General features: G+C 36.5%; 1 non-coding gene across 1 annotated transcript; it reads left to right on the top strand.

Moving 5' to 3' along the window:
* The first annotated feature begins 27,792 nt into the window (after window positions 1–27,792).
* LOC116574657 lies at window positions 27,793–27,927 on the top strand. Its single transcript, XR_004279427.1, has one exon. It is a non-coding gene; the product is annotated as a small nucleolar RNA SNORA52 (small nucleolar RNA).
* The last annotated feature ends 44,162 nt before the right edge of the window (window positions 27,928–72,089 follow it).

Below are 72,089 nucleotides of genomic sequence, written 5' to 3'. Positions count from 1 at the left end.
ACAGAAAAGATAGAATATATAGGAAAAATTATACAGAAATTAGGAAAACCTATGGGAAGAAAATTGTGAGATATGGAAGAGGGAAAAATGAGAAGCCATGCAAGTATTTTGTGGTATAACACATCTCTGAAAGCTGTCCAAGAACACTCGAGAACATATAACTTGGTTGTTATATGTGTATGAATTGGGGGTAGTGTGGGAACTGAACTCACCAGGTTAAGAATGGAAGGCAGACTCATTATTTTCTCTTTAAACACTTTTTGGTCTTTAAATCCATGAACAGATCACCCATTCTAAACTTAAGAAATAAGTTTATCCAAATCTTAAGCATCTATTTTATCTTAATAGAACAGAATTCTTATACATATATCATCTAAAAAGTCCCCCAAATATTCCACCAACCTCACACTTTTAAATGCGTAATGTAATGAATGAATATTGTAGGTGAATATGTAATGAATATTGTAGGTGAAATGTAATGAATATTGTAGGTGAATTATTGTAGGTCATAAGCTTCTAAAATGAGTAGACAATAGATAAATCACTCAGCAAATTTTGCAGGCATGTGGGGTTGTCTATCAGTTTTAGGGCAGTAAATCAAATTCAAATTCACCCTCATCATAATATGAACAAAATAAGAAATTTAACAGAGCAATGAAATCATCTGAAGATCAGCTTTGAAGGTCTTGTTTTAGAAAAAATGATTTTTAAAAAAAAGCTTTCAGGGGATTTCAGCAGTAACCTGTGACTACATCTCCATAACTTTTCTGTCATCAGTTGGAAGATATTGAGTATACTAACTCCTTTAGTTATGGCAACTTCATGATCAGACAGCACACAAATGCACTGAATGCTGAGCACCAGGTTTTTGACTAGAGTTTGCACAGAAATAATGAAAGGACTCAAGTAGGAAACAATCCACCAGAATCTAGCTGAGGCTTACAATGCAATTCTTCTGGCACCCCAGGGAAGGAAGTGGGGGTTAGGGGATCTTCAGGGCACTTGCCACATGACTTACAATCTGGCAGTAGACTTGAGTGAGTTGCTGCAGGTTTTTTAAAGCCTAGAGAGTGATCTTTCCTCAACCAGTTTTAAAAAGGCAGATCATTTTGTTTGCATGTGAATGCATGTTTTATTAAATTAGGTGACTTATTAGATGAGGCTTAATAATGAACTATAATGAATAATGAATTATTAAGCCTAGGAAACACAATTATTCCTTTAAAAATTCACCTTGTTAGAAAAACTATAAGAGACTCTTAATCACAGGAAACAAACTGAGGGTTGCTGGAGGGGAGATGGGTGGGGGTAACTGGGTGATGGGCACTAAGGAGGGCATGTGATGTGATGAGCGCTGGGTGTTCTATGCAACTGAAGAATTATTGAACTCTACATCTGAAACCAGTGATGTACTATATGTTGGCTAATTGAATTTAAATTAAAAAAAAAAAAGAAAATCAATCAATCAATAAAAAAATTTGCTTTCTAGATGAAATCAGCATCAAATGTAAAAACTAATGTTAGGACAGAATTAAGGTAGCGATGGAACTGTTATGTATTTTTTCTCCAATTAACTAAAGGCCTTCATCAATGTTGTACAAACTGAAATGAAATCTATGGAATGTGGATATATTCTGATTGTCAAAGTGGAAAAATAAAATGTTCTAGGCGCTACATAGTGTATAATTTTTTTTAATTTTTTATTTTTTATAAACATATGGGTAGGAGAAGAATCATAGTGTATAATTTTGAAAGCTCAGAAATTTGGACATTTTTTGAAATTACTATACTTAAATTATTCCTTTTATTTATCTGTTAGAAAATTGTGTAGTATCTAATCAGCTGCAGAACAACTTATACTTCAGCAATAAGTAAGTTTAATGTAGCAGCTGGGAGCATGGACCCTGGAGTCCAGTGGCTAGGATTTTAATCCCTGCTCTGTCCCCTACCAGGGTGTGACCGGGAACCAGCTGTTGAATTTCTCTGTGCTTCTCTTTCCTCATCTACAGAATGGAGATTATAATTGTGTCTTTCCCATAGGGTTTTTGTGAGTATTAAATGAGTCTTTTTCTTATTAAGAAATTATTTTTACTCATGTAATCATATTGGTACCTGGAAAATCTGAGCTACAATCCCATAGCAGAGATCTTAGAGAGATGTAATGTACCATAGAAAATTCCAGACACAGTTTAAGCACAAGGGTTCTGGATGTGCTTGCATTTGAGTCTGAGCTGCTTTGCTCACTAGATGAGTGCTCTTTGGAAATTTCCTTAATCTTTGTGTGACTGGGTTTCCTCATTCACAAAACACATCTTCAGTGGTGACTTCTTCATGTTCTTGAGAAAATAAGATGTATTAATGAATGAATGAATGCTTAAATTGTCTTATTTAGAGTCTCAAACAGTCTCTGGTACATGGAATAGTTTAAATAATCTTTTTTTATTTTATTTTATTTTATTTTATTTTATTTCTTTTCATTGTTCCAGCATTCATTGTTTATGCACCACACCCAGTGCTCCATGCAGTAGGTGCCCTCCTTAATACCCACCACCAGGCCACCCAACCCCTCCCCCCTCCCCTCCAAAACCTAATAATTATTCTTATTGATGTGGAAATACTGATGTACAAAGCTGATGCTCAAGAAAAAAATTCTTGAGACATCTTTGGTGCTGAAAGGTAGTTTTATTAAAACACAGGGACAAGCCCCATGGTGGGAAGAGCTGCCCTGGGGTTGTGATGGGTAACTGATTTTGTAGTTTTAAGTTGGAGGGGATTAGGGACAGCACAAACCTCCAAGGCATTTTGGAAACAAATGATCTTTTCCAGAAAAGATCATTTATTACTGATTAGAAAAACTCAGTCATGAGACCCTTCAGATGGATTTGAATGGGCCATACACTTGGAGGATGAAAGCTAACACATGTTTGGAGCAGATTCACAGGTTACTGGGGGTTGGGCTAAGACTGACTTTTTTTTTTTTTTTAAATTTTTTATTTGTTATAAACATATATTTTTATCCCCAGGGGTACAGGTCTGTGAATCACCAGGTTTAAACACTTCACAGCACTCACCAAAGCACGTACCCTCGCCAATGTCCATAATCCCACCCCCTTCTCCCAAACCCCCTCCCCGCAGCAACCCTCAGTTTGTTTTGTGAGATTAAGAGTCACTTATGGTTTGTCTCCCTCCCAATCCCATCTTGTTTCATTGATTCTTCTCCTACCCACTTAAGCCCCCATGTTGCATCACCACTTCCTCATATCAGGGAGAAGCCCTTTCTGGAGAAATAAAAGAACTAAAATCTAACCAAGTTGAAATCTAAGATTGCCTTTTGCCCTTAGCAAAATGTCAACATCAAAACAGCTGAGCTCCCAGAGGAAGGTCACTCTGCCTGTTTCAAGGAGTTACCAATGAGCTGTAAGTAGTAAGGAAATTTAATTTTTTACTTTTGCCTTTATTTCCCACATTGCTTACTATATTTCATCTCTTAAATTGATAAAATTGATCATCCAGTTAATCATTTTTCCTATCTTAAAACTCAGTGTACATTACTGCTTGGTAGTGACCAAGATGAATGAAAGAAGAATGTATACTATAATACGGAGCTCTTTTCCCAAATGTGATGCATGTGGCAGGGAGGTATGTGAGGTGGTCCCTTGGAGCTCAGAAAGACACCATTCAAATTGGAATTCTAGGTGGCCCAGTCCGTTCCATGTCTGCCTTTGGCTCAGGTCATGATCTCAGGGTCCTGGATGGAGCCCCACATCGGGCTCTCCACTCAGCGGAGAGTCTGCTTCTCCCTTTCATGCTCCTTTTGTGCTATCTCTCTTTCAAGTAAGTAAATAAAAATCTTAAAAAAAAAAAAGCAAACAAATAGGAATTCTATTGAACAAATAAAACTTTAATAATAAGAAAATAATATTTCAATAATATTTAATGCATACCTTGAATATAGTAGATACAAATGAGGCTGGGACCTCAAGGAGGTTTTACAGATTGGTGTGAACTTTCTGGAAGTTTAGAAATAACTGACATAAAAGATAAAAGCTAAAAAAGAATAAGCAATTCCTTAGACGGGACTAAAGAGCCAGCACCCTGGGCCTCCAATGTACTTCTGTCACATCTTGTTCTGCAATTCTAGGCCAATAGTACTAAAAAGTTGTTCTGGATTAAAAACATTAACATCACCAGGATGATTCTTAGAAACACAGATTCTGGAGCCCACCCCAGATGTATGGAATCAAAAATTCTGTTGAAGTGAAGTTTAACATTCTATTTAACACCTTCCAGGTGGTCCTGATGCGGGTTAAAGCTAGAAGAATTGTCACTGGGTTCATTTCCTTAACTATTATTTATAATAGTTAATTTTATATTATTAATTTTATATTATATTAATAATATAATAAATTATTGTTCATTAATAAAATAAAACACATTGTTCATTAATAAAATAAAGAGGTTGAACTATGTCCCTCCTTTCCTTTATTCCTTCAGTCCTCACTTTGCAGGGTAGTGTGGGACCCTAAAATGACTTTGGATGCTGACACCCTGCAGAGCAGTTTTACTAATCAATGGAAAATTTTACAAATGTCCCATGAACTTTAAAATTTTTTGTTAACACATTAAAAACTGTCTTACAATCAGTCATAATTGTATCAGGAAAAGAACAAATGCTAATATTTTTAGTACATTCTAATTCAATGCTTTAATAATATTAAGAATTAGTGTTTTCTTTATTCCTAAGAACTTTTTAGAAAGACATGCTTCTGGGATATGGAGAAGACATACTTCTCTCTACTTCTCCCATTAAGAACAACTAAACAAACATGGATATTATATTTAAACAAACATAAGACTGAAAATTGGAAAGAAGAAGTTCAACTGCCCAGGGGCCCCAGGGCCTAAGGAACAACATGGTGGTAGGTTACATTTTCTCTTCACCTCAAATATCCCAGACTTAGAGACAAAGAAGCCACCAAATAAGCATGGCCAATGGATACAGACCCAGAAAGCCTCAACACAAGCCTGTTGTCTCTAAATAATGGAGCAGGAAAGGGCAGCCTAGCAACACAAAAAAGGTTTCAACAATAATCCTACTACCTCGAATATGTATTATAGGAGAGACTATAGACCCTCTCCACAGCATCAGTAGAGGCTGAGTGGGGACCTAGACTTCCACTCAGTGGAGGCTATAAGGAAGCACCCCAATCATCCTCTCCTCATCCGGGGTAGTATCAAGAAATCTGAGTGTGGGGCCAGGACTTTCATCCCTGCCAGGTGGTAATGAATGCTGCCACCAACCTCTATGATGTCAGTAGACACACCATGTGAGGATCCTGGACTTCTACTCTGTTCTGTCAGTAATGAGGTACCACTGGGATGGTGTTAGAAGTGGCCTCATGTCAGGTTAAGACTTTCACCAACACCCTGTAATAATGAGGCCTGTCCAACTCCCCATCATCAGTGGAGCCCACATCGAGCGCAATAATGAGACACTTCCATATCCCTCACCCAGAAAAGTATCAGAGGGGGCCTACTGGGGAACCAGAACTACCCTTTTTGCTCAATGGCACCGAGGAGTCAAGGGTGTTAGAATGGAGACTCCCACCGTCCCTTGCCAGAGCAGTGGCAAAAAATACAACAAAATTAGAAGGTTTAAATAAAATTCTGAGTCTTGTAATGTAATATTCAAAATGTTTGGGTTTGAACTGAAAATCATTTCTTATACTTAGAACCAGGAAAATCTCAACTTGAATGAGAAAAAGACAATCAACAGACATCAACACTGAAATGACAAAGATGTTGGAATTATTTAAAAAGATTATAAACAAGCCTTCATATAAATGTTTCAGAGAGTAATTATGAGTGTGCTTGAAATAAATGGGAAAACAGAAAGATTCTTTAAAGAAATAGAAGATATAAAGAAGAACCAAATGGAAGTTTTAGAACTGAAAAAATATAATAGCTGAAATTTAAAAGGTGAGTGATGATCTCAACAGCAGAATGGAAGGGCAGAAGAAAGAATCAGTAAACTTGCTGGTAGAAAAACAGGGAGAAGAGAGTGAAAATGAACAGAGCCTCAGGGACTGGTAAGACTATACCTGAAGGCCTAACATTTCTACCAACAGAGTCCAGAATACAAAAAATGAAGAAGGTACTGTTTCAAGTTCACTGGAAGAAATAATATCTAGAAACTCTCCAAATTCGGCAATACCCTCCCTAAACAACACAACACAAAACAAAATAAAAACTACAAATTCAAGAATCTGAGCAAATCCCAAATGGGATAAACCCCCCAAATTCTGTAAATATCTATAGAGTATATATGCCAAACTGTCTAAGGTGTTAGGATGGATAAAGTAAGGCCACTGCCCTTGCAATGGTAATTTCTAGTGTTAGATATATAGACATGGAAACATAGTTTTAATCAGTGTGATAGTGTTGCAGCGTTCTTATCTCATCAAGTCGAAGAATGAATCTCAGTGACACAAATAGTGAAATGAAGTGAAAGTTTATTAAGTGACCGTGAGGGGAAAAAAAGGACAGAAAAAAAAAACTCTCTAGAGTGAGGAGGTTCCAAATGTGTTGCTTTGGCGGGCTTTTAATGGTCAGTCTTTCACAGGGAACTTGGTAAATATCTTGTCAATAACATATAAGACAAAAGGGTGGATTTGTAACTTTCCAGAGAACATCCCATCTATATTTAGAACAAACAAAGCGGATTTATAGTCCCTTCTCTCTGGTTAATATCTCGTCTATAGCATTTCTTCATGTCTGAGATTTCTGTGAGCCTGGCCATGTAGCCCTCTACCTATCCCTACCTAACCTCACCCGTCCCTTACTCAGCACTTGTAATGGTGAATGTTGGTGCACTTTGCCCAGGAGAAAAACCTAGAGGGAGAAACCTAGCATGCAATCATTCAAGCTGAGCCTCCAAGTACAAATGCATCCAAGAAAGGATCTTGGGTAAGGGGCATAAGAGGAACACACTGGCCCAAGGAAAAGCATGACCAAGGACAAAAAGACTTGGTACGATACAGTGTGACTATATTTTGATAATACTACACTGCAACTTGTGAGGTAGATGGGGGGAGATAAGACTTAAGAGTGATAGTGTGTGAGACACCGTTAGCATTTGGAAGATTCGAAATTAAGTACTGAAAGTTCGCTGTTCCCTTGGGGGAATTTGGTAAGGTGCTAGTAACCTGCTATTGTGTTATTTGAAGAGCAGAAAAGGACTAATGTTCTACAAAGCATTTTTCTGACTAATTTGATATGGTCATGGTAATCAAAGCTTTTGACTAAGGCATTAAATGCCCTTGCCAGTCTCCTTAAGTTTTTTATGCAAACGGTAAAATAAGAATTCACCATCTGTCGTTAATATTAGGGTGCTATTTTTATCTTCTTTCTTATCATCTGTAATGTGTAAACATCCTATGATAGCATCACAAAAACAAGCTCTGTTGTACAAAAATCAGGGTATTGGGGTAATGTAGGGGCATCTATGTAGAAATTGATGTTGATGAGGAAGTTCTTGGAGAAAAAGACACATAAGTCAAAATATATAGGTTTATTTTTTTTATTTATTTATTTTTTAAAGATTTTATTTATTTGTCAGAGAGAGAGAGAGAGAGCGCAAGCACAGGCAGAGAGAGTGGCAGGCAGAGTCAGAGGGAGAAGCAGGCTCCCTGCTGAGCAAGGAGCCCGATGTGGGACTCGATCCCAGGACGCTGGGATCATGACCCGAGCCGAAGGCAGCTGCTTAACCAACTGAGCCACCCAGGCGTCCCAAAATATATAGGTTTATATGGATTTGCTTAAATGTGGGTTAAATAGATCAGTGCAAGTAAATAAATTAGCACTGAGTTTAATTTATGAAGCCTGAAAAATAAACTCTTTGAAGAGATGCAGAAATGAATAGTCTGTTCCTTTTCTTTCAACAGTTCCATCTTATTCCAAACCACCAGATCTGGTCTCTGCTGATGAGCCTAGCAAATCTTCATGTGTCTGCACTTTGCTCTTTTCCAGACTCCTAAGGAACAAATTAATAATGTAGCTAAAACCAAATCATCAAGTAGCATTCATTGCTGGACATCTATTTTACATGACCTTGGATGGAACCCGACCTCTTAGTGCAGGAGACACTAATAGTTAAATCTGCAGACATAAGCCTCCAAGCACACAAGCTGAAATTCAATTAAATCAGCATTTTGAGCTCCAGTTGTAACATTTAAGTTACTGCTGTACATCTGGTGTCTGCCCAGCAAGCTCAAACAAAAAGAAATCACAGCTGATGTTACTGGTATTGGATCAAGCAAATACGCTATTGGTTTAGGGAAAAAAATAAATTAAACAGCGAGGCCTTGAAATATTGGACTCAAGTTAAACATGGACAGTGGGGTAGAAAGAAATTTTCTCATTTCTGGAAAGAAAAATTAACAAAAAGAAAGTAAATGAAAATGGAAGAAATACACAGGCAACATATATGAATATCTAGTACTTCATTGAGGGAGAAATTATGAAGAATATTTGTCTGATTTATACTTCAACAAGAAAGAAAACTGATGACATTTTAAAAAGTTCAATGGAAGATCCCCACGTCTATTCATGGTCCTGTGTATGAAAATGGCTATAAATTTCTTCCACAAATTTTTATTGAGAACTCAATTTTATACCAGACACTATTCTAGCACTAGAGTCACATACCCATAAGGTCCTGGTTTTCACTGAACTTACTTTCTTATGGAGATGGTTTTAAATATGTAAGTAAACACAGACTTAAAATTCTTTTAAAAATTGAAAGTGTTATGAAGAAAATGGGAGGTTTCTGAGGTGGGCAGAAGACTACTTCATTTATATGTTTTTGTAAAAAATGTTCTTATTTATTTGAGAGAGAGAAAGAGAGAGAGAGAGAGAGAGAGTGCTCACAGTGTGCAAGCGAGGGAAGGGTGTGAGGGAGAGGGGAGAATCTCAAACAGATCATCCCATCCCATGACCCTGAGATCATGACCCTGAGATCATGATCTGAGCTGAAACCAAGAGACTCTTAACCAGTTGAGTCACCCAGGCACCTCAGAAGACTACTTTAGATAACATACTGCAGAAGGCCTTTCTAAGGAGCTGAATTTGAACTTTTATAATGAGTAGGGAATAAGCATTTCACTCCAGGAAGAAGAATGGAAATAAATGTCCTGAACCAGGAAAAATCTTGGAATACTTGAAAAATGAAAAGAAGGGCAGTGCACCTGGAACACAAACATGAGAACGAGAAAAGTAGGAGATAAAGTGGAAAGCATATGCAGGGAGAATCCCATTCTGGGTTGTCATTTTTTATTACCTGTAATTCAACATGGAAATGTAAGATAATAGTTTATGCCACAGTTAATTAAAAAAGAGGAAGATGACTAGGTCAGCTCTTGGCTGGACTTCAGATTAAAGAAAATTTTTGGAATTAACGGTGATTTTCTGAGGCAGTGATTAGCATCAAAGCAGCTGTCAGAATAACAACAGGACGTTTTTGATGGAATAATCTACTTTTCTTTATTTTTTCCTGAGATGTCTCTAAAATGTGTTTGGAATGAGGAGCAAGGACATTTCTCTGCTTATGAAGCATTTAGCATCTCAGAATCTATACTAACATTTTGTGGGTAACAAGAATGTTTATTTGTAAACAATGTTTCTTTGTAAACATTGTAAAAATAATTCTCATAGGCTACTGCAGTTGCTTCATGTGATTCCTGGTTCCTATTAACTGTCATATTCTATAATCCTTTGAAACCTGAATCTGGCGGTAGCAGGATTTAGGCAAGAAACAATTACAACCTGGGATATACCTAGAATCAAATAAGACTCCAGATTTTGCAAATAAGAAAATTTCTTAACAACTTGGTAGAACAGAACAACAAGATAATGCATGACGAGCAGAAGGAAGGTCTTGAGAGGTATTGAACTTCCAGAGACATTGTGTTTAAGGAGAACATACCTATTAATGGACTCTCAAATTTCAGGTCAGAATTCCAACATCTAGAAGAACTCAAAAGAGGCAGGACTAGTGGGGAAGGGATTGGAGGGCAATGCTGCAACAGAAGTATGCATGACTGTTGATCCAAATGGGAACTTTTATTATAGTATAAACTATAATAGACTTAAAAGGGCTTTCAAAAATTTTCATATCATTTAGAAAGGTCATTCTTCTAAAAAGACAATATTTGACTAATTGTGAACCTGTCTCGATCATTTTTCTCATACAAGTGAGGAGAAATAAATACAGGGAATTTTATTTAGGTTGGTGATTGGCAAGTGATGTGACTGTGTTCTCTTGTTTTTGGAGATAGAAAAGGAGGAAAATGTTATATAGATGGGCTAAACCTCATAAAAAATATAGCTTTAAAAAATTGGTACTATAAAATATGAACTAATGGCCAGGCTTTAGATAATATCACCTAACAAGAAGGAAAACAGACATGAAAATTCCGAACCATAGAGCTCAAGAGAAGCGTTTTGTGTTAGATGAATAGATAGATCTAAATATTGATAAATGACAGATAGATAGATAGATAGAGAGAGAGAAGTAGATAAGTAAATCCAATATGGCCACACAAGGAAAGGTTTGATGAGCACAATTTTTTTAAAAAAATTGTATGAAATATAAAGGGAAAATTTTATTAACTCCACAAAACCTACAGTGCTGAAAGGCACTTACTTAGTGGTCAATTTTAATTACACTGAAAGGGAGAAAAATTAAAATATATCACAAAAGACTATAAAGAAGGCTAAAGCCAAGAACCCATTTTGGTGAGTTGCTCAGACAGCAGAACAGATCAGAGAACACATATCAGATTGTGTTCTATATTTTAGGCACAGTACTCGGCAGTTAGGCTTGGCAGGATTTGTAAAACCATAAAAATTGTTTTCATTGGTATTTAAAGAAAAACAAAATAAGCATACAAACCAAGTTGTGATAATTTATTGCTCATACTAACTAGTATAAACTTATAAGAACAAAGAAGATGGAAGTACATAGTTACCGTTTTTTTCAGCATTGTTCTTAAAGAAAATGATTTACACACTGTAAATATCAGAACAATTCCATTATTTGGGAATTTGAGAGATTTTTGGATAAATGATCATTTGGCAAATGATCCCTGATGCAAACATTTCCTCTTTATCTCTAAAGTACTCATGAAGATAGAAAGGTGTACTTACCCTAGCATCAAAAACTGTGAAATCATTAAAAGAATCTTGAAAAAGTTTTCACAAGAAAGAAAGAAAGAGAAGAAAGAAAGAACAAAAGAAAGAAAGAAAGAAAGAACAAAAGAAAGAAAGAAAGAAAGAAAGAAAAAGAAAAAAGGAAAGAGGGAGGAAGAGAAAAAAGAAAAGAAAGAGGAGGGAAGAAATGGTATATAAGACTGAAAATTGACAGAAATGAAGCAAACTTCCCAGACCAAAATAATCTTTACAAAACAACTTTAGCTGTTATCCATTATCTATTCCAAAATGCTCACATATTCTAAAAATGTCAGATCTGTATTAACCATATAGGCATGTCTTCTCTTCTGGACATTAAAAATTCTTAGTTTTTTTTTTTTTTAAGATTTTATTTATTTATTTGACAGCGAGAGAGAGACAGCAAGAGCAGTGGGATTGGGAGAGGGAGAAGCAAGCTTCCGCAGTGCTTGATCCCAGGACCCTGGGATCATGACCTGAGCTGAAGGCAGAGCCCTAACAACTGAGCTACCCAGGCACCCCAATTCTTAGCATTATTCTGTTGATTTAGAGAATGCTCTCTGGAATTCATCATTCCTGACATCTCATCACAGGGGAAATATTAGAGAATATTATGATTGCTGTGGTGGGCTGAATAACAGCCTCCATATAAGACCTTGTCCTAATCCCTGGAACCTGTGAATATTACCTTATATGGCAAAAGAGACGTTATAGTTGGGATTAAACGAAGAGTTTTGAGATAGGGAGATTATCCTGGTTTATCCGGGGAAGTCCAGTATAATCACAAGGATCTTTGTAAGAGGGATGCATGGAGTCAGAGTAAGTAAGAGAAGACGGTGATGTGAGGGAAGGATCAGATTGGAATGATACACTTTGAAGATAGAAGAGGCCACAATCAAGGAATACAGGCATCCCCTAGAAGCTGAAAGAGCCAGGAAATGGATTCTCTCCTGGGAGCCTTCAGAAGGGTCCAGCCCTGCTGACACTCTGGCCCAGTGAGACTGATTTCAGACTTCTGACTACCAGTGCTATAGAATAGATGGTGTTTTTTGTTGTTTTTTGTTTGTTTTGTTTTGTTTTGTTTTAAAAGATTTTATTCACAAGTAGAGATCACAAGTAGGCAGAGAGGCAGGCGGGGGGTCAGGAGCGGGGGAAGCAGGCTCCCCACCGAGCAAAAGGCCCAATGGAGGCTCCTTCCCAGGACCCTGAGATCATGACCTGAGCAGAAAGTGGAGGCTTAACCCACTGAGCCACCCAGGTGCCCCTACAGAAGAGGTTTTTATGAATTTGTGTTGTCACTAAGTTAGTGGCAATAGTTACAGTAGCAGTAGAAAATTAATATAGTATAGTCCAGTGTTGTGAATGGATACATAGCATGGTGAAAACCTGAACCGTGGTTTTTTTCTGGGCTATGTAAAAATTCTTCAGGCCTTTTTGTATTTTTTCAAAAGTTCTTCAATGGACTTGTATTGCCTCAGGAATTAGAATAAATACAATAAAGCTAAACAAATAGTAGGCATATATAGGTTGAATTCGTGTTTTTTAATTTACATGTAAAGTTTAGAATCGAAGGTAGTTGCAAGGGCAATCTTTCCTTCTAGGTTTCCACTGGTAAAAATGTTATTACTTCCATTTATTGGTTTGCTTATTATTTTTAAAATTTTCTCTGTATTAATAATTTTAGCAGCTATTTGTATGTTTAAATGTACTGCTACTGTTAATTCATGCAAGTTTTTTTTTAACTTTTTGCTTTTTGTTTTTGTTTGCAATTATCAATCCCTCCCCTTCGTAAGAACATGCTTTTTTTTTTAATGTTATGATAGTCAACATACAGTACATCATTCATTTTTGATATAGTGTTCAGTGATTCATTATTTGCATGTAACACCCAATACTCATTACAGCATGTGCCCTCCTTAATACCCATCACCTGACTAACACATCCCCTGATCCACCTCCCCTCTGATTGTTTCCAGGAGTCCATAGTCTCTCATGACTTGTCTCCCCCACTGATTTCTCCCCCTTCAGTTTTCCTTTCCTTCCTCTAATGTCCTCCATGCTATTCCTTACGTTCCACATACGAGTGAAACCATATGGTAATTGCCCGTCTCTGCCTGACTTACTTCACTTAACATAATTCTCTTCAGTTCCAACCATGTCAGTGAAAATCATGAATATTCATCCTTTCTGAAGGCTGAGTAATATTCTATTGTGTATATGGATCACATCTTCTTTATCCACTCACCAGTTGAAGGGCATCTCAGCTCTTTCCATAGTTTGGCTCTTGTGGACATTGCTGCTATGAACACTGGGGTGCATCTGCCCCTTCTTTTCACTACATCTGTATCTCTGTGGTAAATTCCCAGTAGAGCAAACTAAGTGACAATTTTTTGTGTGTGTTTTTATTTTTCATTCTTGTACTTAGAAAAAAAAAAAATGAAATCGGGTTTCTTGAGTAATTATTCCTGATCCATGTTTTCAGATTCTCTCACTCAGATGAAAATTGAATAAAAAACCCCAAACTTCAAAAATTAATCTAATAGGGCATAATAAATTCCAATTAAATGTCTTAGAAAATAATTCTTCTATGAGTTGCTCTTCTCTGGATATTACGACTATTCCTGAAATCCAGGATTAGTGTCTTGGTGTTTTATATAGAAAGTTACATCAGATAAATTTGTTTTGGATTGAGATATGAAATTGTTTGTAACTGGAAAAGAAAGTTAAAAAAAATCATAAGAGCATTTGTTTTAAAAGCTTGAGAAATAAATATGTATCCAAATAAAAATAAAAATGCTTTATATCATTCATTAGTCTACATTTCTTCAACTCTGGATGGTTAAATTATTACTATTTTTTTGGGAATAGAATAGTTTAAGTACAAAAGTAAATGAAAATACTTCATTGAAAATTTCTCTTCATATTTCCTATTGCGACATGTTACTTAGTCTCATACTCCTGATTCCTTTATCTGCTCTATTTTTTAAATAGACTTATCATCTTCTAATAATACACAATATAATGCTTATTTACCATGATAAAACATAAGAATATTATGAATATATTGTCAAACATTATGCTAGACTTAAACTCTATATTTATGTATTTTTGTTGACTGATACATCCCAAGTGTCTAGTATACAACAGAACCTCAATTAATATGATGGGGATAAATGAATGAGTATGTAATATCGAGAGCCAAATATTGCTATAGGCACTGGGAATAAAGCAATGAACAAAAGAGACAAAATCTTTCCTAGTGCAATTGAGATTCTAGGAACAGAGGTAAGCAGGGCCCCAAATAGTCCTCAACAACAAATGAAGTTTCTGATTTTTTTTTAATGGAAGTGGGAAAAAAATGGGATGATGAATTAATAACTGGCCCTTTGGGGGGCTGTGTTAGTTTTAAAATGCAGAGAAGAACTCACTGAGGTATTGATCTTTAAGCTGAGCTTTGAATGAAGAAAAAAACAGAAGGTCTTAGAAGAGCATTTTGAACAGAAAGCACAGCAAGTGCAAAGGCCTTTGAGAAAGGCAAGGATAGCATGCATGAAATCATACTAGAAGAGTTGGGATAAGGTATCAAGAATGATGTGTGATTAAGCAGACACCAGAAGGATGAGATCAGGAGTGGGTGAGAGAAGCATTTTAGATTAAGAAATCAGCCTAAAAGAAAAAGAAACAGGGTGTGTCTGGAACACAGAATTTTAAAGGCTATGGTCAAGAAATGAGACTGGGTCGTTAAGGAACGGCCAGATCCTGGAAACATTCTACTTCATGCTAAGGTCTGGACTTTATTCTGAGAACAGTCTGAAGATATTGAGGGATTTTAAGCAAGGTTAAAAAAAAAAGTCATAAAATAGACTTTTGTTTCCGCTCAGCACAACTAAAAAAGCTAGGTATTATAGAAAACAAACTTAAGATTGTGAAAGAAGCCTGCAGACCAGTTAGGAACTTCAGGGCCCAAAGAACAAATTGTAAATTCCCTGAGTTTACTTCTGCCTTATGTAATCTGGAAGTGGAGCTGAAGAAGCTAACACTCTGAGAAGGCCAACAAGCAAAGACAAAATTAGCCCAAACAAAAAGCCTGCTTCCTCTAACAGAAGGGCCAAGAAAGAGCTAGCCCAGCAAGACAGAAAACCTTTAGAAAACAATTCGTCTACTCAAGTCAAATACCACAGAAGAAAACTGGCTTCACCACCAACCCTGCCAGCAATGGCTAAGTGAGGAGCTGAGATTTCTACCCTAGCCACAAGGTAAAAAGCACTGCCATCCCCAGCTGTGGCAGAGCCAAAAGCATCAAGGCTTTCACCATGCAGAAGAGGTAGTGAGGGGAAAACTCCCAAACCCCATAAGGAGCCTCAGTTCTCAAATTTCCTGGTTCTTTCCTAGGTTGGGAAGGGAAAATTTTCCCTCTGCTATTGTAGATTCTTCTACCTGGTCTAAGAATTAAATTGGCATGAGATAAATTAACAGGAGAAAATCAAGTTCAATTGCATACATACAGGAAATCCACACAGCTATGAGATACAAAGATAGTCAGGCAAAGAGGTACAAATGTCATCCTGAACTAAGAAGGGGGTAGGGGTCAGGGACTTCCAAGGCATGGGAAACAATGTACAGGAAGATGAAAAGGAGTAAATATTTGGTAAACCAATGTTGGTAGTGCCACACAGAAAAAATGTGATCTATGGAGGACTTTCAGCAGACTCTGCCAAGTTCCTCCCTATCCACTGTACCTAGTTCATATAGCCATTTAATTACCTATGGTGATGGCTCTTTTCCTGCAGTAGGTCCTCAATCTAAATCCTTTTGGGAAGTTAGGGGGTATATCAAAGTTTATTCCTGAAACTTTTAAGCCTTGATTGTTTTTAGCTTAAAATAATCTGCAGGTCAAAGTGGCACATCTGGGGACCTGCCTTTGGCTCCTAAACTGCAAACTAACTGGTGCACAGTCCAAGCTGTATCTACTTTAACTCCACTGATTTCCTCCTCCTATCTTCCACAATAATCTGCACAGCTTTTGAGAGTATTCTTAGGTTTAAACTTTTCCATGTGCTGTTGCAAATGCAGTTATTTCCTTTGATAGCAGATTAGGAGCTACCTGGTTTATGGTCTGCTTCTCCTCCTCGGCAAAATCCAAGTGGGTCTCTGAAGCTGAGGGTTGGGACAACAGCAAGCTTCTTTTTGAATGACACCTCTACCCTAGGAGAGTGGGGATGGGCAGTAGGCAGAGGTCCTGTGGGTTGACTCTGCTAGTGTCAAACCACCACAAGCTGAGGTAATGGTAACTGGGGCCCAGGGTTCTCAGTATGCTGTACCCAAGGCAGAACCTCCCTTTCATGAATGTGGGTTGTGTGCAAGAAGGGACCCTCCAACTGGGGCTGCACAATGGATAGCAAGGGGCAGGATGAGGGTTCACTGAATTCCTTCTGCCCAAAAGATGGCCCTCAGAATGGGTCATCAGTGATGATAATCAGTGATATGATAGCTTATTGTTGAGAAGTTAAAGGACAAGGTTAAAATATACAGTTGACCCTTGAACAACACAAGGGTTAGGGACAAAAGCCTAGCTACTAATAGCCTGCTATTGACTGGCTATTCTTTCCTTTCCTTTCCTTTTCTTTCTCCCTCCCTCCCTTTCTTTCTCCCTCCCTTCCTTCCTTCCTTCCTTCCTTCCTTCCTTCCTTTCTTTCTTTCTTTCTTTCTTTCTTTCTCTTTCTCTTGACTTTGGTCACAGAGTTGAAGGGCTAAGAAGGTGAAGAAAAGTGCAAAGTGGCAGATCAGACCCTGTGAGTGCAGACCGACAAGCCCCTGGAGCAAGGAGGAAGAGCCCAGCCTTGGTCCTAACAGATGAGTCTGGGACTCACTAACTGTTCCCTAATCGGAATGTAAAAATAAGAAAAAATAAAAAATAAAATTATAAAATTTTTAAACCTCTTGTCTTCCACTGTCTTTTTTTTTTTTTTTTTTTTCCTTTTGGCCAGACCAAATTACCTTTTAAAATAAAATATCAGTAGGCTCAGAACATTACCCCACAGGCCACATGTGGACGGCATGGGGAGAAAGCACACTGTATCAAAAAGGACTAAGTCATTTCTAACTCAAAAGAGAGTTAAAGAGAAAGAGAAAGCTGGTTTGGAAATGCAGACCACCAACACTGAATAATTTCATCTGACTATAAATAGCACATTAACTGAGTAGGCAAATCTGCCAGGCAATGACTGAAAAATCTCTTCAGAGTGCTTGCTTTATCTCTTTTTTGGAAATATATTCTTTGCAGTGAATTAAATGAATTACTGGTAGCAAGGACATCACGCACAAATTAAAGAGATTTCTTGCTTATTATATTTGTTTAGTAAAGAAAATCAAGTGGGAAAATGCAGATAACACATTTTTCTGTCCCATTGCACATCTACATCAAAAAAGTAGATAAGCCTCACATCTGATGTTACTCTCCATAGACAAAGCCTAAATAAATAGAAAGGGTTTCAACGAAAACAGTAACGCTCCTCTTATCTGAAAGAGTTGTACTGAGAATAGTGCCTACTCTAAAATTGGCCAAATAGCAGAAAGTAAGAAAAAAAAAATGAATATTTTAATTTGCATATGGGGAAACCCTCAGGTTTTCATTCAGTCTTCTGAACTATAGATTTAACATAAAAACTTGAAAACAACATTCCCTCTCATGGCTGCTTAGGAGTCAATGGAAATTAGAATACGACTGGAACAAATATAATGAGAGGAGCGTGATAGTCAACAGGCTAGGCTCTCATCTTCTATAATATTTGATTCCTGATGGTAACTATTTATTAAATATATGTCCTCCCGGACAGGTTCCAAGATCGTAAGACAGGGATTTAGTCTTATTCACTGATGAATCCTCAGTTTTAAAAACACTGCTCCGGGCGCCTGGGTGGCTCAGTTGGTTGGGCCACTATCTTCAGCTTAGGTCATGATCCTGGAGTCCCAGGACTGAGTCCCACATCGGGCTCCCAGCTCTATGGGGAGTCCGCTTCTCTCTCTGACCTTTTCCCCTCTCATGCTCGCTCTCTCTCTCAAATAAACAAATAAAAAAAAATATAAAAACACTGCCCCAAAAATGTTAGCTATATAAATAAATGAATACTATTCTAAGATTTTTCTAACGAAGAAGACAATGTTTGGAGGATAAAGCCACAGAGTGTCATCTTTCCCTTTCCAGAGGGAAGCAATATCATGGAAAGGCATGTGGGAGTCCAGATGGGACAGAATGCCAGTTTTGCAGCTTGGGGGCCAGTTATAAACCGAATGCTGTAGTCATTAGAGCTACTCACAAATATTCTGCTTCTTGCGGGGGCGGGGGGTGGGGTGGCACAGAATATAGGAATCTTGCACTTTCTCACTTCCTTTAAGGATGGGATTTTTTTCACTGATGAAATGTGAACAGAAGTGTCATGCTACACTCCTGAGTGCCTATGCACGATGCTTCGCATCACCCGCCATGAGTGTCCTGGTAGCATGGTTCCGGTTGGAGCTTCCGTCAACCAACCTCCTGCTTCCCTGATTGACCAGGAAGAGAAGAGCTTCCCAACCCCTTACATATTTTTAAAAGTAATTGCCTCTGTTCAACTCTACAATCAAAACCACAATCATTTTCTCTTTTTTTTTTAATTAAAAATTAATGGGAAATCAGTTAAAACAGTACAGAAAAGACAGTACATGGCATGCTGAATGTATAAGACAAAGTCCACCTACAGAATTTCTCTGGATAACAGCCAGAGTGCTTAGTTGGCAATGGGGCTAGACTGTCAAAGAGAAACATTGACTGTCTGCAAATAGATTCATTTTATGTCCAGTTTCACAGCCTGTTTTGCATTTCCTTCCAAGCACTGTCACAAACCTTAAACTGCAGTGTATTAGTGAAGTTTCTAGAGAATATTTTATAGATCATAAACATAAAATGTATTTTTTAGATGAAAGATGAGAATAAAAATGCCTGTAACACAACAAGATAAGATGTCCTTGTAAAATAAGGTAAACCAAAACATTTAATATTCATATTTTATCCCTAGGAAATTCTTCAAAGCTGAAAGACATAGAGATAAATGTAATATCCAATGAAAAACCTATTCAAACCTATTTAAAAGCCTATTTAAAAATACCTAAACTAGTAAATAATTTAAAGACTTGTTCTTCAACATGGCTAACCCAATTATTAACACCTGATTTATTTTTATGTTTCAATAGCATTGAGGACAATTATTAGATTTATTATTATTATTAGATTTAGGTTCTTTAGGTTCTTTAGGTTCTTTCCTTCATGTGCAGATGATCTGGAAACAATGTGTCTAGTCACTTCCTTTCTACTTTTTCTCTTTTCCCTAAACTAAATTCTAAAGAACTGTAATATCCATATACTCAGTAACAATAATTACAATAACAATGCACACATACCTCCTAATACATGAAATTGGCAACAGTAATATCTCAAATTTATTTTGAACTCAAGTTCTATCAATTCGTTATGTTCCATAGCAACCTGAGGAGGCAAGACCTATTGGTATTTTTGTTTTTTATAAGCAACTGGGTCACAAAGAGTGTCCTGAATGATGATGCTCTCGGAGCACCATACACTTGCCCTGTCCCTTCGATTTTCCTTTCCTTTCCTGCTATGCCAGCTTCTCCTCACCTGCGCCACACACAAAAAAACAATGAAATTAAGAGCCCAGAGTTTGAACTTAGCACACCTACATTCACACTCTCCCAGGCATCCTGATTCCTAAAATCCTAGAAGTAACAAAACGATCACTGGAAATGGAAGAAAAGTTAATGTTCTGTGGTTTGAATAATTTAGACCCTAGGAAATGACTGATGATTTTGTCACTTCAATGATCTGATATTCTATTCCACAGAAGGATAGAAGGTGAAGAAATGATGGGAGGTGTTCTTGGGTACTAGTACTCCGTCCACAGCTCCATGATTACTGAATATCTACCAGCAGAGAAAGAGAGAAGAAAGAAAAAAATCTGAAAGACTAATAAGAACACTGTTGCTTTTTTAAGGAGCTTTGCATATGTTAAGACTCTTAACAAGGCTGTATTGTAAGATAATTTAATAGTTTCTTGATGATTCAAAATTATCATGATTATGAACTATTTTACTTATAAGACACTAAAACCCTCAAAATCTGGCTGAAAGTGTTTGATTTTACACCAAGTAAGTACATTCTAAAGTCTCTGTATTGTGAGAGAGTATAATAATAAGTAAAAGTCATAGAAAAATGGAATTTATTTTAGAAAAATTTTAATAAAAATAACTATTATTTCAAAACAGACAAATATCAGGGCTTTAAAAATTATTCATTGGTTGTCTGGAAAATTTTCTTGGGATTAAGACTTCATTTGCCATTCAGGGAGCTGACTCCCTGCTCTGACTGAACATTTGAATGTTTAATGCAAGAAAAAAAAATCAAGAATATTGAATCAGGTTTTCAGCATGTATTGTGATCCATCTTGGTCAAGAGCCAATAGGGCTGTTATCATCTTCCAGTACTTTGAGCATCATTATAGAGTTCCTACAAATAGATAGCTATTATTTTAATGCAATTCTAATTGTAGCATTTGCCATAATAAACTATGCAGGCTAAGAATACTGTCAACAAAACTGCTAATCAGATGATTAGTGTAACCACTGTAGTTTAAGATTTTAAAAAGCTGTTCAGCTTAACAAACATGTGGCTGCCATGATCTTTCTTTGCCAGTGGCAAGTTGTATTCACTGAAGTCAGTAAATAGTATGAAAGGAAGAGCTACACACATCTTTGCGCTTTAACTTTCACTACAGCTTTGCTTTGTCTAAAGCTTATACAGTTAATGCAGCTGTTTCATGTGTCCTTCTCCTCAGTACCTGATGAATGTATTGGTACTTTGAACTAAATAAGATGACCTACTTTCCTTTTTCACATTTCATAAGCATGCTCTGAGAGCAACTGCCTGTTTTCTCTTTGTTCATGTTATTTCCTGACTTCTTGTTACACAAATTTGGCAAACACCATATTGAATTCATACTTTTCTGCATTAACCTTTCCATCTTGGCTATAAAACACATTTTGACTATGTATTATTTTGACTCATCCTACTTGTGATTCATCAAACAGTCATTATCTGTAGTTACAGGACACTTCATTTTTAGTTATCTGACATGGTGGAGTATTCTCAAGAGCTGGCCAGATCTGCTTTATTAATATACCTTCAGAGACACAAATCTGGACAAAATAGCACTGATTCAAAATTTTAAACATCCTTGTGTGTCGTAGGCACAATAGGAATAAAAATGAACTGTAATCCAACCTTTAGAAGTAAATTAGGCATTTTAAGAGAAACATTAATGAAATGAAAGAAATAATTTAATCTTTTGTTATATATTAAAACAGTGCTTTATTTAAGAAATTCTGGGATGGGAAAAATACATATCTGTGAAAATGTGAGTTTATATGCATTTACAAAATGGGCTATTTTAAAATCAGCTTTTTAAAAATATTTCTGAGCAAAACTAAAAATCATTCTCGGGTGCTGGATGACTCAGTTGGTTAAGCCACTGCCTTCAGCTCAGGTCATGATCCCAGAGTCCTGAGATCGAGTCCTGCATCAGGGTCCTGGCTCCACGAGCAGTCTGCTTCTCCCAATCACCTTCTCTCCTCTCATGCTCTCTCTCTCTCTCTGTGTCCCTCTCACTCTCTCAAATAAGTAAATAAAATCTTTAAAAAAAAAAAAAAAGAATCATTCTCTGTACAATCAATTGAATAGCTCTGTAGTGTGCCCAACTCAGCATTTATTAATCAAAGTAAATGCCCTTCTTCAGGTGTAGTTGTTAGATGAAGAATGTCATGCCTTAAGTAAAATTTTACTGGGAAACCTATCCAGAGCTAGAATTTATCTAAACAGTCAAGTGTAGGTCACAAATATTAAATAGGTCTTCTTTGAATGCACATAAGCTATAGATTAAGAAAGTTCTCTATACAGTCAAAAAGTAAAGCCTGGGAAACATTCCAAAACCTAGAGGACCTCAAGGGGTAAAAATGAAAATCCAAGAGTAGACCTAAAAGGATGTTGTATACAGTGTCTCTCCTTGTTTTCTCTTCATAGAAATTCATGTTGGCCTCAACTGGGAGACACAGCACAGGCCCAATACCTTGTGCTTGACATTTGGCTTCAGAGCCAGTAAATACAACTGTCTTCCAACTTCCCTCGGTTCGCCTGACCTTAAATATCTCAACCATCCCACTATAAAAAGTTACAAAAACAATCGTAAGGACAAAGAACACATCATAAAAAGGCATCTTGGATTTTTCCACTACTCTCCATCGCCACCGCTCTCCTAACATCAGCCAAAAAGTCTTCCTGTAACAGCACATCTAAACAGTTATCTGTGGTGCAGATTAATGCCCACAGAGTTGACTCTGAGGTAGTGTAAGATCTGAAGGGGTTTGGGATTTATCAAATGTAGTACTACATTGTAACATATGCTGCACACCCTTCTCTTTTTAAATGCAGTTTCACATAGAACACCATTCTATTAAACAGATCAAAGAAGACAGTCCATGGGAGAATCACAGAAGTCACCTGTGAACACCTCAGAGGAACTCTCGGGCTCCCTACAGCAATAGGAAAGCCGTTGGCCAGTGCCAAGGAGGTGATGGGGTGTAGCAATTGGGAGAACGGCCTCTGGGGCTCTCGATGGCCTGGATTTGAGGCTGAGTGCTGCCATTTTCTATCTGTGTGAGGCCGAGTAAGTTCACTTGACTTCTCTAAATCTTGGCTTTCTCCTGTGTAATACAGAGTTAGAAGAATTAAATGAGTTTATGCAAGTGTTTAAAAAAAGCCTTCCTTCATTCATTTTAATGTCCTCTGAAATGAGCAGTATGAACAATAAAGTATCCTAGGACTAGATTTTATTGAGTAGGATTGTGTACTTTCTAACCAGATTTTATTGCTCTTAAGTCTATTATACGTTGGTTGACCTTATCCTAGAGAGATCAGTCACCACGGTGATTCCAGAATTTGCATGTTTTATATGTATTCTTGCGTGATGTTTTCCCAAGTGGGACATGCCATGCTATATTTGTTTTTAAAGATCAACCATCATTTTATTTTTATTTTTTAAAGATTTTATTTATTTATTTGACAGACAAAGATCACAAGTAGGCAGAGAGGCAGACAGAGAGAGAGGAGGAAGCAGGCTCCCCGCCAAACAGAGAGCCCAATGCAGGGCTCAATCCCAGCACCCTGGGACCATGACCTGAGTCGAAGGCAGAGGCTTTAACCCACTGAGCCACCCAAGCATCCCGTCAACAACCATTTAAAAATGACTATTAAAAATAACTACTTCTGGGGTGCCTGGGTGGCTCAGTGGGTTAAGCCGCTGCCTTCGGCTCAGGTCATGATCTCAGGGTCCTGGGATCGAGGCCCGCATCAGGCTCTCTGCTCAGCAGGGAGCCTGCTTCCTCCTCTCTCTCTGCCTGCCTCTCTGCCTACTTGTGATCTCTCTCTGTCAAATAAATAAATAAAACCTTTAAAAAAAAATAACTACTTCTAATTTAAGATTGGTTTCTCAATTAGCTCTTCCTTGACTTTCTTTACATATTAATTCAATTAACACCTAGGTTAATAGAGAGTCTTACTATCTTAAAAAAAAAAAGAAAGAGAGAGAGAGAGAGAGAAAAGAAAATCCCAAGGCATTTTGACTGGCCTCCAGCGATCATGCCATTTTTACACAGTCTGAAATAGAGATCAGCCAAGCAACAGGCCTTTTCAATGAAGCCTCTTTTCTGCTTCAGTAAATAGAGTCTGAATTAAACCATCATAGATCAAACAGGATTAAAATTTAGGAAGTGATCATGCTACTGGTTTTAATTAGGTTTTTGTTTTGTCTTCATGTGCGGTGTGTGTGATCGTTTGTGAGCTGTTTGTTTAGACCTCACATGAAACCAGCCAGGTCGAGTGGGGGAGATGAAGGACAGAGATGCCCATCACGCAGCGATGTCTGTTTGACATTAATAATTACGTGCTTCATGCTGGAAGTTGCACGTGTTCCTAGCTGACAACTTTGGCTACTTGGGGTCTGTCTCCAGCTTATGATGTAGATTTTTACTTTTGACATAAAAATACAGCCGATGGCAGGGGAGAAAGTTTCTGACATATGAAAGAGAAATAGGGTATTTAATAGCATTTATTTCTGGGGGAAATTACAAGAATTTGCATTGAATTGGAGAAAATGACTGCAAAACAGGGAACGCACACTGTGCTACAGAGAGCAAAAAGCACATTTAGTCCTCATACCCTCATTACCCACTGAGTTCAAATGGAACACAGCTCTTTCTCCAGAGCCACCTCCATGATTAGGGCTTTAAAGGATGGTGGCACAGCAAAATAAAAGCTGATTGGGAAAATTGCTAGTTGGTAGAATACACGTTTTAAGGTTTATTGCACATACTGAGCTTACATAATACCATCATTACCTGTGACTACATCTGCGTGTGTTTAGTTAGAAAAGGTCATTTAATTTCTGAATCTTCTCAAAAAAAAAAAAACCCACAAAAAGCCCACAAAAACTAGCTAAAAGAATAAGATGGATGAATTTCTGAAATAATGTCAATAGGTTTTGAAAGCTACATGCTTTCACTTCCTTTAATTTCTGCCTTCTTGGCTCAAAGCAACCATTTCCCATTTTGTTCTGCTTAAAAGGATATTTCATGTAGGCAATAAGTAAACACACAGAAAAACAAAATGCTGCAGAAAGACATTAAGTTTTAAATGGTTATTTTATAAAATAATGGCTGTTTTTCTGATTACAAAAGTGATATATGCTCATTGTATAATATGTGGAAAAAAGAAGAGTAATCATAAGAAAATAAAAACAGCCATTAATCTGCTGCTAATATTTTAAAGTAGATCCTTTTCTTCCTATATTTGTATGTTTCTGTGTGTTTGTTGAGAGGATATGAGTTAATATTTCTATATCCTTTTATTTTACTTAAATAATACAATTAAACTTTCCTACATCATATATATATATATATATATATATATATGAAATACATACATATGTATTTAATTACTTATTTTATTTGTGGACATATTATGATTTATTTCTTTTGCTTTCAGTTTTTATTTTATAATCATAGAAATTTACATTGAAATTTTAAAACAAGGTAGTGACTACTGACGCACACATTTCTTGTTCATAATTTATTTCTCTAAGATAATCTCCTAAAAGCGTCAATGCTCTGTCATAAAAGATGAGATTGTATGAGTCTTTCAGGAACTTGACACCCCATTTCAGATATGTTGATCAGTTTATACTAGCACCAACAGTGTAAGCCACAAGTTTTAAACCATGTCAGCCAATTATTATTATAAAATAAATATGTATTTCACATAGTGATATTTATTTGCCAATTTGAATTAACAAATACCACCATTATCTTGTCTTAATCGGCACAGAATTTATATCCTAATCTTTATCTCTCAGAATAAGGTAACGTGAAAAATGGAATGATCCCAGGCAGTCTTTGCAGAGATCCCCATGGAGACTTTCTTGGCACAAGTAAGATCTTTAGTAACCACTACAGACTATGACATAAGGCTGCTGAACCAGAGGGATTGGGCATACAGTGGTGATGAAGAATGCTTAAGCGTGGTAGACCCCACCTGAATGTGCCTCTGTTCACACAAAAAATGCATTCTGAGAACTTGTAGAGATATTGCACATCTCTTTTTTTTTTCCCTAAGATTTTAAAAAATTTATTTATTTGAAAGAGAGAGAGAGGAAGAGGGAGAAGCAGGTTCCCCACTGAGTAGAGAGCCCAACATGGGGCTCCATCCCAGGACCCTGGGATCATGACCTGAGCCAAAGGCAGACAGTTAACCAACTGAGCCACCCAGTCGCCCCTAGAGATTGCAAATTTCTTAATCAAGATACATTTCAAGTATCTCCAAGTAGTATCCAAAGGAAAGGAACTTACAAATTAATCCATTAAAACATTTTTTAAAGGAAATCTAGAGAAATAACCTTAATAACCTACACATAAATCATCTAATGTGAGCTCTACAAAAACATTATGACCAAACACTTTCAGTATGGTATTTTTATTAGTTTCATTGTATAAGGAGGAAAACTTACATCTGTAAGTAACTTGCCCCATACCACACAGCTACTTGGCACTGTGTTCTCTTTCTCTCTCTCACTGCACATGCGCACAAACATCCCACATACATACATATACAACACCTATACAGATGCATATACACTAATTCAAATATATGTATATATTTGAACTGAGTGTTCAATGAGTTTAGATGTGTATGTGTGTGTTTGTGTACTATGTGTGTGTGTATATTTTATAAAAATTAGTATTTCAGAGCTTCAGGAAAATTTCAGTATTCATCACAGACTAGATAAGATAAAGTAGTTTTATTGCTTTTTGATTCTGTCCAATTTTCTAAGTTATCTGTGACTCATCCTCAAGATGAATTTTCTTGCCCATTATTAATTACAGAATAATATACCCAGATCTAAGAAGGTCTGTCCCATGTGTCCTTGCATGTGGAAGAGTATACCCAGCGTATATTTATGCCCACGGTCTGTCCAGTTCAGCCTCACTGTCAGACAATTCCATTTGCGTAATGAACTCTCTGAGATGTCTTTAAAGCTTCTGCCAGTAAAGATTAGGGCATAGCTGCCGAAGGATTATGGCTACATCCCCTTCGGTGAGCTCTCAGATGCTGTCCGCGCTGAGCTGAATTTCTGACCCCTCCTTTGAGGGCTAACTGAGTGTTAGTGGTTTGCTAAGACTTCTTAAGTACCTGAGCTTTGGTTATCTCACTCACATCTGGAAAAACGGGTGGCAGGAAGTCAAGCCAGGCTAAGTGAGTGAAAAAGGGGTCTCATATTAACAGGCAAGGAATTGAATTGCAATGTTGAATAAGTATTAATTCAGCATCCAATGCTAGATAAATTTGGAAAGCAAAAATTATTATAGATTGACTAAAAAGTTCCTTTTTTATTTCAATTAGAACTCCCTTTGTTGTGTAAACTAATGACCCCAAAAGGCATTTAAGTAAGGTAGATACTGAGACAAATTCAAAGGTAAGTCAAATCCATTGTTTAAGAGATATTTTAAATTATAATCAAAGTTATGTGTGTGTGTGTGTATATAGTATATAAACACATCTATATATGTTATATATAAACACAAACATATAGGGAGAGCTACAATGAAAAGTGACAACTTTTCTTCCTTAGAGGAAACTTCCTGACTATTTCTATTTTAGTACTCTTCACTGTGAACTCAATAACTCTAAGTTATGTATTTAAACTATTACTTATTGATTTATAATTCTTTAGCTATATTTATTATTTATTGTAAAAATATTCATACTATCACTTTCAGTCATCCCTCCTCCAATGTCTTTCTAAGTATAGTCTGCTGATTATTACTTATAAATTTTAAGATAACGGGAATATTTGTTTATTGATTCAAGAACTTCAGGTAGTATCTTAATGTCCTCCTGCATGAGAAGAAATATGGTCCATCCCAATCCTTGCCGTTCAGCCTGTGGTCTGCCAGGTTTCCGCTGGGGACCAGACCATTCTAGAAGCCTCACCCACAGAAGTGAGCAAAGCTTCAGGAGGCTTGTGCTAGGGGAGCTTCTAGACCTCAGTGAGGTGGGTATGATGGGAGGGAGAAGAGATGATATCCTTCTACTTCCATCTGCCTCTTCTTTCCTGACGTATGCTGTGAAATACTATCATAATTTTTTTTTTAAATAATTTGTCAGTTTGCCTTGTAACTATCAATCGCTGTAGTTACTGGTTCTCCTTTGGCCTTCTGATTCTTTATCCACATTTCTCTGTAGGCCTTCACTAAGTAATCTCCCTTTGTCTTTAACCAAATACAACTTATGTATCCCTAATTTGGCAAAGTGTCCCAAACATTTTCCTTTTTGTGATTTCCATCACCTATTTTATTAAATTCTGAGTGTTTCTAGGAGAATTGAGATGGTTCACAGTAATAGTTATATAATTCAAAGATTTTGTTTATTTCTCTACTCTGCCACTTGCTAATTGTATGAATCTGGACAATTACTAAGCCTCTTAGTAGCCTCAATTCACCTTTTCTATAAAATGCGTATCGCCAACAACACCTCATAGCACCACATATGTGGTGGGGAGAACCTAATGAGACGTTGAATGCAGAGCACTCAGCAGTTTCTTCTATATAGCTAGTGCTGAAAAAGGTTAGAAAATTACATAGCAAATATGAAGAAAACACAAAGAGAAGAAATTACAATCATAATATCTCTAGCACCAAAGAGAAAAAAAAGTTGAAGATTTAAAAGCAAACTGGAAACATCAAGGGCCCAAGTGAAATAGGCACTTCCAAATTAATGACGTAGTATCTCTATGTGGTAAAAATAGAGTATTCAATAAATGAGGGGGCATATTATAGATATGGATGGTAAATGTGTATCACTGAGTGAAAGTATTACCTTTGGTAAATGAGATCAGTCATTTGTAGATGTGAACTCAGTGGACTAAAAGACTAAATGAAATTTGTATTTGCTTCAATCTGAGCCATTTCTGGTCCCTTTATCTTTCATCTTCTGGGAACTCCTTAGGGAAACTCACACGGTATCTATAGGAGAAAGTAAGTCAAGAGTCCTCAAAATTTTGACTGCATATTTCAGCAGTAAAACCTTTTGAGGACTTCTCTATTTTGGGATATGTATGTTTACTTGTGATTTTTAAAAATATGTAATACTAAATACTGTTCTAAAACTATGTACAACTTAAAAAGCCACAACATAGTAAAATAATAAGTAAACATTATACTACAACCTCCTATATTCCAAAGCATTATTTTATAATGTGCTTCCATAATGGAAAAGGAAAAAAAAACATATTCTCAGAACAGAAAAATTATGAAGTGTTCAAAGAACCAAGCAGGTTGGTTCTGCATTGTTGATCTTCAAGTTGTATCCAGTTCTGATGGTGGTACCTTGCATCACTGCACACAAGTTTGTTGGAATGAAATATGCTACAAGTAGAGGTAATTTTTTCCAAATCTATTTGATCCCTTGCCTAAAGTGGTACTGTTTGGATAATTAGTTACATCAGGAGTTAAAAGACAATACAGTGAAAAACAATTGGTCTCAATTGTGTTTTTGAAAATTTTCATGTCATACACTCAAAGAGGTGGGGATATTTGTACAGCCTATAGGTGTAAGTGGTCAAGACTTCTTACAGTCAGAAGCAACTGGCCATAGGTCTCTCTCCAACCTTGACTCCTCAGGGGACCTGAAGTCTCACGTTCTAGACATACTTGGAAATGATCCCTAGTATACCAATTGAGAAGCTCTGCCTGGACCATGGATTGCTCCTGTAAGGAAGTGATTTCTGAGTTGTCTTTTTAAAGATGTGAGTCCAAAAAATGATTTTTAGTAATTTGATATCTTTTATGTATTATGCAATAGTACCTTCTTAGACTTGATTGTTCTTATATCTTGGTAATCCCCCTCTTCAGACTGGATGTACTCTAGTAGAGTTTGACTCATGTACTCCTCTTGATCCGATGTCCTCTCCAACTACTTTCCGTATGACCACCATATTTGCTCTTAAGCATTAGTTTCATCAAGCCTCTTCATTATTTCAAAACCTCAATGCTGTTCTATGTCTTGGTACACCAAATGCAAGAACTTAAGTCTGGCTTTTACTGCTCCTCATAGCATGGATCTCTCTCCATATGCAGTTTGGCTTCTCGGACTTTTCATGCATTCATGAAGGTATCTATCTCTTCATTTATGCACCACACATGTATCGAATGCCATATATGCACCTGTAGTGTTAGGCATTAGAGATTTATGAATTAATAAGACGTGCCTTTTATGAACTAGCAGGCAAGTACGGGAAAGTGGAAAAAGTATTATATACAGCATGATAAATGTTCTAGTACAGTTAAAAATAAAGGACAGCAGCAAGGAGTTATCTTGCACTGGCCATTGCTCTTGTGTAAATAAGACCATATTACTTAGGGCATTCATGGTATTTTATTATTTAAGTGCTTTCCTGATCCTTAAAATGTTGCCAGTGGAGGGTTTTATTTCAGAAATGAATCTTCTCTGATAGTTTGTTTACAGGAAAAATGTGGCAGACAGTGTGATGCAGAGCAACAAGCTTTAAAGAATTGAATTTTAAAATGTGATTAACTTAGAACGTGGTATAGAATAAATCATTTTACTGCTTTAGGTCTCAGTGGTTTCATTCATAAAATAAGGACTGGCTTCAGTGATCTCTAATGACTATTTCTGGATTACAATTTATAACCATAAATTGTACATTTGGCCACTATGGTGTCTGCCTTCCAGATGTCCGGATAAGATAATCTGTTACCAGTTCCAAATAGATGGATTTGGAATCTGGGATCCTCAGGTAAGAGTAGTTCTTAAAAACACACTTGGGCTGGGCTCCTTAACCTCATGTATAAAGAATCAGCTAGAGATGATAGGAATTGCAAAGTTTCACAGGTGTCCCTCCTTCTTCAGGTGTGAACCCAGGAGGTAACAGTCTGGAGCACAAGGGTAGCAGAGCAGGCTCTGAGGAGCAAGCCTCCTCTCAGATCCTGATGGTTTTCCTCAGGCTACTGGCCAGATGAAGAAGTGACACTCCTTGCTGGGGAAACTTTAAGAAAAGAATGCTCAGCTGGAATTGGAATGAGTTGTATTTTATTTGTTTTTTTTTTTTTTTTTCTTAAAGCAGAAGTTTAAAAACTCTTGGATATTGCACACTTGACTGAATTTGACCTCCTCTGTCATTTCTCTCCTTAAGTCCTCTTAAAAGCCTCTAACATTTTATTTATTTTGCCCATATACAGTAACTTTCAAAAATAACTTCCATTTCCTTATGAATGTTTTAAAGTCTTTTTTATGACTCAGAACTAGAGTTCACCTTTTTTTTAATCTTAAATGTATGTAAGTTTGACTTTTGTCTTACACATGGACAATTAATATTCAGGAAAACTAATGACTCAAACCTTCATATTTGTTGTCAAGATGTCAGAAATTCTTTTGTCTGTGTAGAATTTATTCAGATTAGTTGTCTATGTCCTAAATACGAAGACTCTAAAATAAGAAAAAACAAAACAGAACAAAACACTAGATAAACTTTTAAAGAAAAAAACAAAAGTCCTAAGTTGAGATGGAAGACACATATGAGGGTCCACTCTCTCCATCTTTTCTACAAAAGGTTCTACTCTGCATTGTGGAGTGAATAGATGAGTATGGAGGAAGGAAGAAACTGACATGGGAAGGAACTATCCAAGATTTCACATATGGAGAAGAAGTTCATTTTCTCTATATACATTTTCATAAAATGTACTTGTTTTCCAAAAAGCTTTTTGTGAACTTTATGGTCAGTGCTATTTTTGTGGGGTCACTTGTCAGAATTCGTTTAATGAAATATTTTCTCAGCATTTTCCAAGCTAGACTGGTCTTCTGGGACCTTGAATCTTTGGTTAAAAAAATAATAATAAACCTCTATGACATTAATGTTCCCATCTAATAACAATATTTTCATCTTTCATTTTATCCATTGATATTCAAAGGAATTATGTATTTATCAAATCCTTTTAAAGTGAGTGTATAAATTCCTTGTACATCTTCAACATCTGCTCAATGTCAAAACTTTTTAGAATTTTTGAAGTTAACGCTGGTGGGAAAATTTAAAAAAGAAGAATGGTGAGAAAAAATGTACCTACCATTTATCTGTGATAACACCATAATTGCTCTATGTATCCTTCTCATGACATACTCAGTGCCTAATACAGTGCTGTTATGCTCATATAGGCACATACTTAAAGATGCTTACTAGCCTACATGACCATGAATCAACTTCCATATTCTCTTAATTGATACTGTTCCTTCTGTTCTCACCATCGGGCTTTCTCTAGCCAAACTATCTAAGAAAACCATGCTGAAGAAGTGATATTTCTTCTCAGAATGTATCCACAGCCTTATTTGTTCACTTGATTATTATGAAATGATAAGTCATGAAGGTAGGCAAGTTTCTTTGTTGATTCATTAATCTAGCTCTAGAAAGGTAACTTGGGGGTGCTAAAGAAGGCATTCTGCAAAGACTTTCTAAATAAAAGAATAAGTGAATTGATAGATGCAGTTTGAAAGGAAAGGAAAAGCGGGAGTGGATGGAAGAAATATTAAGATGAAAATTTCATAATAATGGATAACATCTCATAGAGAAAGGGTGAGATAAAGTTCAAGCTATGTCCAAAGATTACTAGACAATGGGAAGACTGACCTTGTCATTAACTGAAAGCAGATGTGGAGAAGAAGGTGGCAAAAGGGGAAGAGAAAGGGTTCATTTTGAGGGCCGCCCAACTGTTCTGCTAGAGAAGCCCATCAGAGAGATAGAAAGGCAGCTTTAAAGCCTAGGGAAGAAATATAAGTAGAAAAGTAAAATTAAATAATATTATCAAGGATTTCATAGTTTAAATGTTCATATATATTATTCTTTCTGCCAGGAGTGCTCACTTTTTCTTCACATATATTGACAAGTATTGTATATGTTCTTCGTGGTTGAGATCAATGGTGACCTCATTTGGCAAGTCTAACTGACTGAAGGATCTTTCACCATTTCTCCCTTGGTACCATCATTATATTATTACTTGAATACAGTAATACCCTTATGGCACAACATTACAGACAATAAGCTATATCTCTGTCTGTTCTAATTCCCATGTCCATACATACTTAGGTACTCCTAAGGGCAAGAAACATATTTATCATTAAATGATAGTAATAAAATTTTAATAATAGTAATGATCACTTTAAGTCTGAATTAATGAAAGCAGCAAATGGAATCAATCAGCAAGAAAGTGAAGAGAAGATGATACTGGAAGGTTGGGGAAAGCTATAATAAAATGCATGAAGAAATGAAATTTATGATTTATGGATTTATGATTTATGAGAATAGTAAAGAAGATGGAGATGGGGCAGAGGAGTAGGAAATGAAGCAAGAAATGTATTTTCTACTTCTTGAGGAAGGAGATTTCAAGAAGGAGGTGTTATTAAGGTCAAAACATAGATAAGACCCATGGGTTCCTAGCGACTCTGGGCACTGGTGACCTATAAGACAACCATTTGGTGGAGTAAAAAGAATAGAAACAAGACTGAAGAGAGAATGGGAGAAAGACAATGCTGAGGAGAGGATGTAGTCCAGTTTTTCCAAAAGGTCTGATGGCATGATGAAAAGAGAGGTAGTGATAATTCAGATTACTGTAGGATCCTTAACAGTGTCATATTCTTACTTCCCTTATAATTTTAATATAAAGAAGAATTGAGATACTATGTACTTAAAAAAAAAAAAAACTATCCAATGTAAAGGAAGCCAAAATTGCGAGATAAAGAGACACTTAATGGAGTAGTTTCTCAAGAGTATACATACTCCTACAGGAGAGGGGAGGAACACGAACAGAGAAAGAGGATTTGACTGACTTTAGAAAAAGGGGAGAGAGCTCTGAAATGGGAGGAGAGAAGAAATAGTGAAAGTAAAGGATTTTGTTTTGTTTGTTTCTGCTGGAAGGAAAAATTAAGGGCATTGCACAGAAGAGTTTTTAAAATCAGTGTTATTAAGTAGATACTATGGCATAATTTTTTCTGTGTCAAAAAGATTGCCAGTTAGATGTGAACAGAAACATACACATAATAACAGTCTTCCTATGATGTAATTGAAATACAGTAAAAATTTTAATGACATTTACAAAATCTCTTAGAAGCCCAGAATACCCTTTTTGAGCATTTGATTATCTTAGCATTTTAATATTATAATTACAGCATGTCAGTACTCTATTTAAAATGTAATTATCAAAGCTCAGAGGAAACTGATTCTTGTGCATCCATAATTTCATACAATGTAATTTTAGAGCTTGAGTTATTTTTGTGTTATCATTTCAGTCATAGAAATATAGTCGGAAGTCTAGGGACTTGTAGCTTTCATGTTTCAGTGGCTTTTAAAGATAATCTTTCCTTTAAAAGTGGCCTTGTCACTGGATCCACATTTACTTGAAATAAATCAAATTTCTTCTGGTAGAATAAAAGGGTTCATTCTGTTTTCACAAACATAGCATGACAAAAAAACTATATCCTCCAAAAAACCAGTTTTATACAACTCATGCAAGCCGTTTTACCCTACAAGAATTAGGACATTGTTAATTATAGTGACTGATGGATGATTCAGTAATTTTATTTGAGTATTTACTTAAATGTGATGTCAAGTGGCCTTTTCTATCCACCTTATTTTAAATATCCTCTCAGTAAAATGTAAACTCCTTGACATCTGGGACTTTCCCTTGTTCACCCATGGGGCCCAGACAGAGGGTTCTCCATGTTGAATCAGTAACTGTTTTTAGGAGGTCTATGTATGTGCTTCACAATGATGTTAGCATTGATTAAAACAATGGTGATTCCCAAAATATCTGATATCAGAATCACCTGGAGGGACTTTTAAATATTAACCTTTCCAATCTTCACTTCTTAGAGACACTATTTTGATGGGTTTGAAGTAGAATTTGAAGCAGATTTTAAAATAATATCCTAGGTGTTTTGCATAAGTTGGAATGGAATGACACTCAAACAAAAGCAGTATCTGTTTCTTTTTTTTTTTATTAAAAAAATTGCATAACCTGTGTCTCTTTCCTTTCTCCCTCCCCCTTTCCTTCTCTCTCTCCAGTCCTTCCTTCCTTCATCCAACACGTATTATTAAGCACATTAAATAATAAATATTGTGGATAACAAAATGAAATAATCATTCCTGCCCTTAAAATACTTGCTGCTAAACAGTGAAAGGCTTTTACCCTTTGAGAGTGTATATGCTTACCGCAAAGAGAAAAAGATGAGCAAATAATAAGCAAGGAAGTCGGTTAATACAGCATGTGTATGGATGAGTGCGTTTGAAAAAATGAGGTGTGAATGAAGTAATGAAGCTAATCTTCTTATGAAATTTATGACAGACCCAGGAGACAACGCAAAAGAGACACAGTAGATTTACTGTGAGAAAGAGCATAGTTTTTGGAATAACTGTGGAAAAAAAAATCCCTAAGTGCCCTGAGCCAGTCTCCTACAGAAGCACTGATTCCCAATGCAAACAGCCTCTTTGCATTTACTAGAGACATATACAGTGGTTACGATCTTTGGCCAACTATATCTAACTAGTTCCTTAGCTGCTTGAAACAGGTAAGACCCCGGAACCTACCACTAAGTCTAACCGAATTTCCCATTACAATACATTCAATACACTGAAGCGAAAGGGCGGGAACTTGTTACTTTTACTTGCCACTCTGGTTCAGAAGAGAATTCTCCCCTTCCTGCAACTGCCCTCCAGAACAGTTCTCATCACACTTCTCAACACAGCCTTTCTAAGTTGTAGTAGAGTTGACAGCTAGCTGGGGATTCGGGGTCCCAAAGAGTATAGCAGAGGGAAGACATCATCTCTTTTATCCCCTTCACCACCATTCTTTTGTGGATATTCCTCATCTGCCCCAATATAATCAGCTCAAAAGCAGGGCAAAAAGAGGAACTAAGAGATTGACTGAAGTTGCTCTCTGATGATAAAAGAAGGGAATGATATGGAAGGAAGTGTCAATAAACCACTTTAATAGCAAGTGTTACTGATGAGAAACAAGGAAGAGAATTCAAGAGCTACACATATTTGACAAAGTACATCGGGGTGTGTTAAGTGTAGGTGTGCATACTAACAATAAGCTTCATTATTGTAACACCTCATAGTAACATAGAGAATGATGAAAGATTTTCCATTTATTAAAATTTTAATTTGTTTTTAAAAAGCTATTTATTTTACTTCGCCTAAGGGTTGCAGTATTCATTTGATATCAAATCTGCTCACCATCCGTTAAAATGGAATAACGGAAAATTCCAGAAGTATTTGGTTTTCAAAGAATGTCAGTGAAGGCACAAATGTGTATTGATATCAGAGTGGAAAACAGGATTAAAACTTACCCTCTCTCTATGCTTCTCTAGTAGGTCTTTGTTTTCGTATTTGTTATACGGAATTGAACTGGGTCTGTTGGACAGTCAATCCACAAGACTAAGATATTTGAGGGATGAGTCAGTGGTGTTCTGGTACACCTCTGCTGGAGTGTGGAAACCCTAATTTGTATCATATTCCAACTTTATTGACGTAAATACGCCTCCATCACTGATTTTAAATTACCACAGGTTTAACAAACCTCACAGCATTTCTGAATCTTTAGCTTTTGGTTCTAGCATACGACTGGTTAGAGCAGAGTCTTTATACCATTTTCTCTTAACATGTGGCCTGACAAAGACCACTATGCAGTAGATATTTGATGAATTTTAGTTGAAAGAACTTTATAATAATTCTTATGAGAAAATACTGGCTTTCCCAATTCCCCTATTGTCTAACTTCAGGGCATACCAGCTTCTATGGAAGCAATTTTACTTTCTCCAGCCAATGCCACCCCCTATTATACCCAGTGAGAGATGAAAAGATAGAACTTTAGTGAGTTAGTGCCCTAGGTACTTCCTTACAAAGTTCATGAACATTTCAGAATGCGGTAGTATTTCAAAGGCTGCTTTGATGGCTAAGGCAGGCTTGTCTTATGTCATAAAACAGAGAGTAATTAATCATAAATGAATGATTTCAAGACTCCTTGTAATTAACATTTTTTTTAACAGAGTGCAAATTGATGAGAAGAATGTCTGCCTTTTTGTTACCAAAGAGGACAAAGAGTATTTAAAATGACTTAAAAATGCTGGGACTTGTCTAATTTTATATCTGTTGCCACCTATTTTATAAATTAAAACAGAGTCAGCTAAAAACAAAATTCAACAAGTTAGGCAATTGCAGCAGATGAAGATTAGATCCTAGTTTGACTAATTTCAAAGACTTTACTTGTATGGAGAGAAGCTACATAGCAGAGCCATGTGTGGGAGCTGGGTAGGGGTCTAAACATAGCCTTCGCCTGCCCCTGCCTTCTAAAAAGAATGCTGTTTACTGCTCCTTCTGGGCTTCTGAATGGGTCAATTTAACCTCACTTTTTTTAATTTAAAAAGTCAAAAAGAAGGCTGAGCTAATCCATATGAGAAAGAAAATTCTAGTCCTGGAAGTTGGGAAGAATGTGGCAGGAGCCAGGTGCTGTTTTAGGAAACAGAGGAGGAAAATGGAGGATGAGATCATGCTCTGATGAATAACACCTCGGGAGGGAAAAAGATGCTTAGAGGATTTTTTTAAGGTTTTATTTATTTATTTTGGGGAGCGGGGACAAAGAGAGAGGGAGAGAGAGCTTAGAACAGACTCCTTGCTGAGCTCAGAGCCCCACACAGGGCTTGATCTCAGGACCCTCAGATCTCAGTCCTGTGATCTCAACCTGAACCAAAACCAAAAGTCGGACACTTAACTGACTGGGCCATCCAGGGACCCCTCCTATAAGAATTCTTTTTGGAGTTTTGCTAGATGTTGGCAAATGTAATTCTCTCCACACCCAGACTCCCTACTGCTGATTTACATTATATGCATCGCCTTAACTGAAGTTTGCCTAAACACAACCCTCCTTTATTCTGGTGGTTCTTAGAGAAAAAGAAGAAAGGAAAAGGAAGGAAGGAAAGAACAGGTGAACAGAGGAAGATTGCAAACAATCAGTCCCTGGATGAATAGAAAGAACTTCCATTTCCTGGACAAGTAAGATGTTAAATGTTTGACACCAGCTCTTTCCATGATGTCATACTTTTAAAAACATAAATGTTGTTACAGATTTTTTTTTTTAGTCAATTCATTGTAAATACAAAGGGAGGATTTTCATGGGACTTCAAAAACATAGGACTTTGGCAATTTTACTCAATTTATATATTGGATCTATAAGTAAAAAATAAAATACACAGCTTTCCCTTCTTTCCTGAATAGCAGTAATATTTTCCAGTTTATGCAAAAAGAAAAAAAAGTTGCTCAGCATTTGCTTTTCTGGTATAGTTCACTTAACTTTTCTCTGCTTGTGAACTCTTGAGTATATTAGTTAATTGTTGACTAGATATTCTGCTTTACAACCAAAAAGGAATCCAGCCAAGTTTCCCCAAATATTAAAATTTATAGCCTCGCATATGTCAGATCATAGTCTGATAGACATTGGCTTCTGTAAAGCCAGTTCTTTTTGATTTATATGGTCATATATAATGATGTTTAGAAAATTGATTAAAAAGATATCTTGAGGGTTTCCCAAACATGTCTCAGCTCACAGACATTGAAAAATATAAATAGAACTTCAAGGCCAAAGACCTCATGCCATATCAAACAGCAAATGTAAGCGATCTAAACTGACATAGGTATTTATGCCTCTATAACACACATTCTTCCTTAGAACCACCCAAAGGCTAAATCTACAGACCTTACACACTGAAACCAACAAACTGCCTCCTCTTGGATTTCTTTCCACCTTACCAGGATTGTCAGCATTTGGGGAGGTATCTAAATTTCCATGCATAAAATAAAGTCACTAAATACATTGTAATGACCCTAGGGTCCTTCTACATTTCTCTGGATTCTCTGAAATCTGTGAGTGTGCCTGAGGTGGTGAGAGGTGATGCTGTTTATTTGGGGCATTATCATTATGTCAGTGGAGGTATCTGGTCACCATTTCCTTCTCCTTGCCTCTCAAATAAAACTCCGTATACTCATCTTCCTATAGGGCTTCACTTCACAACCAGCTTTTGGTGATGGCATCAACTGAGAAATCTGCTAGTGGGTTTGATTACAAAAGTGTTAGTATGTCAGAAAGAAATCATGAGGCATTTGGTAACCTAATAATAAAGCTAAGAATGGAAAACTTTGAGGAGCAAAACAAACCAAATTTGGGGTTTATTTTCAGAATTTTATTTCCTTGAGAAATCTGGACTCTGTTGAAAGAAGACAAAATAAAAACTTTAGGTGTGGAGATTTACAGATTTCTCATGTTTAGAGTAGGTTTTTTTTTATTATAATTTTTTATTTTTTATAAACATATATTTTTATCCCCAGGGGTACAGGTCTGTGAATCACCAGGTTTACACACTTCACAGCACTCACCAAAGCACATACCCTCCCCAATGTCCATAATCCCACCCCCTTCTCCCAAACCCCTCCCCCCAGCAACCCTCAGTTTGTTTTGTGAGATTATGGTTTGTCTCCCTCCTAATCCCATCTTGTTTCATTTATTCTTCTCCTACCCACTTAAGCCCCCATGTTGCATCACTACTTCCTCATATCAGGGAGATCATATGATAGTTGTCTTTCTCTGCTTGACTTATTTTGCTAAGCATGATACGCTCTAGTTCCATCCATGTTGTCGCAAATGGCAAGATTTCATTTCTTTTGATGGCTGCATAGTATTCCATTGTGTATATATACCACATCTTCTTGATCCATTCATCTGTTGATGGACATCTAGGTTCTTTCCATAGTTTGGCTATTGTGGACATTGCTGCTATAAACATTCGGGTGCACGTGCCCCTTTGGATCACTACGTTTGTATCTTTAGGGTAAATACCCAATAGTGCAGTTGCTGGGTCATAGGGCAGTTCTATTTTCAACATTTTGAGGAACCTCCATGCTGTTTTCCGGAGTGGCTGCACCACCTTGCATTCCCACCAACAGTGTAGGAGGGTTCACCTTTCTCCGCATCCTCGCCGGCATCTGTCATTTCCTGACTTGTTGATTTTAGCCATTCTGACTGGTGTGAGGTGATATCTCATTGTGGTTTTGATTTGTATTTCCCTGATGCCGAGTGATATGGAGCACTTTTTCATGTGTCTGTTGGCCATCTGGATGTTTTCTTTGCAGAAATGTCTGTTCATGTCCTCTGCCCATTTCTTGATTGGATTATTTGTTCTTTGGGTGTTGAGTTTGCTAAGTTCTTTATAGATTCTGGACACTAGTCCTTTATCTGATATGTCGTTTGCAAATATCTTCTCCCATTCTGTCGGTTGTCTTTTGATTTTGTTAACTATTTCCTTTGCTGTGCAAAAGCTTTTGATCTTGATGAAATCCCAATAGTTCATTTTTGCCCTTGCTTCCCTAGAGTAGGTTTAATGTTGGCCCACAACATGAATAAACTTCTTTTTTTTTTTTTTTTTTTATTTCCAGCATAACAGTATTCATTATTTTTGCACCACACCCCGTGCTCCATGCAATCCGTGCCCTCTATAATACCCACCACCTGGTACCTCAACCTCCCACCCCCCGTCCCTTCAAAACCCTCAGATTGTTTTTCAGAGTCCATAGTCTCTCATGGTTCACCTCCCCTTCCAATTTCCCCCAACTCCCTTCTCCACTTCTAAAGGGACTTTAATCTTTCTTAATTTGAAAAAAAAAATGTGCATTGTTTTGTCTTGGATAAGGGTTGTCTCTTTTCATGGAAGTCCCTTTGTTTTCAGGGTGTCTGGTTCAGTATTCTTATAGAGGTGGGATCAGCTTACATTTACAAGGCTTTTGAATCAACCATTGTGGTCTTGTTTTTCCCTCAATAATCATTAAAATATAAATATGAATTTAGTGTTTACCATATGCCAACACTGTGCTGGACATTTTCATCACATTGCTATCCATGTTTTCCTTGTGTAGTGATTCTAAACAACAATTTTGAAGGTCTATGATGCTTTTTTTTTTTTTTTTGGTAAATAAATCACATCATGGAACATGAAAATTGGAAGTGTTAGGGACTTGATTTTTTTTTTAAACACTTTATTTATTTGACAGAAAGAGAGGGAGAGAGAGAGACTGTGTGCACAAGTGGTGGGGGGGTGGCAAGGAGAGGAAGAGGGAAAAGCAGGGTCCTTGCTGAGGAGGGAGCCTGATGTGGGCCTCCATCCCACGACACTGGGATCATGAGCTGAGCGGAAGGCAGACACTTAACAAACTGAGCCACCCAGGGACACCAGGAACAACAAGAATTATAGTTTACTTGGGATTGCTAAAGCTATATCCTAGAACCCTAGTTTCCGGGTGACACAGACCAGGATAACCTCTGAACTGAGTTCTGGTATCCTGCCACCGTGTTGTTATTAGGGCCACTCCGAGTTCTTGATAACTTATTTTACTAAATTGGTAATATGAGGGAATATTGGGGAGATCAACTTACAGCAATTTTACGAAATTGCTTACCAATTGGTAATATGAGGGAATATTGGGGAGATCAACTTACAGCAGAATTTTCTAGGACATTGCTTCTAATGTTAGACAGTGTGGTAATTACTAGCTCAGTGACCTTAAGAATTTATTTTACCTCTGGGTTTCAATATTTTTAACTGTGAAATGGACCATATGGTCACTAAAGTTTCATCTAAGTCTAAATTCTAAGTTTCTAAAAGGATCCATTAGCTAGATGGCATGTGCAATATGTATTCATTCATTTTTTTTTGTTGACCAGGCTTGGCCCTAAATACCTTCATTGTATACAAGATGAGAAGTAATCATCTCTATTTCTCTTTTCATTGATATCAGGCTATAAGCTAAGTTTGGACAATGTTATTAACTGAAGATCAGTCCTGACATACCAGGCTTTGGGTTTTTGTGATATTCTTTGGTATACTTTGAAATAACCGGACACTTTGTCTGGACTTGCCAAGGAGCTTCTACACCCAATGCAACTCTACTGAAAGGGATAACTGTAATCAGATTCTAGTTTGTTAGGGGCAGGGCTGCATTAGCTTGAAGAAGTGCTGACCATTTGTGGGGTGTTAAGCTGCTAACAATTGGCTACTCTAACAATAGATAGAGTGGTGAATTGACTAAAAATTGTAGAGTGGTTTCAACAAATAGATGTTTAGGTTTTGTACATGTAACAATATTGGGAAGGTTTATTGATTGTTGGTGGTGGGAGAGTCCTATTTCATGAGTTCTTTGGAGATCTAGGGATAGAGAGTCTCTACTCCCTTCAACAACACATAGCTTCTGTGTTGGTCACTACATAGGGAGGTCATCTCCACATTAAACAGCTAGAAGTAAAGAAGAGCATGAAGGAGTTATCCAAGGAGAGATTTGATGACCTGGACTTGCAATTGCATTATATAATTTCTACCTCTCATATTCTCTTGGTTAAAATCAGTCACTGGCTCAACCTAACTAGACTAGATTCACTAGAATCTGTGAAGGGATGAACCTGGCTGGGTGGCCAAGCATCAGCAATGACTCCACAGAGTGGAAGGGCAAATACAGATTCCTGGTGGACAGCTATCTGTCTCAACCATGTTTCTCTCCTTTGCTCACAGAGTTTTCATACACAACTTTTTCCCCATACATAGAACATAGTTGTCCCCCTTTCCCAAAGGAGATGATCCAAAGTCCTCTCCAGTTGCTGTATTGTGTTCGAAGTCCATGGTCTCTCTTCCCAGTTATGCAACCTATAATGTAAAGATAAATCAATGTGTCTTCATTATCTTCATTATACACACCTGGGGGAGCAAAGGGGTATCAACAAATAAATAATTCCCACTGAATTAGTAGTTAGTTAGTGCTAAATAGTAGTTATAAACGAGATGCTGTTGGTAGTCAGAGATAAAACCATCACCACCACCACTACTTCTAGACAGACACAAAGCTCGTGCTGAGGACAACAGAGGAAAGTTGGAACAGGTGCTCAGCGCCAACACATCCTACCTGCTACAATCAGTGAGGGGACTAGTGGGACTGGGATACAGTGACAGAGAGGGGGATCATAGAAAATGAGATTGGAAAGATGCTAAGGACTTAGATTTTCAGTGTGGTGGGATGCCATGGAGGTATAGGTGAATATGTTTTCCGATTTATACTTTAGGAGGATCACTGCTGCAGTCTGGATAAGTGACTCCAGAGGAGCAGGAATGGAAGCAACGAGCTTAGCTAGTTGGCTCTTGGAAGGGTCTATGGTTTGGATTTTTAGTGGCTGGTATTGGATAGTAGCAATCAAGGTAAGACTTGGCTGGATTGAAAAGATACTTTGAAGATAAAGGCAACACTCCATCTTTCTTTACTCATTCTCTGCAGGATTTGGGTACAAATTAAACAATAACCTAAATATCCCAAGCTCTTGTCTACACCAGTTCACAAAATATTTCCTCTGCTTTCAGATATCTAGAGAAACCAGGAGTGTCCATACTCACAAATAAATGAGTTCCAACCAAGTGTTTACATTGTCCTTCCATTCTTTCTCACAGATGTTCATACCAAGGGCACTCATGAATGAACATTCTGTATATTCAACTTCATCTCGAACTTCACCTCCAGAGCCCAAAAGGACACACAACACAGATAAGCAAAAGGGAATCAAAAAGTCAGACTTCATAAAATTTAGACATCATATCGCTCTCAGGAGAGGGGATAAAGCTGATCTGATAAAATTTTTAAGTTGGAGTAGTTTGAGTCTTAATTTTTGATCCTCTTCACCTCAAACAGTTTTTCAGTAACAAAAATAAACAAACAGGAGTGCCTGGGTGGCTCAGTGGGTTAAGCCTCTGCCTTCGGCTCGGGTCGTGGTCCCGCGGTCCTGGGATCGAGCCCCGAATTGGGCTCTCTGCTCAGCAGGGAGCCTGCTTACCCTCCTCTCTCTCTCTCTCTCTCTCTGCCTGCCTCTCTGCCTACTTGTGATCTCTCTCTCTGTCAAATAAATAAATAAAATCTTAAAAAAAATAAACAAACAAATACAAAAACAGAAAACAAAAACCCCAAATCAGAATAAAGCAGTTCCAAAATAAAATCTCCTTCTCTTTCCTCCCAACATATATTTCTTTAGTGCAGGTGTTAGAAAAGATAAATATAGGTACTTTCATTAGTTTGTAAACATTTGAGATTTACATCTCCCCAGAGACAATGTAATATTCACTAAAGTTTATTATAGTGCTGTGTATTACAATATTTTACTTCTATTCCATTATTATTATTATTTCTGTTTTATTACTACTTTTGATAGGTGCTGAAAATGTAGCTGAATTTTTATTTTACAGGTGAAATGCATAGTGTGTGTGGTAGTCTAGGTAGACTACTTTTTCTGTGCCTAATCATGCTTTAGGAAGAGAAATCGGAGAGGGGCGCCTCGGTGGCTGGTTAAGCATCTGCCTTCAGCTCAGGTCACGATCCCAGGATTCTAGGATCAAGCCCCATGTCCGCCTCCCTGTGCAGTGGGGAGCCTGCTTCTCCCTCTCCCTTTGCCTGCTGCTCCCCCTGCTGTGCTCACTCTCTCTCTCTCTGTGTGTGTGTGTCAAACAATTAAATAAAAAATCCTTAAAAAAGAAGAAGAAGAAGAAGAAGAAGAAGAAGAAGAAGAAGAAGAAGAAGAAAAAGAGAAATGAGAGAGAGAAAAAAAGGAATCAGATGAGCAAGAATCTGTTCTGAGATCCTCTGGATATTCCCAGACTCCTGTAACAGGGAAGAACTGATGTATCTGAATCACAACGGTCCATCTACCTTAGGCATCATTAGTAAAGTAGGTAATTCACCTTCAGATATGAGAAACTGAGACTACACAGACAAAAGGATACTAATACACGTAATCAATTATACTGATTTACTAAAATTCATTTGCTGTTTGTGGTTTATGCATATCACTGAATAAATCAGATTAATCATGTTTTAAGTGGCACTTGCAGAATCCATTCCTTCATGCACGAGACTTGTGGTGAAGATCTTAATCTGTGTTAGAAACTGTTCTAGGAAATGGTTGGAGATACTCCAATGAAGAAGTCATGCAGATCTTTGGCCTTTTTAAGGTTTGGTAGTTAACAACTAAACTTCATAAATTAAGGGGCACCTGAGGTGCCTCTGCTGGCCAAGTGTCCAACTCTTGATTTCCACTCAGGTTATGATCTCAGGGTTGTGATATCAAGCCCTGTGCCAGTCTCCAAGCATGGAGACTGCTTAAGATTCTCTTTCTCCCTCTCCCTCTGACCCACCTCATCTCACTCTCTAAAAAAAAAAAAAAAAAAAAAAAAGTGAATTAAGAACTACATAATTCAATGCATTTTTTCTGAATCTTTCATAGTCTTTATCATCTATATTAAGGTATTCCAGTATGTCAGGCTTAAAGGATAAGAGCGTATGAAACAGAACACTTAAACCTTACTTCTAAGTCTTTATTCTAGAGTCTTCCAAAGACTCTCAGAATAAAAGTCATATTCATAGCAAGGTTGATTTAAAAGACTTCTGAGAATTATAATTATTAAAAAATTTTAAGACATTAAATGATATTTAGGTGAGAGATACTCGTTCTAATAAAGATCTTAAAATCAATAGAATAGGCAAAATCCAGTTTTTATGCACATAGATCATGTCATACCATATGAGGTATTTACAAAATAGAAATTGGACAAGGCATGGACATTGAAGATCAATAGGCTGCCTTCCCAATTCCATTTGATAGCATTGGCATTAAAATATACAGGTATAACCTGATTATGGCCCAGAATATCCTGACATTGAGTCTTACAACATAAATCAAATAGATTTTCTGGCCTTGTTTATTCTTTAGTCCTTTTCAATTCTATTCTGAAACTCATTATTGGCAGAGGAACTTTAGATAAAAGTTGTCCTTTGACTAAAAGTGCATGAATCTGACTTTAGGAAGACCACCATCATTAGCACAGATAGTGTAGAAATCTTGCACACCGAAAGTAAGTTTTTATAGTATGATTAAACATGTTTATTTATTTAAACCATGAAAATACAGACACATTCCATTGTTTTTAAACATTAAAGTAAACATTGTGAAGTTTCTAGTTCACTTTCAGATTGCAGATCATTTTAAGATGGTCTCAAATTATATTTGCTTTTATCACCTTTCACTTGTAGCGTTTAAATGTTTAGTGTTTAAGAGGGCTCAGTAATTGTTAAGGTCATATTTAAAAGAAGATTGAAGTTTTTCTTGACAATACTTCAAAGACTGTATGCATTTAACACTGGAAATAACTCAGTAAGCTTCTCAGGGTGACTTATTTAGGAATAGAATTAATGGAAATCCAATAATACAAAATGATTACAGAGACCAGAAGCATAGGAATGAAAATGGAAAAACCTTTATGTAATTGCTTATCTTAATTTTATTCTTTCTCTCTCCAAGAGTTTTATAGGCCTTTCCTAATCTGAAATAATTTCCCCTGAGGCCCTTGAATGTAATGAGTTTTAACTTAGTAACTGATAATTATAAACTACTCAGCCTTACTTTTTATTTTTTTATTGAATTATTGCTGCTTTCAGGCCATTTGATACACTTTTCATTCCTATCCATAAGTTGTTTTATTTCTAGCAAAAGCAACCAATAATAGTACGAAGTGGTTTACAAAGGGTTATTGACCTTGAAACTTCCCATCACCTGTTAATTTAATCTTTCCACTTTGCAGGAAGTGGGCACATGTATTTCTGTGTGATTACATGGGATAAACCACAGATCCTTGTTATATATACTATCCAAATTGATGGTGGCAGTCTAATTTTCTTGAGCTTCATCACATGCCAGATGCTATGTGAAGCACCATTCCTATGTCGCTTCCTAGCTTCACAGATGCGATGAGGTTGTATCTTTATAGTAACCATTTTAAATGTGTAATAATTGAGAGTCAGGATGATAAAGAAATTCATTCAAGAACATGTTCAATGCTTATTAACAAATGTGGATTAAAAATGTAGATTTGAGCTAGGTGTGCCTTATTCCAAAGCAAGTGTGCTATCTTCATGGTATGCTGTCCTGCGTGCACTTAAAACTATTTAGTTGTAAAAGACTCAGTTGTATCCTAGGAAGTCAATTCCATTCCAAATTCGCTATTGTGTTGATGGTCCAACTTTTACTAGTACTACACTTCCTACCAGCATCCTCTCAAAAAAAAAAAAAAAAAAGGGATAAAATAACAATCAGAAGCTCTAGAAGTCACTCCGCAAGGTGATCTAGTTATGCCCCCAGGATCGTCTTTGAGATCCTGTCCATGAGCTATTTTTGCAGAAATAAAGGTTTGAACAGAGATTCTGGTAAAACGATGGATATATTTTTTTGCTTCTGGGAATGAAAGACTCAAAATGAAGAAATAAGCAAATGGTGATAGGAGAAGATAAACAGTAGGAATAAATAGGGATGCATTCTCTATGTGGTTAAGATTCTCATTAGCAAGGGCAAAAGGTATTAAGGGTGGGGGGAGTCTCCAATATCCTTTGGGTTTTATTATCGAATTACATTTGCATTCTTCTCATCTCATTCCTCTGCTGCCTTTCACACATAGACTCTCAGATCACCAAGACTCCCCGCTCCTACCTTGGGTGCAGTATTGTCCCCAGCAGGCAATCATGCCCTGTAATGAGAAATGTGGGTGATGGGACCACCTGGCAGGTGAAAGGTATAAATGTGAAGCCATTATTGAAAATCATTCTGCAAATTGTCAAGCCTGAGGGGCAGAGTTGCTGAACTGAAATGTTAAAGCCACCCACTAACATGACAATATTAAGGCTAAGGACTCATGGGCTTGGTTACGGGCTTGGTTAAGTCACAAATCCTGTAAGCCTGTTTCCTTACCCAGGAAAAGAGTAATTATAACAACGTCAGCCTCATAAGGGCATTGTGAGGTTTAAGTAAGTTTATTATAAAGATCATTAAGCACAACATTGGACACACTCTAAGTACTAAATGAATGATGTATTACTGCAGGAGATAATAACTGGCCCAGAAGAGAATGATATGGAGCCATCTTTTCTCTAAACTTCAGCTTGTGCGACTTTATTTCATGAGGTATGAAGTAGTAGAGAATTTAAACTGCATAAAATATTTAACCTGAATATATAATCTGCATTTTAAATATTTGGAATTACTCTTCCTCTGTTCCAATTACTCTGTTGAGCCTGATTGTATTCACGCTGAGGAAGAGGGAAGGGGAGACGCTGATGGCTCAGAAGAATGGGTAATATAATATATGTATGGTGAGACAATGCCAAGAAAGTGGGCTTATTCTAAAAACAGTCATCTGAACTCTCTATGAAAGCATTGAAATGAGTTCCAACGGTAAAGTTACAGGAGGGGCAGGTGGTGGGGTTCTTTCTGAACAGCTGTTTCAGAATACCGGATAGGTTCTTTTGCCAACTCTGTTAGTAGTTCCACCCATCCTTCCTTAAATTCTATTTCCAAATATGTAAATGTGTAAGAAGATAAACTTAATTCAAGTTTATTTTTAATTACATTGTATTATCTCATTACAAAAGAAGACATTTGTATGATTCGAGGAAGTAACATGCATTTTCCTATAGAATTATTTCCATGCTACTGTGTCTTACTTTTAGGTTCATGTACTGATATATTTTCCTTATAAAGATGTCATTCTAGGGGTGCCTGGGTGGTTTTGTTGGTTAAGTGTCTGCCTTCTGCTCAAGTTATGATCCCAGGGTTTTGGGATCAAGTCTGCATCAGGCCCCTTGCTCAGCGGGGTGTCTGCTTCTCCCCCGCCCTCTGCCTCTCCTCCCTGCTTATGCTCAAGGCAGCTCTTCTCTGTCAAATAAGTAAATAAATATGTCATTCTAGAACATATATATAAATCATCTGGGTGTCAGTTGTTCCCATTGCTACTAGGACCTCTCAGTGAATACATTCAGAAATGGTAAATAATAGTAGGTAGGTAGGTAATATGCGTATTACATATGAATACACACAGACATATATTTCTTTATATTAATCTATTCAATTGTCAGTTATGGTTCCTTCATTTATTTTTTTACAGAGTCTCTTTCCATCTTTAGAGAGGTTTTCAAAAGTTTCCTGGACCTGGCATTCCTCCAGAGAAGTGATTTTATTCTTGTCCTTAAGATATTGGCCCTGGTATAGCCTTATAATATGAAGGCCAAAAAGGTTTTTATTTCTGGATGAGAAACACAGGTCCTGGTTTTCTTTGGACTCAACAGCCTTCTCTAGTCTAGTAGCTACCTAAATGCCTCATACCTTTCTAGTGTCATCTTTAAATCAATGAACTTCTGGGACACATTTTTCTTTGTTCTCCTTCATACATCTCTGACTTGGCATTCAAAATCTTGATCTTTTTGAAAATCACCTTTAAGTATTCCCTAACTACTACCATGGTTTATTTTTTTCCTCAGCCAAAATTCTCAGTTCATTTAAAGAAGGGGGCAACAAACTTTTTGTATGAAGAAAAAACAGCCAGTATTTTAGACTTTGTGTACCATCCTCTTTCTATCACAGTTATTCACCTCCAACATGGTAGTGTGAAAGCTGCCATAGATAATACATAGATGAATAAATGTAGCCATGTTCCAATAAAACTTTATTTACAAAAACAGGCAGTGGGCCTGGATTAGCTTATAAGCTATATAGTTGTTGATTCTTAATCTTGTAAAATATCCTCAAATTTTCCTTTCTTTCTTTAAAAAAACAAATTATTTCTTTACTTGAGAGAAAAAGAAAAGTCAGAGGTAGGAGCAGAGGGAGAGGGAAGGGAAGACTGTGTTGAGCATCAAACCCAATGTTGGGCCCAGTCTCACAACCCAAAGATCATGACCTGAGCTGGAATCAAGAATCAGGCACTTAAACTACTGAGCCACTCAGGTGCCTGAAAGTTTTCTTTCTTAATATCTCTGTTTCTATGCAAGTATAATTTCATAAATTAAGGCTCATTATCACAAGTTTTCTCTATATTTTAGACCCTCAGAATTGTTATAATTTCATCCAAGTTTCTTTCTACCATCTACCAAAATGAAGACTCTACCTTCTGATTTAGTTAGGACATATTAAACGTACACAACAGAGTTCCCCAAAAACAATGGCTAAAAGAATATTGAAATTCATTACTCTTTCTCACAAAAGTCCAAGTTGAATGTTTGGGGAGGATGGACATCACATTGTCATTCAGGAACTCTTGCAAGCCCTGGGTATGTTACCTCAGTGGTGGTGTCCAAGGATGCTGTGGTAGTTTCCATTCCACCCAGGGGAGAAGGTGAAAGAGTGTATGGGGTAGGCATGCTCCTACTCTTGCCTTGTACCAGAGGTGGGACATATCCTTCATACTCATATTCCATGGAAGGTAGGTGAGTCATAGAACCATAATTAACTGTAAGAGATATTGGGGGATGTAGTGCATCCATGTTCCCAGCTATAACTTTATTCTATGAAAAATTAGAGGATGGATTTTAATGGATAAGAGCAATTTCTGCCATCTCCAGTGTTAGAAGTATCCCTATTTTCCTTTGTTTGATTATAGGTCTATCACATTTTTACAGGGTAAAATTGCCAACTGGATCTTTAAATTGACAGGCATGATTAGTACTTGATAAAGAAAAGAGAATCAGAAAGGAGATGACAGCTAAGAGGAGTTAAGCTAGTCTTTGTCCTACAAATCCTTAAAATATAAAAGCCAAAAAGGCTTATATTTTGATCTGAGAAACACAATAGAAGGATGAATCTACTTCATTTGGCAACTTTCAGAAACTGTTCTAAGGAAAATATTAATGTGAAATTAAAAAAAAAAAAGAGAGAGAGAGAGAGAAAGAAAACCAAGGGAAGCCTCGGTAGCTCAGTCATTAAGCATTTGCTTTTGGCTCGGGTCATGATTCCAGGATCCTGGGATCGAGCCCCATACAGGGTTTCCTGCTTAGTGGGAAGCCTGCTTCTCCCTCTCCTACTCCTCCCGCTTGTGTTCTCTATCTCACTGTCAAATAGATAAATAAAATCTTTAAAAAGAAAACCATATATAATCTGAAACTAAATGCCTAAGTCCATCTTACACTGGCTCCATCCAAAACTCCTGGCATATAAAGTTGATCCCCAAAAGCTCTGTAATCTCTAATTAAACAGATGTTGGGGACACTATTAGTCATTAGGGTCAGTGGCCAGAAAAATAGTGAGTGTGGCATGTTGAAAGCTACCAAAACACCACATATGTCTGTCTCTATATCTAGGCATAATGACCTTCAGAGGATAAAGGCTGTGGCTTCTCTTATTCCCTTCACACCTCTTTGATCACTTCCAATTCCAAACCTTACAGGGAAGCATACTCCAGTAAGTAAAGTCCCAGCCTAATCAAGCAGAAGAGTGCAAATCCCCACAGATGTGAACATGCATAAACAGATTGTTTAAAATAAAAAAAGTAGGTATTTGTACTTTTTCTCTGAGCTTTAACTGCCTCCTTCCTAGCCTAGGAAAAGTTTTACAAGCCTATTTTATAAGATTTTTAGAATGCAGGGATTACACTTGTCATTCCATCACCAACAAGATTGGCATCCCTGGAAAGATGCTTAATTCATCCATAAGGTAATAAACTTATTTGAAAGATGAAGGGGTGGGAGTAGGTGATTTCTAAGTTCCCATCTTGCTCTTTGCTTCTAATCATAAATGTAAAGTGTTCTTTTTCTTTTGAATGAGATTTTTACAGAGCCCAATTCTTAATAATAAAAACTTTGAGATTTTTTTCCAAATGTTATTCCATTTAGAAAGACTCTCCTATCATAAACACAATATAATTCTACTTTCAAAAGCAAGGAGTCATGTTCAAATACAACTTTGATCTGCCTTCCCATTAGATATGCATAATAGAGTAATTGAAAAAAAAAGAGTAGTACATTACTGAGCTTCAATTAAATTTGAGAGCTGGAATGCATACACAGGGAAATAGTCAAACACAGTTTAATGCATTTAAAATTGCAGATGTCGTTAATGTTTACATTAACAAAGCACGAATGAACTATCTCATGCCATTAGCTTTTAAAAACCACTTCAAATGCATTTATATTCAAAATACAAATACATTATTTTAAACAAGAAATTGTGTGTGATTTGTGGCTTATTATATGAATCAATATGAATATATCCTCCTTTCATGTTAATGTTGCAAAAATGGCATAATGTATATAAAACACTCAATAAACATAATATCATTTTACTTCAATCAAAAATTTTTTTTAAATTTGTGTATTGATAGATCTGTTTTTTTTCTAGACTGGGTATTAAAATACCAACTTAGATGTTTTTGAATTATATATAATTATATATGCATATACATATAAATTTTTTAATTGAACGAGTACAAAAATAGTTTACATTGGGTTGTACTCCATTGACCACGTTTTTCTTATCATTTCTTTTGCATTTGAAGTAGTCAAACCATGACATGGTTCCCAAGCTGAGATCTTTGTATCCCAAACTTTTTATTCTAAATTACTTAAAGCCTATGTTAAAAAAATTATACTTCCTTGGCCCTACCTCTTTCATTCCTTTTGGTCTTCTGTTTGGATAGAACATGAAGGTCTAAACTGTGAGCAAGTTTCCCAGATAATGCTGATGCATAGCCAACATTATAAACCACTATTCAAATATTTTCAAGCACACCTCTATTTGACTGAATAATGATGAAAGACAGTTTATAATACACAGCTTCCCAATTTCCAATCCCTGTGTCCCTGTCTGTCACTTGTTTTATAGTGCCTGATTGGCTTGGCCCCTCACTAGTTCTTTCTTGGGCTGTCATGGAAATATTCCTGACTAGTTACCCTGTTATGTGCCTCCCATCTCCCATTTCTCCCATTAGGCACCACTGTTCATTTTTTTCTCAAATGTAAGTCTCATCACATGACACTCTTCAAAATCAAGCCACAAATCTATCTAGACTCATATTGGTCTTTACTCTAATAGAAAATCTATTGACGATTAAGTATTCATGGTTTCTTAATCCTGATGGTTCCTTTTAGGCTCAAAAATCAACCAAAAATCTGACGGGATGTTTAAGAAAAGTATTAACATTGTTGATTCTAACCATATGCAACATCATATGCAAAAATCAACCAAAAATCTGACGGGATGTTTAAGAAAAGTATTAACATTGTTGATTCTAACCATATGCAACATCACTAGGGATTTACGATTCTAACTCCAGATACATAGCCCCTGTCCCATAAGTTAATACCTACTCTGTCCAATCAAGCAACTTCTTTTTCTATGCCTTCGTATTTTGCTACTTTCTTCCACCTTTAATCCTAGAGATACATTGGTCTTTGGCCTGTAACGATTCTTCCTCTTGGTTTGGGCTCCTCCTCATGCATTAGCAAGGCTAACTCCTATCGGCTAAATTCTACTCCTTCCAAAAATGTACCTCCTAAATCTCCAGCAGCACCTAGTACTTCCCCTATTGGAAAACAGATGCCCTATTTTATAAGTATCAGCTGACTTGCCAGTTTGAGCTTTTAAATTGGTGATTTTAAATTTTAGCACTGTTGACCTTTTAGGCTAGATGATTCTTAGGGACAGTGGAGTGGTAGCTGTCATCTGCACTGCAGGATATTTAGCAGTACCTCTGGCCTTTAACCACTGGATGCTGATAGCACTTCCTTCTATCCCTACTTGTGACATTCAAATATGTCTCCAGATATTGCCAAATGTCCCTGGGGAGAAAAAATGACCCTGACTGGGAATCACTGTTCTAGAGAAGTAGATCTCAATCTTGGTTGCTAATTAGAATTTCCTGGGGAATAAAAAAAAAAAAAAAAAAAGAAAATCTATGTCTGGCTGTGACTCAAGAGATTCTGCTTTAATTGGTTTGGTTTGAGATGCAATTTAATCAGAATTCAAAATAAAGAATAAGAAAAAGGAGGCGAAAACTTGACACTTAGCTTATATTAGTCACAGAAGCAAGGGTTCTGTCTATCTTACTTATGGAATATTACCAGCACATAATAAAACCTACCACTTTTAAAGCAATTAGTAGATATTTTGGAATGATGAGATAAATAAATGAATGAATTCAGCTCCCTGTGCTTCTCAATATTACAGAATGATTCTACATTTTATTGTAGTTCTCGATTCACTTGTTTATCTCTGTTTAATGCATTCTTTAAAGGAATTTCCATTCTAGCATAGCACTTGGTGTATATTTGACAATTAATAAGTACTTTTGAAAGGATGAAGCAATAAATGAATGAGTGACTGAAGAAACAGCTTTTCGTACTTACCTCATTCTTATTGTGACAGAGAGCACTGGTTTGCAGCTTATTGTTATCCTTAAATTTCGCCAATTCAATACCCATTCTCAATTTTGTCTCAAGCAAGAAATTCTGATTTCATTAGAGAAGAAGTGTTCCAGTTCAAAAACTGATTCACCAGCTTTTGTAATTGGGTGCAGCTACAAGAATGCATCTGGCCAGTGAGATATAAGAAGTAACTGTTGAATGGGATCTTGGAGAAGTTCATTAAAATAGGAAAAAAAAATGATATGTCTTTTTTTGTCTTCCCTCTCCTCATTTCTTGTTCCCTAATACAGATGGCTGAATCTCTAAATGCCATTTTGGACTACAAGGTGACTTGTATAATGAAAGCCATTTGCCAAAGGTAAGAAGCAAAAACCAGAAAAATCCCATGTTAACATACCAGCCCTAAACGATCCACCTTTGCACCTTTAGATTTAATTGCAAGAAAATACAATTCAGTCTTGTTTCTGATCTTTGTCACTAGCAGCTTAAATGCAGTTCTTAAATACTGCAATAGTCAATAGAACACAGTCTGTTGAAAAAGCCTATTTTCTTCCTCTTTCCCTCATTATACTACATACATTTCAGAGGAAGAAGGCATGTATTTTATTTATGTCTCATTTTATCATAATGTTTATGAGGAAGGATATATCATCTTATAGTCTGGGAGTATACATTTTGATCTGGCTTCTTATGTTAAACTAGTGTGTTCCTTTATGAAAGTCACGTCTAGAGTGTTCTTTTGGAATTCCAGAATGTGCCCCCAGTACATGTCTAAACAATGTTCACCTGCCTTTAATGGACATTTTCTTGCTGTGAACTTGCTGTTCATGTAAGAATGCTTCCTTGCAAAGCTTGCATTAAGGATCTTAAGCTACACATATAAAAAATGACTGGCATGCCTGCTGTTAAGTGGTTGTTTTTAGAAAAATAAATCTTTTCCTTCCAGCAAGATTCAGCTATCTAAATTCACCCAAATGGAATGGAAATTGCCCTCTTAACTAATTATACACTTGGAAATGTTCACTTAAGGATAATTGTCTATTGGTAATCACCTCACCATCCACCATCTTTAAGGGGTGAGGAAATGATTGTTCAATATCCCTTTGAACATTTCAATGGAGGGATTGTGAAAATACTGTAAGCTTTTGCTGAGAGAACTTTGAAATATTTACAGGCTTCAAATTTCCCCCCTAATTGCTTTAAAATATGCACTTATTAACACGATCCCTCCATTTCCTCTTAGCAAACCGAAATAAAAAAGTAGTAAGAAGCTTTGTTAATTTATTTTCTTTCTTTTCTTTTCCTTTTTTTTTTTTAAAGATTTTATTTATTTATCAGAGAGAGAGGGGGAGAGAGAATGGCAGGCAGAGGCAGAGGAAGAAGCAGGCTCCCTGCTGAGCAAGGATCCCGATGTGGGACTCGATCCCAGGACGCTGGGATCATGACCTGAGCCGAAGGCAGCTGCTTAACCGACTGAGCCACCCAGGCGTCCCTGTTAATTTATTTTCTTATAAAACTTACATCACGTTCTTTAACAATTTAAAAGAAAGCCATATTTCTGTTATTCACCTGTTTTTCCTCCATGTGTCTGGGTCTTATTGTCTCTTATGTAGGCAAATGAGAAAAATATTATCCTACTGGGGAAAATAAGAAAAAAATTGCATTGAAATAAATTTTATGATAGCAATTCTATCACAAATACAGAAGTAATCATTTGAAAGGCACATGACTTAGTCTATATAGAACAATGATGTGGACGGAGGATGCATTCCTACATTATAGTCACTGACAAAAAAAATTAAAATGATGGGGTGTATTTAACCCAGCTGTTTTAAATCAAATGAAAAGCAATTAATTCTACAGCAACTCTAAAATATCTGGAATATAATTTCTGGAGTATAGTATCTGGAGTACAATTGATATACTGAAACTATACTAGAGACACTGCTTTAACATTTTAGCTTTAATTCTCTCACTAATCCCTGGAGTGTGTTTACAATTTAGTTGGACAGAGGTGTTTGCCATTTGCCTGAATATTACATTCTATGAGAGAGATTCTTAAGAAGCATTTCAGTTTATTGAAACAACATGGTCCTTGCTTTGAAAAATTATATACATTACCTTCTTTGCATTTTTAAAAAATGACTGTAATTAATACTTTCATGAATTATACTTTTCATGGACCATAATACTTTTCATGGACCAGGTGAAATTGATTAGGGATAATGTCTGGCATAGTATCTGGTCCCCGAAGATGCAAGTGAAGGAAGAATGCACCTGACAAGGAGATCATACATGTAGTGAGGAATTTAGAACCCATGAACTGAAAATATTTTGAGAAAGGAGTTGTCAGTGTTGCCAAAAACTGCTGAGAAGCCAAGAAAAACAGGGAATAAATAGTGGACATGAGTTCTAGTGTTGCATGGGTAATTGGTAAGGTGACTGTATGTTATGGTCCAGACGGGGACACCTTTAAGTGTGGAATTTTTAACATCAAGTTATGATGTAGAATATTGTTATTTCTCCCCTGACAGCCAAAAAGAGTCACCAATTTTCTTTATAAGAAAAATAACTACTTTTCCATTAACATTTTTATAACATATATTTTAAATATCTTATTAAAAGTATCAAATATGAATTATTATAGTCCTCAATATTTGCTGTAAAATGGTAGCTTACATAATGCTCTAAGACACAATGTCACAATGTCCTACAAAGGCCCAACCTTTAATGCGTGTTCTTCACCCAAAAACTCAGAGTCACATTTGTTGATCTCACCATATTTCCTTTATACACATTTTATTTTAAACACCAGAAAAATTGAACCGTATTATACTCAAGTTTCATTCTGAATTACGAGTTGTGGCACTGTCTAAATTCATGCATGTACATATTCATATACAATACACTATATATATATATATATATATATATATATATATCTGCATTGTGTGGATTCCAGCTACTACCTAGTGTCCTTTCATTTCACCCTGAAGACCTTCATTCTTTATTATTTTTTAGAACAGTTCTGCCAGGAATGTTTAATTTCTTCTTCATTTCTGAAGGAGAGTTTTGCCAGATAGAGAATTCTTATCTGACAGTATTTTTCTCTTGGCACTTGGAATATGTTATCTCACTGCCATCTGGCCTCCGTGGTTTCTGTGAGAATCAGCTGTTGATCTACTGATGATCCCTTGAATGGAAGAGTCACTGCTCTCGTGCTGCCTTCAAGATTGTCTAACTTTAAAAGTGTGATTATAATGTTTCTCAGTCTGAGCCTCTTTGAGTGTGTCCAGCTTGAGTTGGTTGAGTTTCTTGGAGGTGTAGATTAACATTTTCCATCAGTTTGGGACTTTGCAGCCATTATTTCTTCCAATAGTTGGACTGTCCCTTTCTCTATCTCCCCTTCTGTTGGAGCCCCTAGGGTGTGTATGTTGGCATGCTCTGATGTCAGTCTCACATAGGTCTGTCAGGCTCTTTTCATTTTTATTCTTTCTTTTCTTCTTTTATTATTTCTGCAACTATATCATTTAAATTGATCTACTTTCAAGTTCATTGATTCTTTCTCAAATCTATTATGGAGTGCTTCCAGTAAATTTTTCATCATGGCTATTTCATTTTCCAACTCCAGGATTTCTATTTTTTTTTTTTCTTTTTTCTTTTTTTTTTTTTTTAAAGATTTTATTTATTTATTTATTTGACAGAGAGAAATCACAAGCAGATGGAGAGGCAGGCAGAGAGAGACAGAGGGAAGCAGGCTCCCTGCTGAGCAGAGAGCCCGATGCGGGACTCGATCCCAGCACCCCGAGATCATGACCTGAGCCGAAGGCAGCGGCTTAACCCACTGAGCCACCCAGGTGCCCCTTTTCTTTTTTGAAAGTAATTCTTAGGTCTTGTTTATTTTTCTCTTTGCATACATTGGTCTCATGCTTTCCTTTAGTTCTTTAGATGTGTTTCCCTTCAATTCTTTGAACATATTTAAAATAGATTATTTTAAGTAGTTATTTAGTAAATCCAATAATCCAATATCTGTGCCTCTTCTGGTACATTGTCTAGTGATTGCTGATTTTCTCTAGGTATGGGCCATAATTTCTTTGCCTTTTTACATGTCTCTCTCGCTCTCTCTTTTTTTTTTCTTTTGAAAATTGGACAGTTTCTTATAAAGTGGCAATTCCGGGAGTCATATTTTATTTTATTTTTTAAAGATTTTATTTATTTGGGAGAGAGACAGAGAGAGTACCCAAACAGAAGCACGAGCACTGCGGTGTGGGGAGGACATAGTAGGGGAGTGACAAATGGTGAGGGAGAAGCAGACTTCCTGCTGAAGGGGCTCGATCCCAAGACCCTGGGATCATGGCCTGTGTTGAAGACAGACACTTAACTGACTGAGCCACCCACGTGCGCATTTGGGAGTCATTCTCTGTTCCCCCGGGATTTTAGTTCTGCTTCTTGTCATTGTTGCTGTCTGTTCAATGACTTTTCTCAACTAATTTTGTAAAGGCTTATTCTTTGTTTCTCATGGTCACTGGAATCTCTGTTCATTAGCTTAGTGGTCAACTAATTATTGGAGGGAGATACCCTTCATGCCTAGAAACAGAATACCCTTGGCTTGGCAGAGGAGCTCCAAGTGTACATCAGAGCAGCCTTAAGCACTGAGGACATTTCATATTCTTTTCCTTAGTGGCTGCATCAATTCATATTCCTACCAATGATACACAGTTTCCTTTTCTCCACATCCTTATTAATACTTATTACCTCTTGCCTTTTTCATGAGGGCCATTCTCACAGGTATGAGGTGATGTCTGATTTGGCTTTATTTGCATCTTCCTATGATTAATGATGTAGAGCATCTTTTCATGTACCTGTTAGCCATCTGTATGTCTTCTTTGGAAAACATCTATTCAAATCTTCTGCCCATTTTTCAATTGAATTTTTTGTGATTTCTTTGCTATTAAGTTGTATGAGTTCCTTATGTAGTTTGAATATTAATCTCTTATTAGATATATAATTTGTAAATTTTTTATTCCATTTTTTAGATTGCCTTTTCAGTTGGTTATGGCTTCCTCTGCTGAGCAGAAGCTTTTTAGTTTGATGTAGTTTTGCTTGTTTATTTTTGTTTTTGTTGCTTTTGTTTTTGGTATCAAATCCAAAAAATAATTTCCAAGATTTAGTCAAGGAACTTACTGCCTATGTTTTCTTCTAGGAGTTTTGTGATTTCAGGCCTTATATTCAAGTCTTTAATCCATTTTGAGTGAAATTTTGTGTAGGGTGTAGGACAGTGGTCTGGTTTTATTCTTTTGCATGTGACTGTCTAATTTTTCTAACACTATTAATTGAAGAGACTATCCTTTATCCATTGCATGTTCTTGGCTCTGTTGTCAAAAATTAATTGAACATACATGTGTGGGTTTAATTATGGGCTCTCTATCTGTTCTGTTGATCTATATGTCTGCTATGTCAATGCCCCCACTGTTTGGATTACTATAGCTCTGTACTATAGTTTTAAATCAGGAAATGTGGTGCTTCCCACTTTGTTCTTTTTTCTCAAAATTGCCTTGGCTATTTAGGTCCTCTAACTTTTAAATCACCAAGAAATTCAGAAATCTGTTCTTTCTTCTTACCATGTTAGTGCTGATATTTTGTAAGCCCTGCTTTACAAAATAAGCAAAATTTCATAAGTCTTGGGTGGCTCAGTTGGTGAAGCATCAATCTTCAGTTCAGGTTATGATCCCGGAGTCCAGGGTCGAACCCCGCATCAGGCTCTCTGTTCAGTGGGGAGTCTGCTTATCCCTCTGACCCTCCCTCCTCTTGTGCTCTCTCTCTCAAATAAATAAATAAAATCTTTAAAAATTTTCCTAAGTTTTTGTAATTAATATTTATGTTATTTATCTCAGGAGTTGTTCACACAGTAACAGATTTTATTGTCTTTTCTGTCTATTAAAAGAGTATTATTAGCCATTAGGGAAATACAAATCAAAACTGCAATGAGATTCCACCTTATGCCAATTAGAATGGCAAAAATTAACAAAACAGGAAACAACAAATGTTTGCGAGGATGTGGAGAAAGGGGAACCCTCCCTCCCACCACTGTTGGTGGGAATGCAAGCTGGTACGGCCACTCCGAAAACAGTATGGAGGTTCCTCAAGATGTTAAGAATAGAGCTACCCTACAACCCAGCAATTGCACTACTAGGTATTTACCCCAAAGATACAGATATAGTGAAAAGAAAGGGCATGTGCACCCCAGTGTTCAGAGCAGCAATGTCCACAATAGCCACACTGTGGAAGGAGGCAAGATGCCCTTCAGCAGATGAATGGATAAAGAAAATGTGGTACATATGCACAATGGAATATTATTCAGCCATCAGAAATGATGAATACTCACCATTTGCACTGACATGGGTGGGACTGGAGGGGATTATGTTAAGTAATTAAGTCAAGCAGAGAAGGACAATTAACATATGGTTTCACTCATATGTGGAACATAAGCAATAGCACGGAGGACCATAGCGGAAGGGAGGGAAATCCAAAGGGGGAGAAATCAGAGATGGAGATGAACCATGAGAGACTGTGGACCCCGAGAAAAAATCTGGGGGTTTCAGAGGGGTGCAGGGCTGGGGTAGGGGCAAACAGGGTGATTGATGGGTATTGAGGAGGGCAAGTGCTGTGATGAGTACTCGGTGTTATGCTTAACTAATGAATCTTGAACACTACATCAAGAACTATATATGTCCTATACTGTGGCTAACTGACCATAATAAAAACAATAATAAAAAAATAAAAGACCATCCATATTTAAAACATTTTACAAATATATTACTTGTATTTTAATTACTAACAGTTTTGTCTCTCTCTCATGTGCATATTCAGTGGCCTATAATTAAGTAGTTATAGCCATACAACTGAGAAAAATTTATGATTAAAAGATGCTTGGAGACAGAAATATTTATATTTGTTTTATATTAATATATTAGGTATTCGGTATAAATAATCTGCAGAGATATGTCAGCCAAGAAATTGTTAAACAAAGTGTGTCTAGGAAACCAAAGTTATTAAACACTTGTGATAAATAACTCCAGTCGGGGTTCTTGGCTTTTTTCCCCTAAAATATTTCAAGCCCTCTTAGACACTTGCAGGATCTGGTATGTTGATTCAGTCACTATAACCTTAGCTGAAAATAATAACAATGAAGATCCCATATATAGAGCGTAGATGGCAAGAATACAAGGTTTAATTCCCATCTTTTTGTTTTTTGAAGCTTTGACATTAGGCGAGTGATGCTAATTTTATCACTTTAAAAGATATAAACCCTTTTTTCTTAAGAAATCACACCTGATACTTGTTATCCAATAAAATGTCCTCTTTCTAATAAAGATAGAATTACTGAAATGGCTTAATTTTATTCTGCTATGGTAGGATAAGCAACTTATTTTACCAAGCTGTTGAATCTTTTAAAAAGGTATGGGCTCTTCTTTTAAATTGCACTAGTACTTACCAGAAAACAAATTATGTTTGTTGAAGAAATTTAATTATCAACTTGAAATGTGTTAAATATTGGGGATATAAAGATGTATAAGACATGGATCTGTGATTTTTTGGAAATAAGCACAAAAGTTATTATAAAAACCATAATAAAGGCTATTATCTGAGGTATACAAAGAACAGTATGACATTAGAATAAGAATAAATAATAATTCCAATTACTTGCCAGATATTCCCAAAGCATTAATTTTTGTCAAATATATTCTCATTTTCCTACCTTATAAAATAATCTCACTTTTATTCTAAAAATAATTATACTTGTTATTTAGTTGTAATCAATTAAAATTGATTAGATTTTCATCTAATTTTAGATCTTCGCTAATCTTCTAACTATGACCGAAAAGTTGTCATAATAGAAGTAAAATCAAGATTTAAAAAAAAAAGGAAGTGTTAGTTGGCTCTTAACAAGCCAAGCATTAATTGCAGTATTAGGTCTGAAATAAAGAATAAGCTGCTAGATCCAGAAATGAGAATGTGAGCATTGAATGAAAGAAAAAGAACAATTAAGTCAAACAAATTTATGGAAAAACTGAAACAGTTCTAATTACTGTGCATTCTATTAAAAAAGAACAAATACATTTATCCAAGTTCTGTTGGGTTCAGTTTTGCTTTGGCAAGGACAGATCTTTATCAGTCAACTTAGGTTGGGGTTCTGGACAGGTCAACTGTGTCTGCCTGTAGTCAGATGGAGTTTTCTATCTGTTTTGGCTAGGCCACTGAGTATTCTCTGAAACATGGAGGTGCCACTGCCTGGGCTCTATGGTAGATTATATCTGATAATTGGGGGCTCTATAGTCAAGTGAGGCCACTGCCTGTACTTTGAGGTCAAGATGGCAAGGTGTCACTGCTGGGTTGGTGGTTGGGTGGGCCTGTTGTCTTGGGTCTTCTTTTAAGCAGAGCCACTAGTCTCACTGATCAGGTGAGGTTGCTGGCTGTTTTTTGTAAGTGTGAGGGCCACTAACTAGCTTCTGTTATCACCTGTGGTCTGGCAAGTTCATGGTCTGTGTTATCTGGCAGAGAGGTGTCACTTGTTGCACTCCATGATTTGTCAGGTCTATAGTCTGAAGCTGCAATCACTCTTGTTTGAGTGGAGTTTCAAGCCATACTCTCCAACATAGTGGTGCTACTTGCTAGACTCCTCATTCAGGCAGGGATCCACATAGGGCTTTATGATTGCATGGGACCTTTGGCTATTCTTTGTGATTGTGTGGGGGCTGCAATCTATGCCCTGAAGTCAGGACTGTAGATGGGTTTCATGACCATATGGGCTGTGCTCTAATCTTGGACACAGTCATTGGCTGGGCTCCCTGGTCAGAAGGGGCTTCTAGCTGTATCCTATAGTTCAAGGGGGCTAGAGACCTTGCTTAGCAGTTGACAGGAAGGGTGTCACTCTGTAGGCTCTCTTGTTGAGTGAGCCTGCAGGCTGTGCTCGGTGATTGGGCAGGAGTCACTGGCTGGGCTTCCTGCTTGGATGAGGCCATAAGCCAAGTACTCCATAACTGGGCAGAGCTGTAGACTGGGCTTCGCAGTTTGTGAGGGGTTGCAGGCTGGTATTTGTGGCTGCTACATGAGGCTAGAGACTGTTCTGACCAGTTGGGCATGGCTGCTGGATTTTCTCCCTGCTCATACAGAGTGTAGGTTGTGTTCTGTGGTTGCCTAAATTCTCTGGTCAGTTCTCCTGGTGCAGAGGGACTATAAGCTACACTCAGGTATTGGGTGAGACTCAACCCAATGTGCTTCTCTGCTGAGGCAGGGTTATAGAATAGCCTCCATGGCTAGTATGGCCCATTGGCTGAGTACTTGAATCAGACAGAACTGCCAACTAAGTTTTCCACCCAGTCGAAACCACAGATTTGTATCTGCAGGTGGTAGAGCCTCTGGCTGGGACCTCTGCTTGGGTGACATTGCAATTGAAGCTGTGGAACGAGCTATGCAGTTGCCCAGATTCTATGGCCAGGCTTCCTATTTGGGCAGGTCTAGGGTCTAAACTCAGTAGTTGGGCAGCACTTCAGATTTTCTTCCTTGCCTGGGCGGGGACCAGTGAATTTAAAGCAGCCATTATAACTATGCTCCATAAAGTAAAGGTAAACTCCATTTCAGTAATCAGAAAAAATAAGAATTTTGACAGAGAAAAAGAAACTACAGGAAATAATCAAATAAACATAGTAGAATTGAAGAAGCAATGTTTTAAAAAAATTCATTGGATTTTTAGCAAGATGGAAATAAGAAAAAAATGTAGTCTGCTATCTTGAACATAGATCAACAGAAATTATGTAATCTGAAGAACAGAGAGAAAAAGAAAAAATATCAGAGATTTATGAGATAATATCAAAATATGTCATATTTGTAAACTTGGAGGTCTAGAACTGGAGGGGATGGGTACCAAAAAAAAAAAAAAAAAAAAAAAAATCCTTTGAGGAAATAATAACCTAAATCTTCCTGGAGTTGAAGTTCAGCAAATCCCAAATATGGTGATATCAAAGAAAGCCTTGCCCAGATAAATCATCATCAACATTAGTACCTTGAAAACAGCCAGAAAAAATAAATGACACCTTACATGTACGGAAATGATAATTCTAAATAGACTGGAGTAAATCCTAAAGCAACCACCAAAAATAAAACAAAGAGAAAGTGATAAAAAAAGAAAATCTAGTAGATGAGGGCACCTGGGTGGCTCAGTTGGTTAAGTGTCTGCCTTTGGCTCAGGTCATGACCCCAGGAATCCTGGGATGAAACCCTGAGTCAGGCTCCCAGCTCAGGAGGAAGCTTGCTTCCCTCTCTTCACCCTCTCACTCTGCCCCTCCCCCCACCACTCATGCTCTCTCAAATAAATAAAGTATTTAAAAAAAAAATCTGGTAGATAAATTTAAAATGGAACACTAAAAATGTTCAAATAATGCAAGAGCAGACAGTACAGAAGGAACAGAAAAATTTTAAAAATAACAAGACGAGGATTTCAAAAATGGTAGACATAAATTTAACAATATGAAGAATTTTATCTAATGCTAGTGATTTAAAAACACAAATTCAGGGGCTCCTGGGTGGCTCAGTCAGTTAAGTAACCTATTCTTGATTTCGTTCAGGTCATGATCTTGGTGTTGTGAAAGTGAGCCCTGCCACAGACTCCACACACTGGGTATAGAGTCTACTCAAGATTCTCTCTCTCTCTCCCTTCCTCTGCTCCCTCCCCCACTCACATGCACATTCTCTCTCTCTCTCTCTCTCTCTCAAAAATAAATAAAAATAAAAATTAAAAAAATAAAATAAAATTTTAAAATACCAATTCAAAGACATAGACTGTCATATTTATTACAAGGAACTAACTATATGCTATCTATTTGAAAGATGCTTTAAATATATAATATAGACAGGATAACAGTAAAAGTTTATAAATGATATGACATGGAGAAATTAATTAAAAGGCCATCACAGAGACTATATTAATGAGAAAAAGTGGTTTTCAGAACAAGTAATATTTTGTGAGATAAAGAGGAACATTACATAATGACAAGAGAAAAATATATAAAAATCCTAATATGTATGCACTCAATAACAGAGCTTCCAAGGAAATGAAACAAGAAAAAATGATGCGCTGAAGAGTAATAGACAAATCCACAACTATAATTGGAGAATTCAACATTTATTTTCTGTAATTAACAGAACAAGTAGATAGAAAATCAGCAAGGGTGTAGAATTACTCAATGGTTTTATTAAATAACATGACTCAATTAAGATTAATAGAATGCCCTATCAGCAATAATAGAATATACCTTCTTTTCAAATGCAGAAGGACAATTTTCCAAGATACTACATTTTCTGGTCTGTAAAACAAATCATCAAATTAAAAGAATAGAAATCATTAAAAATATGTTCTCTAATTACAAATGAATGACTATTATTGAACCCCTCCCCCCAAAAATAGAAAGTCTTCAGATATTTGAAAATTTAAAATATATATATATTTCTATGGCATCTATATTCAGGAGAAGAAATCACAGAAGAAAACAGAAAATATTTTGAATTAAACAAAAACAATGCCATCATTACCCTTTAATGTCTATTTATAGTGTTCCATAATGAAGGAATGAAACATTTGTGGAATGCTGCTAAAGTAGTAGAGAGAAGAAACAGAAAAAAAAGTAGTGGTAGAGAAAAGTAGTAGTGGTAGTAGTAGAAGCAGCAGCAGCAAAGGAAAATTTCAAGCACTACCTGCATATATTATAAAAGTTTAACCTCAAAATAATCTAAGCTTTCACCTAAGACAATAGAAATAGAAGAGCAAATTAAACCTACAGCAAATAAGAATCTGAAGTCTATGAAGCTGGAAAACACAGAAGCAATAATGAATAAAATCAAGGAAGTCAAAGATTATTCTTTGGCTAAACTAATAAAGCTTTGGTTTTTAATTTTACAAGTCTATACCTTATGTAATGACAGTGTAGCTACCACCTGTCACCATACAAGGCTATTACAATACCATTGACTATATTCCCTAGAAGTGACTTTCATCCAGATGACTTATTCGACTATATTTAGCCAGATCAAGAAAGAAAAATGAAAGGAGAGAAGGCACAAATTATCAATATTCAGAATAAAAGACTTCATTATGGAACACTATAAATAGACATTAAAGGGTAATGATGGACAACAATAAACAATGTCATGCCCACTAATTTGACAACAAATGAAATGTAACAATACCTTGAATAACACAAACTACTAAATAAATGGTTAACAGTTAAATACTTAAGTACCACAACTGCACAAAAAGAAAAAGAAAACCTAAATAGGAAGTTATCAATTAAAAAATTAAATTCCTATTAAAATATTATAAAATAAAACTTTGAACCAAGATGATTTTATTACAAAATTTCACCGAACATTTAAGGAAGAAATAATACCAATTCTATATAATCTTTTCCATAAAATAAGAAGAGCAACTACTTTTCAACTTTATGAGACCAGTATTACCTTAACATTAAAACCAGTAAAGGACATTACAGGAAAAGAGAACAATAGAGCACTACCCTTTATGAGCACAGATGCAGAAGTACTAACTGCATATGAATAAATTGATCCATATTTAAAGAGACACATTATGACCAAATTGAATTTATTCTGAAACGCAATGTTAGTTTAAAATTTAGAATAAAATTAATGTAATTTATCTCTATAATCAGTTAGAGAAGAAGACTCCTAAGATTAACTATAGCAGGGCAAAAATAAAAAAGACTTGACACGGTAAAAGCTCTCAGCAAGCTATGTATATATGGGAACTTCCTTAATATGATAAAGATCATCTACAAAAAATAAAAACTATAGCTAACACTGTACTTATTGTTGGAAAACTGCATGCTTTCCCCCTATTTTGGAAACAAGGTTAGGATTTCCACTCTTACCATTTCTACTCAATATTTTACTAAAGCCTTGCCAGTACAGTAGGTCAGGATAAAAGGAATATAGATTATGCACTTTTAGAAGATACTTGTTACACAGCAATAGCTAACTAATTCAGTGGGCTTCATAATACATAAGACTATATAGTATATAGTATATTTTGTAGATATGGATCTCAATCCTAAAACAAAGGGATATCCTTCAGTGATTTTTATGTGGGGAGTAAAATGACCAGCCTGCTTTATACAAAGGTACCCTGTGCATGTACAATTGATTTGGGTGGTGGGAAATAGAAAGGTAAAACCACACACACAGAATTCATTTACAAGGCTTAAGTTCCAATTCCAGATGGGAGAAGACGGAATTATGGCCCAGAGTAGGATGGTGGTACTAAAGAGAAAATGGAGAGAAATACTGAGTAAGCCATGCTGTTTAATTGGATTTAAGGTTGAAGAAGATGTGTAACACGGTTATCCAGTGATAACTCCAGGATCTTGAGCAATTGAGTAATTTTCTTGAGACAGGAAATCCTGACAGAAAAGCTGGTTTAAGGATAGGAGAGATGGTCAATTCAGATTTGTACATATTTAGCAGAAGCAGCTTATTATATACTAAAGTCTGTTCTTTGCCTAGTAACAGAATCCCAATTCTCAGCTGAGCATTTTGCCTGTTGGAATATAGACTAGATACATCAATTTCACTTGGATCAGATGTATCCACGTGACTAGCTTTTGGCCAATAAAATGACATCACAAGTGTTGACTACTAGGGTTACTTAAAAAGGAAGAGGCATCCCAGCTTTATTCCATCTAGTTGTTTCAAATGAGACCACTGTTACTCATTTGTGTTCCAGCTAGTACTAGAAAAGTAGTAAGGGAAGGAAGAAGAAGCCTGGATATATCTAGAACTTCCATACCAGTTTGGGATCATGTACCTCTAGATTTATTTTTCATAGCAGAGTTAAATGTTTATCTGTCTTAGATATTGATAAGACAGATATTGCTTAGATATTGCTAGATATTGCTATTTTCTTTTGTATGAATTTAAAATGGATCCTGACTAATAAAGCACAGGATTCAAATACATATAATGACCAGATCTACACAGACAATGGATTTGAAGAGAACATTATTTCCAAAAATACTTAATGAAAAAAAAATTTAACCTTTAATATGGAAAGAAATACGTTGCAGTAATGTCTGGGAAAATATGCAAAATTCTCTATCCAGATTTCTGCCACTTACAATATCCTTTATAGAAATGGTTGCCAATACTTCCAAATTCCTTTGAAACTCACTGTTGATTTCTAAAACTTTCTCCCAAAATGGCCTCATGGGTCTCTTCTGTCTCTTCTTTTCCCCATAACCTCAAAATCTCATTATCAATTATTTTTCTCTAGTTAGCTTTTCTGTTACACAATGTAAATAATCTTTAACTGAACTTTTGTTCTTTCTGGTTCTTGCTCTCTTTCCTTTACTTTCATCAGACTAAAAGAAAAAGCAAGTTAACTCAGATTCTTCTATAAGAACTACAGGATGGAAGAGTTAGAGTAATATGTGGAGTATGCTTGAATTAATATCTTTGGGCTTTATCCAGACAGGTTGAGAGTGGGATATTTTGAGCCATCTAAGTAAAGATGTTTGGTGGACACTTCTATATAAGAATCTGAAGCTCAGAGTGGAATCTGGGCATAGATAGATGAATCTGGAATTTGTTAACATATTCACAGTAAATGAAACCATGGTTATTGATGAGATTTCTTAGGTTTGGGATTATAGCATCAAAAAAGAAAAGTGCCTGAGACCAAATGCTGAGCTAAATGTTCTTTATTTAACTCCTGGGCAGAGGTCAATAAACTGGCAAAGGAACTGAGGAAATAGAGCTTGAAAGAGATCCAGAAGACTGTTATTTCAGGACAAGTATTTGGGGTGCCTTAGTGGCTCAGTCAGTGGAGCAGCTGCCTTTGACTCAGGTCATGATCTCAGAGTCCTGGGATGGAGCCCCATGTTGGGCTCCAGCCCTGCATCCCAGCTTCCTGCTCAGCAGGGAGCCTGCTTGTCCTCCCTCTGCCTGCCTCTCTGCCTAATTGTGATCTCTGTCTGTCAAATAAATAAATAATATCTTTAAAAAAGTAAAGCCATTTTGATAGTCTTGAGCTATTAATATATTTAGTAGACTTCCATATATTAACTTCATTTTGCCAATGCTTCTCCTATAACAGGCATTTAAAAAGAAAAATCCTGATATCTACAAGCTTAGTTTTTTGTTTTCTTTCTTCACATAAAATAATGTTTAGCAATATACTCTAATTATTTTTACTTCATACTTATTTAGATTCCAAGTAAATGGAAGTTTTTCCACCAAAATCTGAGCAAGTCAGTCATTTCCATCTGTTTTAAGTTTACTTAGATCTTCTAAATTTCTTCTTCCTGAAAGATTAGAAATATGAATTAGGCATAAAGCACCTAGATATTCTGATACACCTCTTTTGAAATTATTCTTTTCTCTTATTTCTTTTTAAAGATTTTATTTATTTATTTGTGAAAGAGAAAGAGTGATAGAGAACCTGACTCTGGGGAGCAGGAGAGAGAAAAGCAGACTCCCCACTGGGCAGGAAGAGCTGGTTGTGGGACTAGGTCCTAGAACCCTGGGATCATGAACTGAGCATTAGGCAGACACTTAACCCACTGAGCTACTCAGATGCACTTTTTTTCTCCTATTTTTAATGTGTCTAACTTTCAATGATAAATTGTACCATGTGTTTATTTTCTAATTGTTAATTTAAAAATTGTTGAATATTTATTATTAAGTACATTTTGATAGGACCTAAACATAATTTTTTCATAAAATCAAAACTGGAAGAGTAACATTTATTTCTTTCCTTTTTACTCAGAAGCTACTACCTTGAATCACTATTTTCTACTTATATTTGAGCACTACCTAATCATTTTCTTAGATGCATGACTTCCTTCATTTCAAGGAGCTCTTTTAAATGCCTTTTGCATCATAAACTTATTTATATTAAGATTTTAAAAGGGCTACATTTTTTAGCCTCATCTTAACTGAATTTTTAACCATCTGAGTTATATCAGTTTTCTGTGAGCATTATCTATTTTAATAAGATGCTCTTCTATCTGCTCTCAAATATTAACCTTCATTTACAGCTAGAAATGCAGACCTAGAAAAAAATGCTCTTTTCCAATCCTATGGTGCATTATTATTTTATGCAGATAAAATTTCAAGAATTGAAAAATTGAAATATCTTTCTTTTGTACAGTAGTACCAAAAAGTTAAAAATAAAATAAATGTAGTACATTATAATGATAATGTATATCCATTCAAAAATTGATTTGGAAAAATAAGTTATGAAATGTTACCCATAGCATATAACTATTTTCCCCCCTCAGATTCCCATTTCAAAAGGAGGAAAGTTTAAGATCCTCATGCTAAGTGGCAATTTAACTCTGCTACTTATTAGTTGGGTGATCTCAGGCAAAATCTTTCATTTCTTGATGTACCACATTCATCACCTGTAATGTGAGAAATGCAATAGGACCTGATTCATAGTGTAGTTACGATGTTTACATGGATTATAACTGTAAGCACTGAGAATGCCATCTGACTCAAAGTAAATGTGCTAATTTTTTTTTTTTTAAATGAAATGTACTGTCAGTTATTTCCAAATTCCTGCCTTCACCTAGGCTTTGGTGCATTTTGACATTTAGTCTGCTTCAAGGCCAAAAGGAAATAAAGTAAAATGAAGTGAGATATATAAAACAAAATTCATTCCTTTGATAGAATTCTTCTTTATCATGAAATGATATGCTTGCTTCCACCATTTTCGTGATTCCAGGTCTTTCTTTTTATGAAATATCAACCTAGTAAATGATCATTATTGTTATTCTTCCCGCTAAGTATGCATTTAATATCTAGAAAAAGGCAGTGTAACAAAATTCAAGTTACTTTATGTAAAGTGTTTGCAATTTTATTATTCCATGAACTGAAAATTTGTAAACCACTGAATTAGAAAAGCCTACCCCAGTCTCTATTTCTCTCAGGCTATTCATTGCAGACTAGCTGGGATGCAGTAGAAATACTCTGGATAAAAAATCAGAAGACCTGCATTAAAGCCCATTTCTGTTTATCACATTTTGTCACAATAAGCAAGTAACTTAGGTTTTCTTAATTTACATTTTCTTATCTTAAAAACAGGTAAAATGTTATTTCTGCTGTGAAAGAGTAACTGGTACAGAACTTGGCATTCCAACAAAAATACCTATAAAATTATACAAAACACATGACTCACTATTTTCAGGCATTGAATAAGGGGCAGTTTGGGACAGTGATCCCTGAAGAAAGGAAAACAAATGATTGCCAACTTTCTTCACTGACACAGAGCAGGGAAATGGGGCCAAACCTAAGTGAATCTTGCTTAAGTAAGAAGACAGGATCTGGATTTGTAGTTATTGAGGCAGCTAGAGTTTGCCAGATACAGTATCTGAGAAGGAGGACCTGTTGAGGGAAAGGTTACCTATAAGTCCACATGAATTTATTCCTTGCTTGGCCAGTGATTAGGTTGAAAAGCAAAGAGCAAGTTCTTTGATTCCTAGCAGAGAATGGGTACCATAGGGCAGAAGACTGAATATTGAGAGGCCAGCTGTGCTGGGGGACAATGGAGTTACAGTTCATCCAGAGGCGAAAGTAATTACTGAGCACACTGGCTGTCTGCTGAGACCCCAGAAAGACCATATTTTTTAGTAAAGACCACATCCAAGAGTAAGGGCCCAACCACAGGACTAAGTTCAAAAGCAAAATAGATATACCTTAACAGCAGATGAATCCAAGTCTGAAAGGGCCAAAATTACCCACCAGCAATTTATCTGTCAAAATAAATTCAACATA

The sequence above is a fragment of the Mustela erminea genome, chromosome 15 (genome assembly GCF_009829155.1).
Source record: "Mustela erminea isolate mMusErm1 chromosome 15, mMusErm1.Pri, whole genome shotgun sequence".
Taxonomy (NCBI): Eukaryota; Metazoa; Chordata; class Mammalia; order Carnivora; family Mustelidae; genus Mustela; species Mustela erminea.
The sequence above is the reverse complement of the archived record's forward strand: the minus strand, read 5'-3'. Positions and strand labels throughout refer to the sequence as shown.